General features: G+C 35.8%; 1 protein-coding gene across 1 annotated transcript; it reads right to left on the bottom strand.

Annotated features, from left to right (window-relative positions):
- Positions 1 to 388: 388 nt before the first annotated feature.
- Positions 389 to 34,521, bottom strand: LOC129266794 (astrocytic phosphoprotein PEA-15-like). The gene is made up of 5 exons (XM_054904591.2): positions 34,212 to 34,521; positions 33,221 to 33,275; positions 8,501 to 8,743; positions 7,341 to 7,481; positions 389 to 2,407 (listed from the first exon to the last, which is right to left on the bottom strand). Exons 3-5 carry the CDS (start codon positions 8,679 to 8,681, stop codon positions 2,292 to 2,294), a joined length of 438 nt encoding a protein of 145 aa, XP_054760566.1. The 5' UTR covers positions 8,682 to 8,743; positions 33,221 to 33,275; positions 34,212 to 34,521; the 3' UTR covers positions 389 to 2,291.
- Positions 34,522 to 72,089: the final 37,568 nt, after the last annotated feature.

Genomic DNA, 72,089 nt, shown 5'->3' on the forward strand with positions numbered 1-72,089 from the left:
GCAGAAAATGCTCAAGGTTACACGAGTGGCATCATTCAGATTCGGAATCAGCACCCTCGAATTGACAAGAAACCATAAAAAAACATTGTATATATTAAAAAACAAGGTTCGACCCCTTCTATCCTGGACTATGACACACACACACCCTCACCCTCACACACACACACACACACACCCTCGTAGGCCTATGTGCCGTGTGTGGGTGAATTTCTTTGTTTTGTGTGATCGAGCGCCTTTGGAACGTTGATTCATGATTTTGCCCCCCCCCCCCCCCCCCCAATCTGAAAAATGGATCGACGCCCTGCCATGGACCCACTAGCAGGTCCATGGCTAAACTAACGGAGCGTTTCATGATTCAACAGGGGAAAATTCACGAGCGCCATCTACGTTAAGTATAGAACACAGTGAATGTGATTTTATTTGGAAGTGTTTTAGACACACCTGGTTAACATTTCATTGAGATTTAAAATAATGCACATTGTACATAGCATAATTATTATTACACACAAGATTCTGCAAGTAATAAAACATTTAAACATGCGAAAATATAATAAACGTTTGAACATAAGGCTTTACAAATAAGATAAGTGAGATTTTGAAGGCCTATATAGTCCACCAAACAGCAATCGCTGAAAAAAACAATTGCGCAAGTATGACAACAATTATTATGGTAAAAATGTTCATCAAATTCGGTTGCAAAGTGTGCAAACTAATGATTCGATATTGTATGTCGACGTACTGAATAATAAATAGGCCTACTTCATTGTTTGTGCTATTGATGATATGGTTAATTGATTCATCATTTTTCCCCCATGGAGACTCCGCATAATCACAGAGCAGTAAAAATATGTTGTACATTACCTAAGGGGGAAAATTAATATTTTTCAAAATAAATCATTACTCATATCTAAAATAAAACATATACAGAAAAAGTATTTAAAGCGTGTTATCATTGATCGGTTTGTATAATGTAGGCCTACACTTTACGAACTTACGTGTTTAGTGCACGCAAATGTTTCATGTCATAGTTTTGTTAATCTTGAAAGAAATATTTAGTATTATGATTGGTGTATTTTTCTTTTGTTATTCAAATCGATTTGTTACTACCGTAGAATTGCCTCAATAAAGCCAAAAGCCAAATAATGCACAATAATTCGTAACAAAATGTATTTTTAAATTTTTAGATTATTACACTACTAAATAGGTTTGGTCAAGTAACCACTCTTTTGGTGAATATGTGCCCGACCGTCTAATATCGATATAAATATCAACACAAATCAAAATTCTGGTAGATTTCAAACAATAAATTGGTTGTTTTGACCATTTTTTTTCGATAGGACACATTATGTACCAACACATTGGTTTGTTATAGGTCCATGCTTTGACCAATCCTTTTTCAATAGTGTAGGCCTATTTTCTTAAAGTGCTCTTGCGTCTGGATTTCGGAGTACATGTTGATTTCACATACGGTTATATATAGTTATAGTCGTCCTTGCAAAGCAAACATGAATGTCCAGTAGATTAAAGGACACGTCCACCCCAACAAAAACCTGATTTGAAGAAAAAAAATCCATAAAACATAACAATGAAAATATCATAAAAATGGATGTAAAAGAAGTAAAGTTATGACATGTTTAAGTTTTGCTTAATTACACAAAACAGTTAATATAATTATGCACATCTTGGTGTGGACTTGACCTTCAAGATTTAACCAAAAAGAAGTCAAGGGGCAGCAAATTCTATAAATATTCATTTCAGTATAAAATATGTAAAAGTAGAATGATACATTGTAATTCAATACACAGGAGTGTTTATAATGATAGGCCAAAAGGCAATCAGTGGACTTACAATTCTGTCCCCGATTTTAATTCAAAATCAGCTTTGCAGCTACACTTTTGGCTAATGAAGAAAATAAATGTCGACTGATTAAGTTCCTCAGCAGATGACCTGGCATAAGCTTACCAGGACCAATAACGGTCATTAGAACCTCAATATAAAATCGGTATATCTGCGCTTTATGGTGAAAGTGATGCAAATTGGTAAATGACAATTATATTTTCAGGTGCAGTATAACTTAGTACCCCTTAAAGAGTGCTGCTTGTAATAAATAGTTTCAGTACCAAAATAGAACAAGGGCAAGATGCATTAAATACTAATTCAAATACATAAACATACTACTTACGTTAATAAAACACTCTCAATATAATATCAATATAAAAAGATTTCCAATAGTAATAATTGTACAGTAATAACATCTTTTAAGAATGATTATTTAACTGGGGGCAGTCTATTTATCTCGTATCTCTTCCTTTCCGTCTATCAGCATTCAATGGGGGTGGGGCTAATTCAATCTTAGCTAATCCAGTAAGAACTTCCTCGGGGATTTCTCCAGTATCTTTGTTCATTTCTGAAAGAAAGGAGAAAAAAGGGGAAATGGGGTTGGTGAAGTTGTCAAAATTACTCATTTTACCTATGCTGGAAATAGTGCAGTGTCTCACAGTGTATTAACAGTGTGGAACACAATGATCTTTACACTCATAAATCCGAGCAGTTTGAACGTGTGAACCACACCTTCAGACAGTCCACTCGTGAACAAGTGAACACGTTATGAACACATTTTTGATTTTTCATACACTGCGAACACACTATTAACACAGTTTGAGTACATTATGAACCCATTTTGAACACACTGTGAACACACTATTAACACAGTTTGAGTACATTATGAACCCATTTTGAACACACTGTGAACACACTATTAACTCACTTTGAGTACATTATGAACCCATTTTGAACACACTGTTAACACAATTCGAAAACACACTGCTAACACGCTATTGACACACTGTGGAAACATTATGGAACACACTATGAAAACACTGTGTTCTTTCCCAACAGGGATGGTCCATTTCAATTTCAAATACAAATATTCCTGTATGTATTCACTTCGGACGCTTTGCTCCCTCGCCTGTATTTTATCTTGATCATATTCAGCCTATTAGGAAACGAGGAAAGTTCTTGCGTACGGCCAGTTTTTAAACGGATTCTTTCAATCTGCAGCCATTTTTTAATCACCGAAAATATACCACCAGTTGTGAGATGATAGCATTTTTGTATATTGAGAGTGTGATATTGGCTATATATTTCGCTTTTTACTTATAAGAATAGAATTAATGATGCTTATATCATTTAGCCAGATTTTAAAGATTGAAAATTGAAAAGCAAGCCTGATATCACGAATATTATTTGTGGCTTATTATTACTCCTAAATATCATGAATTGTATCACTATTAGTAAAAATGACATCATACCATTCCTCCCTCTCCTCCTCCTCATCAGCAGCATCATCATTATTTTCATAATCATATATCATCATCATTTATCATCATCATCATTTTCATCATCCCCACTATCATCATTATCGTCATCATTATCATCATCATCACCATTATCATCATCATCATCATTATCATCGTCATCTTCATCATCATCATTATCATCATCATCACTATCATCATTATCATCATCATCACTATCATCATTATCATTTTCATCATCACCATTATCATCATCATCATCATTATCATCGTCATTTTCATCATCACCATTATCATCATCATCATCATTTTCATCATCACCGTTATCATCATCATTATCATCATCATCATTATCATCATCATCACTATCATCATTATCATTTTCATCATCACCGTTATCATCATCATTATAATCATCATCATCATTATCATCATCATCACTTTCATCATTATCATTTTCATCATCACCATTATCCTCATCGTCGTCATCATTACCATGATCATGATGATTACTATGATCGTCATCATCCTCATCACTGTTCTTATCATGATTGTTCATGTTGTTGTAATGATCACAATTCAGCACATTATTCTAATCTCTTTTTGTCTTTTACATCGAGGAACTGAAGAGTGGAGTGGCTTTAAGTTTCACGACTAGAAGCGAGATCTAGGGACGTGCTTTCAATTGCATCGTTGATGACGTACCTGGATGCCATAACATACGCATTATGAATTTTCAAGAAGTAGGTCCCTGGATATAATGTATGTTTCTACTAACCACATTTATGTCTTTTCTCTCTTCCTATCTTTTCTCTCGTCCTTTCTTGCTTTCACTCCCCACCCCCCCCCCCGCTCTCCCTCCCCCTTTTTTCTGCTTTTCACCCCACTCATTCCCCCCTCTTTCTCTCTCACCCCCCTCTCTCCTCCTTTATTCTACTCCCTCACCCACCCATCCCATCTCTCTCTGTCTCTCTCTCTCTCTCTCTCTGCATTTACATTTAGCTGTGGGTCTTGTAAGCTTCACATTTCATTTCCTTTATTATTTCTTATATCTTCAATATGATCAAGGATTTTGTGTTAAGTACTTGAGTGCTTGCTCACGTCATTTCCTTCCATCTTTAATTTGCTCTCCTCTCTTTTTATTCTCCCCCCTCTCTCTCTCTCTTGCTTTCCGTGGATCCCATGGCGGTTCCTGGATTGTATTATTATTATCATCATCATCAATATTATCATAATTATTATTATTATTATTATTATCATCATCATCATTGTCATCATCATTATAATCATCATTATTTGTCTTTATTATTATTATAATTATAATTATTATCATAATCATCATTTGTGTTTTTTTATTATTATTTTCAACATCATAATCATCACCATCTTCAAATAAATTCTCTAGAGGTGACGGAGAAAATACCAATTTCTTAATTGCCTTTTTTTGTCTCTCTCATTTATAATACATAGACCATATTGTTTTTAGTCATGTATTAAACTGAAATCATACCATAATCTACATAATGATTATCTATACATCAAAGAGATTATAGCAACGCACAGTCACACCAACGACACATGACCCAACCGACCGATGGTATGTCATTGGAAATAACATAAGAACATTTGTCGATTTGAGATCGATCTGCCCGGTGTGACTTGGGCATTAATCCTCATCAAGACCTTCATGAGAAACACCTCTGATTTTTACAGCGGATTAAAAGCATCAACATTGTGCAGTAAACATGGTTCATGTTAACACAACAAGAAGCATGAGCTATTTAAAATTATTATTATGAGCAAATTCGATGGATAGCATGATATTCTGGCACCAGACATGATAATCAGTCCTTATTCCCTACATTTTCCAATTCATAGTGAAATGCTGTACTTTATTACAATGCAAGTGGGTGTTTCATAAAGCTGTTCGTAAGTTAAGAGCGACTTTAAGAACGACTGGTGATCCTTTCTTACGCGGTAAATAATTACCAATGAACATTAAATGGTGAATATCATTTACCACAAGAAAGTCGCTCTTAACTTACGAACAGCTTTATGAAACGGCCCAGGACTCTCTACTGGTGCATGAAAAAACGCGTATTATATGACCTGTATGGTTCAAGCATGGTATATTAGAGCGTATTGCACGATTCGCTAAAATCTGACCAATTCTTTGCAGGTTTATGTAAAAAAATGTGAAATATCATGCCGTATTGCACAATCTAATAATGATCATTAAAGATGACTTTTATCCGTGGGATACCGGAAATATTCACCTCATGATTGCCAATGTTACACTCATTTCGATTAATGCAATATTTCCCTAAAGACTTAAAGTGGATGCCACTTCTTTTCGATTGAAAACATTAATGAAATACAGTATATACTCTTCTTGCCTCCTTTCTTTTAATTTCCTCTTCTTTTCTTGTCTTTACTCGTATATTTTTAACTTCTTGAAAATCATAATAGGCACCAATCGTCCCTCCCTTAAAGCGCCGTCCTTGTGTTCATGATTCATTCGATCATTACATACCGTGAGCGGAGTTCAAGCTAAAAATCGATGGCAACGTTGGATTTCTAACATCTGTTTTAAAATAGCTACCAAAAACGATTATTTTGGCACAGTTTCGTGGACGGCTAGACAGAAGAGAGTATAAGAAAAATCGATATTGAATAATCAAAGGCAGAAATGGGTGAGCTTAAGCATATTTATTGGAGTTTTATGGTTGTATTTCTGCATTTTGGTATTTGTTAAAAGTATCTTTGCATTCAATCTAATTACTATATACAAAATTGCGCAACTATTATCTTCACGCCATATCAACGCATTTTAAGGCCACACCCTCTAACTTACATGGACTTGACAGAATTTTGGAATGAAATTTAATCCTGAAGACTTATCTTTCAATCGCAAATGATTTGAATTAAAACCCTTTGATACTCTCAAAATACCAACATACCCCTGTAGATTGTTTTCACATTGAAGTGTATCAATGTATGAAAGATATGATTCAAGGGCGGATCCAAGATTTTCCAGGGGGGGGGGGGGGGCTTGTCAAATTTTCATCGGGAAAAAAAAAAGGTCCTCGGTTCTCACTCGGGGACGGGGCACAATTGAGTAAAAACGGTATAATTACATTAAACATTTTTATTAAGGCTCTCAATGGAGGGGAGCACGGTATGGATGAATATTCATTAGGTGGGCTGATGATGTAACATCCCCACTTTCCTTTTTTTCTTATGTTATTACATGAAATGATAAATATTTCACCTTTTTATACATGTGTCAAAGATGTGTCTCCATTATGAGGAAATAACTAATGCACTTACTAATCAGTTGTCAATCCAATTATTTTAGTTCTTGGTAGAAAATTTTTGAATAAACCTAATTTCATATAACAATTATAAAAAGAACAAGAGGGGATATGACATCATCAGCCCACCTAATGAATATTAATAAAGACATGCCAAGAACTGTTTCACCGGAATAATGCAAATATTTAAAATTCAATTACTTCGTTATTTGTTATCCGAATTTTCAGCATTTTGCTTTGTGAATTTTACTCTGTTTATTGAGATGTAAATATCTCCAGCCTGGACCATCCCTTTACTTCTGCAATGGGACACATTTTTAATGTACATTGATTCCAGAAGAAATGTGTCATTCTACAATCATTATAATTATGTGCAGTCACACTACAAAGCGACTACACATCGATCATAATGCGTTATTTTGGATGACAAACAATATAATCGTTTGGATTTCAGTCTCGTTGGTATGACTGTCCCATTTCAGGAATCGAATATAAATGCCATACATTAATCATCCGAGAAACGCATTCAACATCTCATACATGTATGTAATATATTATATGAGCATCTATGCGAGGATCCCGAGGTGTTTGTCTCATCGCGGATACACTAGCTACATTATGTCACTATAGCAACCGATAAGGCAGAGCCATTGGTGTCACCATTCCTAATAAACATGAGAAACATCTGCTATAGCATGCGCAAAATTACCTTTGTATTTTCTAGCTGGTCCGGAGATGACATTGCTTAAGTCTTGGCTGGAGGGGGCGCTGTCTCGAAAGTCCATCACCATGGTAACAAGATCTGGTCGACAAATCTTCTCCAAGGCGTGCTCTAGGTAATATAAATTATCTGCAGGAGAACAGGAGAAAAAAAATAATAAAGAGTCGAAGACAGAGTTAGAGAGAGGTGAACAATCCAGTTTCAAAGACAAGCTATTTTCATGCTGAATTTGTAAATAATCACTTCGTGCTCTACAGAGGAAGTCAGAATAACATGTCCCACCAGTTTGACATGACCTTGTCTTGTCTTAAGTAAGAATATTTAATCATGGATTTATTGATTAGTCATGATAGAGTAAATCTCAAAGATTATCATATAAAAATGATACCAAAATATATTGAAGAATAACTCTACCAGGGCATATCCATAAATCAATGATGATACTTCAGACAAGGCAACTTCAATCTGATAGGACATTTTTTGCTCACTCTGTTTATACGCCTAGTGAAATAGTCAAAAGAAAATATGATATTTGTGTTTCCCCTAATCGTTTTTTCTACATTTCTTCAATCCTTTCTTCTTCTACTTTCCCCTTTCTATTTATATTTGTTTATATTCACTTCCATCCCTAATATTCTCACATTCCCGTTCTCGTTAGTTCTACAGTCACACTTTGAGACCGACTCTAAACCAATAACAATAATGATAATGATAATGATAATAATAATAACAACAACAATTATAATGATAATAATAAGAATAATGGTAATAATACTGATTGTTATTTACCAAGGGTAGCCACTCTCAGCTGTAGCGGACCCTGCAGAACATAATGTTATCATTACCCTTCTCCATTCTTATACGTCAAGCGCCTGGCAAGAAGGCAGAAGGTCCTATTTTGTAAGTCTTTGGTATGACTCCGCCAAGGATTGAACCCACGACCTCCCGTTCGTGAGGCGGGGGCTCCACCACTGAGCCACAATGTCCGGTTATCAAATCTTTTCCATTCAATGTTGCTTTAATAAAATTAATGTGTTATTACTTTCCTGCCTTTCAGAGTTCGAAATATTTTCTTTCAATTTATAAGCCCCCCTCCCCCTCCTCCCTGAAATCTAATTCCTTACAACCGCCATTACATTCATCCCTACCTTGACTAAGCTGATTAATCTTTTGAAGATAACTAAAGAGATCCTTCTGCTTTTTAATATTTTCCCTTGCTTCGTTTGGTATGACGTCCTGGCAAGCTGCAGTTAGAGCCTTTAATTCCTCCTCCGAGATGCTTTCCCCGAGTTGTTTCATGAAATTATCGAAATCCTCTTCAATGGTCATGTTGGAGCAAGAAGGTAGTATGAAATGAAGGCTTGGAATATCCGACTGATTTTTTTCTTCCTCTGAATAAGAACAAATACAGAAACAAACAAGTGTTTATTTCATTTTTCGACACCGAGATTTCGGGATATCAACTAAGGTCTGAAACAATATATGGAATAACCAAGGGGTATAATTTAGGAAATAATCAAAATCTTCAATGGTCGTGTTGTAGCAATAGGGTATTATGAGATGAAAGCTTGAAGTCACCTGCTGATCTTTCTCTCTAAAATGACAAAAAATGTATATATTTATGTAATTTGAATGGAAACCGTGTTTTCGGGATATAAACTAAGGTTAAGGGGTCTTAAACGATAACTGCGATAATTTTGGGACACAATCTTCTTCAGTGAGAAAAATACAAAAACAGAATGATTACGTATTTTATTTGACACCAAGAGCTAGGGGATGTAAACTAGGATTTCGGGGTCTAAAACCGTTAGTTTTGTATACATGTAATTGGTTTGTTTACGCCTATCTCTATATCTCAGCCATTGGTAAACTTGTTTCACAAAGTCTTATAAGGAAAAGTTAGCATTTCGCATCCTAGTTTGTGATTGGCTTCTGATATTCTCATATTTCCATGATATAGGTACGATAATAACAACGTCATAATTTCTTATTTCTTTTATTTATAGTGGAAAAATGCACAGAATTTCCCAGCGAATGGGATTCCAACCAACCTTATGTTTAAAAAAAAAGGTATGCAAAATCTCTCTGACGAATCGATCTGAGTCACTCGCATGTCACGATCTCATGGGCATATCTGAGATTTGCAATCAATTTCACATGGAACTCATTTCAACATGCCATCGTTTGAACAGTTGAAGAAGGTGTCTATCTACGGTTTTCTCGCAGCTCTTGTTCGTTAGAATGATAAGATAATGCTTGTATGATTGTGACTTCCATTTTGAATTTGTTATTACCGGAACTCTAATTAATTACACAGCTGTTGAATATTCAATTTCCATTTCCAAATGAACAGAATTAATTTGTCTGATTTCATTTACAATGTGACATGATTTGCATTGGCCTATGGGTAGAGAACATAGACGAAAATAACATCTCATATTTGATATATCAATCTGCTTGCTTTGAGAGACAGATAGAAGAGAATGGGTGTGTGCATGGAAGAGGGAGATATATGGGGAGAGAGAGCAAGAGAGGGAGAAAGGGGGAGGGGGAGAGAGAGGTTTAATGGGACGATGTGTATGCTGCACATTGTCTCCTTCGACATACATGTATGTAGATATCATAAATGAAGAGACACATCATGAGAAATTAAATGGAGAGTAAGAGAGAGAGAGAGAGAGAAGGGGAGAGATGAAGGGTGTTGATAGGGAGAGAAGTTCCATATGCAATCCAGTAGGGTGAAGACAAGTAGAAATCATATAAGAATGAGCATGGGGTGTGTGTGTGAGTGAGGGTGGGTGTGTTTGTGTGTGTGTGTGTGTGTGTGTGTGTGTGTGAGAGAGAGAGAGAGAGAGAGGGGTGGTAAGAGAGGGAGAAAATAAAAACACACATGTCACTCTTCAGCATGTACCTGGGCACATGGGAGATGTTTGATGTAGCGAAATATGAAACATAGGGGAAGGGGAGTCGCAGAGAAAATAAAACGAGCAAGAGAGAGGGAGAGCCCGAGGAGGGGAGGGTGGGGGTAAGGGAGGTTAGGGAAAAGGGAAAGAAAAATACACTGTCTTATTATTAGGGCACATTATAGATATTTGTGAAAGCGAATGGGGAACATACAAGATGGGGCGGAGGTAAAATAAAGACAAGGGAGAAAGAGAAGAAGAGAGAAAGTAAGGAGAATGTAAGAAGAAAAGATAATTTTATTGATCCACACGAGTGACATGGAGTGTAGGGGTTAACTATTAGGCAGGCCTGGTGAATTGGAGATGAGATGTGAGCAAGAGACGGTGGGCCCGAGGACGTTATCATGCATAAATTAGAATCCGATTAAATTAAGACCTTCCCTCGCCTGTCAACGGCAGTCGCGGCTTGGAGGATCTTTATGTACATCGGAATTCTCACAAGACATTCAAAGTTAACACTAATGTAATAATATTTTGGTAATATTATAACCCATCTTCACCTGAAAAATATGGACATGTATTGTGTATTAGAATTTGCCTTAATCAGTGTGATTTAATTTTCTTAACGTACGTAAGTAAGTGTAATCAGGTCTGTAATAAAAGTAGAAGAATGAAGTAGTAGTAGTAGTAGTAGTAAATAGAAGAAGAAAAGGAAGGAGGAGGAGAAAAATAATAACAATAATCAAAACAAAAAGAAGAAAAAAGCAGAAGGAGAAGGTGTTATAAAGGCAGTGAAATCAGGATAGCAGGAACAATTGTAGAAGTAGTAGATGTTGGTAGTAGTAGTAGTAGTAGTAGTAGTATGTAGTAGTAGTAGCAGTAGTAGTAGTAGTAGTAGTAGTAGTAGTAGTGGTAGTAGTAGTAGAAGTAGTAGTAGTGGTAGTAGTAGAAAATGATCATCATGAACAACAACAAGAAGAAGAACAGGAAAAATAAGAAGAAGTAGAAGAAGAAACCTATGCAGAAGTTGGGAGAATGAAGAGCCAGACGTCTCCAATCTACTTCCTATTCCCCTTCTATTTTCACACTTTTACTCTCAGCAGTGGTCACTGGGTCGATCGATAGTGTCTAAAATTAAAACACTTTTCCCCCATAATCATACTACCAGGCATGTGTCATGTGTTTACGTTGCTATAAAAAAACTTTCTGTGCCTCGGGGCGAAAGACTTTCACGTTTACACGAAAACAGTGAGGAACCCATGCAGGATAGCCATCAGCAGAAGATGTAGACGTAGCGGTTAGTAATAGCAGATGAGTAAGAACATATACATGTATATATATGTATGTATATATATATATATATATATACATATATATATATATACATATACTTCTGGAATTCTATCCTTGTATGGAGTGCTCGATGTCCTTCACATGAAGAACTTTGAATAATAAACACAACAAACAATAAACACGTAGGTTGCGTGAAACTCAGAGTTGCAAATAAATTTGATGAACCTCTAGTCAACCTTGTGAACTTGTGTTTATTATATATATATATATATATATATATATATATATACATTTCCTTCGTATGAATAAACTCAATATACATTTTTTAATCCGTTATAATGTTGCACATAGGCATGATATATGCTGAAGAGAAAATATGGAAACTCAATAGTTTAATACTGTAGCACTATGTACATCATCAGAACCCAAATATATTTATATACTATATATAGAGGTGTGGATATACGTACGGAAAGTGTTGACAATGTTAGAATATACGTGTGAGAGGAGACACAATGAATAAGATGGTAACGTAGAGGTAAACTTTACTACATGTTTTTTTTTTCGCTGGTCTTCTTCTTGTATATTTGCTTTATCAGTTAAAATAAAGATGATGCAAATAACAGAATGACAATTAACAATTGAACAAAACTGAAAGCAACAGTATATAGAAAATACAACCGCAAAAAAAGTGAAATATGAACCGAAAAATATGAATATGGTAAGCGAAAGGCGGAAGTGGAATAAGGAAATGTATAAAATACAAATAAAATCTCCTTGTGAAATTTACTGCGATTTTTAATTTTCTTATTGTTTAGTTTTTACCGTCATTGTGGCTATCGTCTGGTCTTAGTATCACGGTGCATTTGATTTTGATCATAATGGACTTAAAAATATCAACCATACATAATCAAAAGCGTGTCGTTTCCTTACACTCCCAAGAATACTATGTGTTACATACTCGTATATAATTCAAGTTTAAAGGGGAATCCAGCCTTGGCTATAAAATGTTGTGTTGGGAAGAAGAAAAAATAAATAAACAGAACGGTGAAAGTTTGAAAGAAATTGGACAAGCACTAAGAAAGTTATAGCTGCTTTAAAATTGAGATCACTAATACTATGTAGATTTCAAATTGGCAACTGTGTAAGTAAATTATGACAAGGGGCAAGGACAACTTTCCCATAGGCCATGTACTTTATTATCAGGGATTTGTGGTTTTCTCCTAAGTACCCATTCCCCTGGGGCAGTAATCTAAATATAACCCAGGTAGTATATTGTTTTATGTCCTCATGAAAAAAAAAAAAATTAAAATAAAACTTTGGGGGAAAATGACATTTTAGCCATAATATGTATTGGAGTACATGAAAGAGTAGTCCTTGCCTTACATCACTATGACATCCCATATGCGGCCAATTTGAAGTATCCATGGGTATAGTGATTACCAATATTTACAACTTTTAAAAATTCATAACTTTCTTGTTGTTTGTCCAATATTGTTCAAACTTTCACCAATCAACTTGTCTGATTTTTCTTTTCCTTATAAAAACAAGTTTGTATTTGGGTTGGATTCCCCTTTAAATAGTATATCTTGGATAAATTGGTCATGAGAGTATTCTTAAAGAAAACAACATTTATTTCAATGAATGCCAGGAGAGTATTTTGTTCAGCTTACACACTTGAAAACACTCAGACAAACTCAATGATTTGTAAGGAATTATTAGTACATCCATTGTTTTGTCAATATTGTGCAAACCTATTATACTTCAAACTGAGTACACGCTCGGCGTAAACCCTAGTGAAGTACAGCATTCAAAGATTGTTGTGAAATAATCCTAAATTTATGGTAAATTTACACTCAAACTGTTAATGGCGGACTCGTAAAGGTTCAAATGCTGCTATATTGACCACCTTTTCCGCTTTGGCTCTTCACTTATTATTTCTCACTCTCGACTATTAAAATCGGTCACTGGTCTCCTTCAAGCATAGGCGTTGTTTCGTTTGTAACACTAGAGAGATTTCGCAATCACTACGCAGGCGCCTACTGGAACGCAGAGAATCTATAGTAAAAAGCCCTTCACAACGAAGAAGACTTTGTCGAGATTCGGTTAATCAAAACAGAAATGTCGTCCTGGGGCCCGTTTCACAAAAGGATACAACTATTGTAACTTTGCCATTATTGCAACTACCATGGTAACATGGCTCAGCAGCCAATCAAAATCAAGGTTACCATGGTAGTTGCTATAATGACAAAGTTACAACAGGTGTAACTCTTTATTAAACGGGCCCATGGACTCTGTGCAAACGACATATTTGTCATTTGTCGGCCGGCCTGAATTTTCGGACGATATGCTCTCCCGATCCACGAACTTTCGACAACACCCTTCAGCTGTGCATTTTGATTTGACTTGCATTTTCAGTAAATATACCATGTTGCAGTTCCAAAACGCCTTATTAAAGCTATTAAGTATCTATGGATCAAAGCACTAATTGAGTTTCTTCTCTTGCACTGGAAGTACTGGCGAACAGAGGGGGCGCCCCCCCCCCCAAAAAAAAAAAAAAAAAATTATAATAATAATAATAATAAATATGATAAAATAAAATAAAAATGGAAAAAAAATTACGACCAAGAGAAGGAAAAAAAAGGAAAGAGAGGAGACTGATATCATTTTCAAAATGATATGTTAAAATCTATCACAAAATCACTTTTGTAATAAAAATGTCGAAATGTTGCTCGTTTCGCTTGCTCGCACCATATGAATTATGCCATATTTGGCCCCTCGAATATTTTTGGCTCATTATGCCACTACTTAATCATATAAATCGAGGTCTTGTTTCATGAATTAATCGTAAAGCTACACACGGCTCTATTCACGACTAAAACAAAGTGCTAAGTCAGCTACATAGAGAGACATCATTTAACACAAGAAAGGGCAGCAGTCGCGCGTTAAGTCCTTGATAAAGGGGAACTTCACAAAGATAAAAAGTTTATTGCAAAAATAGCAGAAAATATGATAAACAACATTAATGAGGGTTTGAGGAACATCCATCAAAGAATAAAAAAAATTATTAGAATTTTCTTTTTTTTCTGTTATAAGCAAGCAGCTACTCGCGTAACGTCAATAAAAAAAACACAATGAAATGAAATTTTCTTTACAAAATAAAAATGGGTTTTATTGTACATTCAATATATCAACAGACATCTTTTTTACACCCATTCCTGAAAGAAGAAAACTTTATGTCGTCATGAACCATAAAAAAAATTGAAATTTATGCATTTCATATTAAATAACATATGGGGCAGCTGCTCGTTTATGACGTCACAAATCAAAAACGTACATTACTAATAACCATTTTAATGGATATAGCTCAAGCCTTCACCAATATTTTTTCTTGTTTTTTTCTGGTATTTTTACAACAAACTTTTGGCCAGGGTGAACTTCCCCTTTAAATTACGAACAGCTTTATGTAACGATCGACCATCAGTAAACAACGCAAAAATAAACCAGTATGTGGATGGGAGTGTGCTTTTTTTTTAGGTTAATATGATAGATGTATTAGATTATGACGATAAAGCATATGAAATATGATAGATGAATTGTGGCATAAACACTTATGATTATGAGTAGAAGTGAGAATTGTGGTTAGGGAGGGGGTGTCAAACATAGGAAGCATGAAGAGAAATTGAAAATCTGAAGGGGGGGGGTACTAAAATCGATTGTCAAAGGAATGGGAGATATATAGAGAGAGAGATAGGAGAGAGGAGCTGGGGAATGAGAGAGAGAGGGAGAACAGTATGAAGCTCTATACTTGAGTGAGTACTGGTATGTGTGTGCCAGGACCGGTGTGTGTGGAGGTGCGAGAGAGGGTGAGAGGGTGTTTGTGTAAAAGAACATCAAAGGGGGAGGGGAATAAGAAAAAAAGAAAAAGAGAAGGAGAGAGGAGACAGAAATGAAAAGCAGATGCAAAGGAATAGAATGTTAAAACAACACTCGGGTATGAAAGGAGAGAGTATGGGAAGGGGCGTTTACGGGTCGGTGGGCCGGGATTTGATTGCGTAAGCGCAACATGAGAGAGGGGGGCAACTGGGTGAGATCCAGCGTGTGACGTTAGGTGAGTGTGTGTGCGCAAACGCCCTTGCGTTTTGTGTGAGAGCATTTGTGTGGGTGTGAGTGTGTGTGTGGGCTTGGGAGAGGGGAGGGGAATGAGGGGAGGGAAGAGGGTCGGTGAAAAACGTGGATGTAGTCCGAATTGAAGCGTACTCTGGCTGCACTGGAAGTGGGTCTGTGACAGAAGGGCACTTCTCCAAAAGCTTCACTTGGTGGCCCAGGGTAGAAGGAATGGTAGATTAGGGGTGCAAAGGGGAATAAAAAACAAACGAAATCAAGATGACAACCCAATTACGTCTGCTCTCACGTACAACGGATACTATACACACTCATCTATCCAAGGTATCATTTGGTTCAAGTCCGATCATGTAATTACCAGTTACTCTTTGAGCTGGCCCAAGTCCTCTGGGATTTACCCTTAATTCTAGAAAGATGGTAATGCCATTCCCTGGTTCGACGGAAATTATTTGTTTTCTGTGCTTCACATAAGTCCAATTAGGTGATTACTGGATAGACGTGTTATTTGCCAGAACCCTGATGCTTGGTATGAGGCCTAGCGTTCCGGATGAGGGTACAGGCGTAATAAAGATAGAATATGCTGTATGAGAAGAACGACAGCCAAAGAGAATATAACTTTGGGTTAAGCTAGGTTCACCCCAACGTTTAGCAGTTTGAATGAACAGAAAGGGTATCAAACAAGCAGTAACATCTCCACAAAAAAAAAGAAATCAGTAAATCGGAATCGGATGGGTTTTTTTAATTGAGAATTTCCAAAAACAGTGGCCCGTTACATAAAACTTTTTATAATTAACAAATTAAATAACAATTAAAAGCTACTGTAATCATTGAATCCGATTGGCTGATAATAACTTTGTTGTAGAAATCGTGCATTTGTGATTATAACAAGCCCAAATGAGACGAGACCCAGAATTATGTTTTTTGTCCCATGCACATGTAATGTGACTGGACTGTGACATAGGACACAATGCTTGAGCCATACCAACAAAACCGACTCCAATCCGATCGACGATAAGCCGTTCGAAATTAATAGCTTGTCTATTTGTCTGAGGTTTGGAGACACGCTTGGTATGACTGGGGCGTAAGGTTAGATGCAGCCTTGAAGTAATTTGGGAAGACGGGCAATGTTAGAGGGGTCACGTGCAACATGAATCATGTTGAAACATTGTCGCACAGAGCAGACATAATGACAATGAATACTCAACTGAGATGGATAGATACCATGTTCCGTATGATTATCTGTTTAAATGCCATACTCACAACACATGTAAGGGGAGGGAATACAAGTTGACTCAACAACGGCGAAATGAAATACTTTTTTCAAATAAAATGTATAGGGCCTAAGTAAACAACTGTCATTTTGGTTAAAATTGCAAATATTGCAAATATGTGGATTGTCCAGAGTCCAAGACAACACTGCTATTTTGATTCACCGATTTTTACAAGGTGTGCTTAGTTATGAAGGGCTTTTGAAAAAAAAAAATCTGCGATATAGAAAGCGTCTGCGCTGTGATTACTAAAATGCCCTATTAATAGATCACTACTTTGCATGTCATGAATTGCCCTATAATATGTATGGACCGCTCAATTTTTTTGGCTCATGTAATACGCTGCTGATCGACATCGTCACTTCAAGCATCTTCATCATCACCATCATAATAATCATCGACATCTTCATCATCACCATCGTCAATAATATCGTCTCATTACCATCACCATTATCATCGTCATCATCTTCCTATTTCTCTTCTTTTTCATCAATCACATTTATCATAAATCATCAGCCGTTTACTATTTCTTGAATAATTGTTTGGATTAACGAGTCGTCCACTTTTGTATTTTTTTTCATCTAACACAACGCTGCAACTATTATTCCTGATGTAATTGCTGTCATGAAATCGTTCGCAATTTCTCCCCTGAAGGAAAACAATTTTTTAATCATTTTCAAATTTTTTTTTTTTTTCGGGAGACTGGGATAATGTTAGGATATCCTCCATATCATCCTGTTGGATTTATCTGTAAGATTAAAGGGATTAGAATAGAAAATGTGAAAGCATTTTTTAATATGATGAGTTTTATTATGTTACTTCATACATGATTCGAAGATTAGTTTCCGTGTGTGTGTGTGTGGGTGTGATGGAGTGTGTGTGCGTGGGTGGGTGCGTGTGGGAGTGTGCGAAGGTGTGGGTGTGTATGTGAATGAGGGTGCATTCGGGGTGCATCTGTTAATATGTGCGTGTGTTTGTATGTGGTTGTGAGAGCGGGAATTTATTCGATATCATCCATATTATAACTCTGTGGATGATTCAAATGTTTGTAAAAGAAACATGAATTCATTAAATGTTAGCTTATATTCATACGATAGTCTTAACGTGCGTGTTTTTTGAGTGCGTGTGTTTGTGTGTGTTTGGGGGGCTTATGGTATGCGCGAACACAAGTCTAATAATCTGCTGCGATTGGAATCAGAATTACTCTTTTTGTTACGTCAAAGTCATACAGGAAACGCCCATCGCTAAAACGATTAGCGTGAATCACATTCCCAGGGTAACGCAAGGACCTGGCAAATACATAATCAATATTGAATGATGAACATCTAGTCTTGGATATCACCTTATATCAGCATGGAGACAATACCATAGGTAAACACAGTGGAAAGACCCACCGATTCACAGGGTGTGAATGTGTCTTTGCAATAATGATCATTGCATTAATTTATCTCGTTTTCTTGAGTCTTAAATACTATAATTTCGATAAAATATTAAAATATTCCTTGCATAATTATTTGAAATTAAAACACCTAACTCCCCCCCCGAAAAAAATGCTTTCCTTTATCATTTCTAAAAAAAAAATACCTTCTGTATGAAAAATTTCAAGTAAATTTAGTAATATCGGAAATAAGACCAAAACAGCGTTTGAACAGCAACAATCATAAAAGAATTTCAAATTAATTTCCTCACAAGAAAATACTCACATTGCTGCATAGTTTTTTTTTCTAACCCTAATTGGAATGGGCCTACGGTATTATCAATAAGGTCACAGCAGCGGTCGGTAGACACTTCATTTTGCATCTTTAATATCGCCTCATAGATTTCAAGGTAAACTGCGAGTACGGTCTAGACACCTCATTACAGGCTACATCACGTTGATCATGAGCGGGTATTTGCACCGAGATGCAGAACGAAATTAACAACACAGCAAATGTATATAAACAGCTGGGAGGTCATTGTCGAAAATTGGTAAGCCGGAACAGCAGTTCGTCCTAAGTTTCCGAGATGACGAAAAATTGCAAATAATATGTCGTTTGTCCAGACTCCAGGATAAAACTGTGGTTTTGATTCACCAATTGTCGACAAAGAATTCTTGGTTGCCTATAATCATGAAAGGCATTTGCCGATACATTTTCAATGTTCTTGAAAGCATTCTGGGTCGTGGGGCCAAAACTTCCTATTAGAAGTTACCTCGGTTTCGAGTCCAGTCAGTCCGAGTCCGGCAAAACGGACTCGAGTCCGGTCTCGAGTCACACATCGCCACTAACAAAGTGCTTACATACAACCATATGAGAACAATTTTACAATGTGGACACTGGCCAATGTGAGCGTTCACAGTGTGTATACAGAGTGGACTATGTGAAATACGATTCGCACTTTTAAAATGCTCAAATTCAGCAGTGTGGTGATGAGTTCACATTGTATTCCATAATTTCAAGTAAAAAGCAAAATTATGAAAAACAGGCATTTTGAAGAATATAGGGACGGGGATATACTGCTGGCGATGTGAAATCAAGGGTCGCAGAAAGTCTTTTTTTATATAGACGGGGAATCTTTTAAAACTACTTTTCTCCTTTCTCCCCCTTTTCCTTTCTTTTCATATTCTTTCTTCTTCCCACAACATGAGAAACCACGAGGGGCGGTCTTTCCGAGAGGAAAGTTGATATTGCTCAGTGGATAAACTCCGGACTTTGAACCACAAGGTCCGGGGTTCAAATCCTACCGCAGCACTCGCGCCCTTTGGCAAGGCGTGTATCTACATTTGCCACTCTCCACCCAGGTGTACCCGGTAGGAAGGAGTTCCTTGAAGCTCGAGCGTCCGATCAGGGTAGCCGTGCTATTAAAGCCGGGGTAATATTATGCAGCGCTTAGAAACATTTTGTATTAAGCGCTAAATGCTGCATATTATTTATTCATATGCTGCATATGCTGCATTATTTCATATGCTGCATTAATTCATATGTTGCATATTTACTAATAAATGCTGCATACTATTAATACCCCCCCCCCCCGCCTTGTGTGGTTACCCCTGATTAAGAGGGTTACAATTTTGAGAAGATGGTTTGACCGTCTGAACCAATACTTGATGAATTTCATTAGGTCCACGCCTGCAATCCATCATGCCTATTCGCATGGGCTTTGAGCTTTAATCATGCATAAGATTCGAAGCAGCAATAAAATACTGGCTGGCTCTTACCCTCTATGACCATACATGTACGATGGAAATGTTTTCCTCATTATACCCCGGTTTGCTTTAATCACTGCGTGTTTCCACATGCAAATGTATTGTTGTGACTACCGCGCATACAGAAGGTTTTGTGAGTGATCCTTTCACCATTAAGTTCTTCGATGATGATAAATTATTTTGTTGTTTTCTGGCTTCTGTCATTGTATCTTGTAGGGAGGGCCTAGGAAAGTCATAACAAGTCAATGACATCCATTGTTTGTTTTAAAATCCCATGTTCATTACCCGTATATCAGATACACTTGAGCTCCACCCAAAAGGCATTATTATGTATATAACGACCTCTTCAAATGACATTTCGATGTTCTAGAGATGACACTAACATTAACAGATGCCACCAAAATAGGATTCACGAAAACACAAACAAACAGGGCGGTAGAACAGGGGCAGGGGGGCGACCCCCATGATTTTTTAAAAGGGGCAGGACAAACGTGGAGAAAAAATGAAAAGGGAAGATAGATTAAAGACCGGTATTAAAAAGAGAGATTGGTCGCATAATAATGGTTGTTCCATATTATCCCTTTACTTAAATTGCGAAAAAGAGGTCGTTTTGCCCCATCCCCTCCCCTATATTTAGATACCCTATTCCCCCCCTGCACACAAATTACTTTTATTTTTATAAACTAAAGGTATGTTTCGCTCTCGCTAGCGTCAGAAGATTGACGAATTCTATAATTCATCGAGTCTTCAAAACATGAAATCTTTTCAAAAGTTCCATGCATAAAATTTAAGTAAATATATTACGGCTGTACCTCTTGAGAAATTTTAAGTCTTAACGGATTGGGTTGAGACTAAATCTAGTAGCATTCTAGAGGGAGGTGATCATAGCAGATTTTAGGAAACGAGGGATAATCAAATACCATGCAATTTATATTCATTTTTGCATAACCTCACATATAAATAATTCATAAAATATTATGCGAACCGGAAAAACAGACAAATTCGATATCAATAATCATGCGAATCCCCTGCATACTGTACATTCACTGAGAAACATGTTTCCAATTTCCTTTTCTCGCAATAAAAATGAAAAAAAGGTGTGTCTACATGTTAGACTATGTGTAGAAGTGACTCACACTGTTAAGGTGCTCAAATCTAACAATGGAAATATTTTTCTCACGTTAGTGTTGACAGTTTGTTCACATAGTGGACTATGTGGCATTTTGATTCACACTGTTGAATGATTGAATTCAACAGTATACAAATGATTTTACACAGTGAGCAGTTCCACAGTGTAAGTGGATCATATTACGACAAAAAGTGTTCACACAGTGAACTATTTGGTAATTTCATTGACAAAGAAAATGTTTGAATACACCATTGTGAAGACAATTTAAACTGTGGATAACTTTAAGGTTTGTAGGATCACAAATGAGATTCAGGTTCATTTGAGCATTTCAGGAGTGTGAAGATGTATTCACATTGTGTTCCACACTGTGACCACACTATGAACACAGCGTGATCACACTATAAACACACTGATCACACTAAGTAATCACACTTAAAACACACTGCGATCATGCTGTGTACATATTATGATCACATCATGAACACACTATGTTATCAAACTGTCAACACACAATGAACAAACTGTTAACCAACTGTAATCACACTGTGAACACACTGCTGACACAATGTGAATATGCTATGTGACACTGTAGGCCTATTCTTTCCGACAGGGATGACTATAATTTGATTCAAATTATCATTCAAACTTCCTCCCTGTTATCATGTTTAGATGTGAACATACTTGTGTTATTTCATATAAACAATGCCATAAAATTTTGTTATGAGTGATATGAACCAAATGATCTTATTTTTTATTGTATTAATTAATTGTATTCTTCTAGATTATATTGACCCACCAGCAACTCGCTAGGTGTTATGGTAAGGGTCCAGAAGCAGTTTGCTTCAAAGGTTTCCTCCACATATCCGTTTTATGAACTTCATTCATGTAGCTAATTAATTTGAGATTATTTTTTTTATTATGTTTCATATTTATGATATGTATGTAAACGCTGTACAGCATAATTATGTTCACTTATTACATTGTATCAAAGTCTTGAAGAGTTACGGATTTCCGGGAATAAAACCTTAACGAAATGAATAAAGATCATTCACCAACGGGGTAGAAATAAACACACAGCTATGAAAATAAACAAATTAAATAAAAGCAGATATCAATACAATTTTCAAAAATCAGCAGAACGGAATAAAAAAGTGTAAGTTCAATGAAGATTCTACAAAATACTTTACAGATGAGAACTCTGACCCTAAAAAGGCGTTCGGGGTTAAAGAATAGAGAAGGGAGAGTATATAGTTTATGCGTGGGCCACTGGAATATGAGTTGAATATCATTATTTGTAACGAAGCATATTTCACAAACTTTTCAAAATCTAATATTTATATATATATATATATATATATATTGTAAACTCCTGAAGAAGCATTTGAGTGAACAATAAAAACTTTATCGGCAATCAAAGTATTATCGTCAGCATTATTTTGTTATATATATATATATATGTATTATATATATATATATATGTATGTATGTATAAAGTGGCTATATATCAAAATGGATTGTCATGGTTGAATGCAACCTATTTTAATATCATAAAATGATCAAGAATTGTTTAGATTCTAAACAAATTCCATTAGATTAAAGAAAATTAATATCTAAAAGCCTTTTATTACTTGACAACTTCGACATTCCTATTTCCATTTCAACACATTTATTTCAAAGTCGTTTGTGCTACAGCATTGAAAAATGAGCAAGCAAACCTTTCATTTTGGTAAACCAAGTTGTAAAACGTTTAAACAAGTCGTTTAATTCTATTTTGATGACTGAGATCGCTTCTCATTTGAGTGAGTTTCCTGACTTGTTTGAGCTTCATCAAGGTCTAATCAACCTGAATAATTGAGTGAAAGCCATTAATTTAATTTCTCTGAAGCCTCGTACATGATGAGAATAAAAGAAATGTGAAACACGCGAACCACCCCAGGCATAAGCTTGTTAAGAGAGAACAGGGCCCCGTCTTACAAAAACTTATAATTGATCCGATAAAGCTCAATTCTATGGAAATCTATCATTGTCATAATATTTTCGCCAAAATAATTGAACAACGTCCTTTGTCAAAAAAAGCAAAATGTACATCATAGTAGAAATTATTTTAAACAAAATGCTTGACATATGTTGACGTTGCTGGCTTTCCATAGTTGTGGTTAAAACTCTTTGTAAGACAAGACGGGGCCGTGGAAATGTAATATACATCTGTGACCCGTTTACTTAACAACCACGCCTATTTGAGAAGGATATGTGGCATTTTTACACAATGACTTGCCATTTTGGCATGTACAGCTGTATATTCAGCCCGAATTTAAAGGAAATCGTTTCTGCTTCAGGTAATATTATCAAAGAAATTTTAAATCTTCGGGTCGAGAGAAAAGAGAAACACATGGAACCTCGACAGTGCTTGTTGTTAGATTTTATGACGTACTTTACTTCTGAGAAAGGGTAAAATGAAATATTAGAATGTTTGAGATTATTACTTGTATCATCACATCGCTTAGAAAACTTCAAATTATTCATATCATTATTATTATTTCATGTGTTATTTTTATCGTTAATATCAGTTTAGTTCATCTTCTTCGTTTCCCCATTATATATAATCATTGTTATCATCATCATTAGAAAGTAGATGATCCATAGTACCCTATTTCTGAGAGAGTGTAAAAATATTTTTTTTTCAATATTTGAGATGATTACTTGTATCATCATAACATCGCTTAGAAAAATATTTTTTTTTACTATCATTATTATTGTAATGTTATTATTATCGTTATTATTTTTGTTATTTTTCCTGATTATTATATAATCATTGTTATTATAATCATCATCATCGATGATGATGACGATTATCGGGAGACGTCGTGGTCTAGTGGTTACGACTCTCGTCTTTCAATCAGAAGGACGTGGGTTCAAATCCCAGCCACGGCGTATTTTATTTCAGCAAGAAATTTACCCACATTGTGCTGCCTGCAATCGACCCAGGTAAGTAGAATGAGCACCCGGTAGGATTGATTCCTTGAATGCACCAAGCGCCAAGGGCAGCTGGAGCTACAGCCGGGGTAATATATAGTGCGCCATTGAATAGGCAACCAGGTAAATCGGCGCCTCATAAATGCTATACAGTGCGTCCCAGAAAAAAGGAAAGCGGGATTCCCATGCCTTTTTAATTCAAAGTCATATTAATTATGATATTTCATTTACATAATCTTATAATTTAATTACTTATCTTCATTTTTTAAACCTAATATGAGAGGAACATTCCTGCATTAATGAGCAGGACGAGTTTCAAATTTTAATGTCAAAACCAGGTTGCGCATTAAAATTGGACAAGATTGGTTCGTGATACGACGACCGTGCATACTCGACGATTGCCTCAGCATTTCTTTTCTATTCTTTGTTAAGTTTCTGTCACTAATCCCTGAAATGAGAGTGGATTCAGATTCACACGTAAGTTTCTGCGAAAATCGTTTCTGATATGTCTCAATATTTATTGTTTGTAATCTGCCATGCGTGAACGATTTGCTAAGCCGTTGGTTTCAAAAGAGAGATGAGATTCCACTCTTGCCATGAGTATCAAATTTATAGTAAGAACATAAATAGGTTTTCTTGTTTTTGGTGGGACGCACTGTATATTATTATTATCATCATCAGTATAAAGTAGATGATAATTTTTATCATTGTTGGTATCGTCAGTATGATTCTCATTATTATCATCGAAGTCAGTACTATTACCAAATGTATTATCATCATTTCCAGCTGGGGGTAATTACAATTCTCCTTGCCCTAGTTGTGGAAGCAAGAAGAAAAAATGGGAGTTGGCACTGCACGCAATGACGCTTATCATAGGAGAGAAATGAGTAGATTGTGTTTCAATTCATAACCACCGCGCTATGTAATACAAGAAGCTAACGGATATCATAAATATATCTTATTACATTTGCCTCTACCATGTCCACATCCATCTCTCTATCCCCCCCCCTCTCTCTCTCTCTCTTTCTCTCTCCCAACTCTCTGTCTTTCTCTTCTTTCTCCTGACAAGTGGGCATCATTATCAGTGTAAAAAAATCGAATTGGGATGTCAGTATAGGAGCCCTATTTTAGGAATCAGTGTCATCACGAAAACAAAAATATGTTTACAAAATTCAAACCCACCTTACCAGAGAATAATCACTTACATATGAAAAGAATCATTTAAGTCTTAAAACTATGCAATTATTCATAAAGATAGGCTCATAATAGCCCCACATTCTTTATCATAACACTGGGACCCTTATCTAACCATTTAATTCGTCTTGTACTTTGTCAAAAGGTTATTCATTACGGAGAATACCTGTTAAAATAAACGATGAACGTGATTTTGATAAATAATTAATATTTTCTTCACCATGAATTGTATACGGAAGCATAAATGCTACTGAGAGATAAAAGTACTTATGAATTCATATTCCTTTCCATATTTTAGTCATCTGTTCATTGTGAAGAATGATTACAGAGAGACAGAAGCCTGGAAGAAGGGAAAGAGAATGAAGAGGAGACTGCTTACTCGCCGCATAAGAAGATCGTACTCCTGCCTACCTACCATAACCATGACAACAGCATGTTTATACCCTATTAAATTCAAACTCCTATATTTAATCCAATAAAGGTACATCTATTCCGTTTGAAATTAAATCAATGGCGTTTCTTCAGTAAAGATCCTTGAACAAGGTACGCCGTATAATGCGCGTAGTGCGCGCGTAATGTAATAATGGAAATGATGTCTGCCTTGATCTACTCAAACGGCATGAAATCTCACTTGAGAGCACACATCTTGAGGATCACTCAGACTTCAAATGCAGACGTACGAATTAATTTCTGACTTCAGCTAAATCTCTCTCCGATTTACTAATGATGGTGCCAAGCAGGTAGGTCGGTGCAGACATTTTGTAATAGGTCCATGGTGCAGATAAGGTTTATGAATGAAATTTTAATACCTTCTTTTTATTTCTCATATATTTCTAAAATTGGCAATAAGTAGGACAATTCGATATTCTTTGTTTTTACATTCCCAGAGCAAAATGCAGAAGTAAACGAAAGACAAAATCAAACAAACAGGGTTGCAAGCAGAGAATAACAAAGGACAACATTCATTTTTAAAACAAAATCATTCGAATATAAATATTTCACTTTTGGATACACTGTGAACTCAATATGAACACACTATTAGCCACACTACGAACATACTTGTTACCATGAACACACTGCGAACACAATATGAACACACTGTGAACACACTATGAACACATTGCGAACTATGATCCCACTATGAACACATTACGAACTATGATCCCACTATGAACCACACTATGATTAAGATATGAATACACTATAAACCACACTATGAACACACTAGTTACACGATATAAACACACTATGATTAGACTGCAAACACACTATGCACACACTGTGAAAACACTGTGAACAAATTACAATCTATGATCACACTATGATTAAAATATGAATACACTATAAACCACACTACGAACACACTAGTTACACAATATAAACACACTGCAAACACACTATGCACACACTGTGAAAACACTGTGAACGAATTACGAACTACACTGTAAAAAATGAAGTGCTAATTTAGCACTTAAAGTGCTTGTATAGTGACTGCACTTCGAGTGCTGATTTTCTAGTTTAAATTTGAACTAGAAAATCAGCACTGGTAGTGCAGTCACTATACAAGCACTGCAAGTGCTAAATTAGCACTTCATTTTTTACAGTGTATGATCACACTATGATTAAAATATTAATACACTATAAACCACACTACGAACACACTAGTTACACAATATAAACACACTGCAAACACACTATGCACACACTGTGAAAACACTATGAACAAATTACGAACTATGATCACACTATGATTAAAATATGAATACACTTATAAACCACACTACGAACCCACTAGTTACACACTATAAACACACTATGAACACACTGCAAACACACTATGCACACGCTGTGAACACTTATGAACACTGTGTGGCAAAGCGTTCTTTCCAGCAGTGATGACTGTAAACAGTAAAAGCGCTGTTTTAAATGTTATACACTTTTAACAGGAGTCTAAAACTTTGTCTGGAAATAAATAAAATTGTTTTTTACTATGTATAATATCTATATGCACAGTTAAAGCTAAATGAACGTAGTTGCAGTAAAACACTGATTTCGTGAGAAAGTCAGTAAAACCAAGGTAAAATATTAATATATCATCGTGGATCTAGATCTGGTACAGTTACATAAACTAAACTTTGTTAAATCATAATATCTAGCTAAAAAACGATCACACTGAAGATCGCCTACACAGATAGGCACACGTGGGACAGTGTATTATTATTGCTGGAATAAAGACCCGACGGAAGTGACCGAATCCGCGCTTATTTTGCTTATTTCTCAGCAATTACACAATTTCTTCCAGAATCCTTTGGCACATATTTTTTATTCATACAAACAGACACTTTGGTGATCATTATATTAAATTCTGTAAAAAGTCATTTTGAGATCGTTCCCAAAACTGGAATTTACCTTTATGTCCGCTTAATTACAATATATATATGTACATGTAGAACTCAGTTCATTCATTCAAAAAATAATGTCATTGTCGTCTGGTGTGGTCTGAATGCGCGTGTAACATACGGAAACATACAACTCGTCTGATAATGTAGTATTGAACACGCATGAAACGCAAGGAAACACACGACTAACACCTGGAATCCCTCGCCAGACGATAACTTAAAGGGGAAGTTCACCCTGAAGAAAACTTTGTTGTAAAAATAGCAGAAAAAATAGTAAAAAATATTGGTGAAGATTTGAGGAAAATCCGTTAAAGAGTAAGAAAGTTATTAGAGTTCGAAGTTTTGGATTTGTGACGTCATAGACGAGCAGCTGCCCCATGTGTTATGTTATATAAAATGCATGAATTTCTAATTTTGCATGGTTCCTGATGACTTATTTTTGTTTTCTATTCATGATCGGGTGTGAAATGATTTGTCTATTGATATACAAAAGGTATAGTGAAAACCATTTTCAATTTTCGGAGAAAATGACATTTCATTGATTTTTTACCATTCGCTATGTAGGAATGCTGCTCGCATATGACGTCACAAATCAAATAATTGAAATTCTAATAACTTTTTAATTATTTGATGAGTTTTTCTCAAACCTTCGGCAATATTTTTTATTATTTTTTCTGCTATTTTTACAATAAACTTTTTTTCAGGGTGAACTTCCCCTTTAAGAATATGTCAACAGAATGTTTCCGGTGCGTTGATTGAGATCGATTTCAACGCCGATTGATGTGAAATGAAATCGGAGAAACAGGCGCCAGACGAGGCATAGGGTGCAGACAATGGTGGAAACAAGGGGGGGGGGGGTGCGATATAGCGGAGAAAGGGAGAACAGGAGAAAGGAGGGAGGAGTAGGATAAAGAATGAAAGGAAATGAGAAAGATGATATTTAAGAGATATCAAGTAACGGGAGGGAGACAAATAGTAAAGCATACAGGAAAGGCATAAACGATCGAGGTAATTAGAATCTACATGCAAATACAGAATAAGATGCAACTGTGTAGGGTGTAGTGTGGTGGTAGATTTTCCAAATATAAGACTTGGACTTTGAACTTTTTGCATTTTAAAGTGCTTTTATCCTTCAGGTTCGTAACCATGGTGAGGGGATGAGATATGGTAACGGCAAGACCTTGAAGTCTCTCAGAAATTAACTGAAAAAAAAAACACTAATTCTCAACAAAATTCTATAAAAAAAATCATGGTGACCGCGCTTTTTCTTCAACTGCCCCTTCTCTCTGGAATAAGCTTCCATCTTATATTCATAATGACAAGTCTGTTAGTCAGTTCAAGGCCCTACTCAAAACCTACCTGTTTAATAGATGACTGACAGTTGTGGGTCGGTCGCAGGTCCACACCAGTTTCGAATTGAATATAGTATTAGCTGTTTTAGTGTTGTGTCATTATTTCTCCACCAAGTATAAACCATAAACAGAACACAGTGCGCGTAGAAACACCCGTAGTAAGCGCATTGTAAATGTAGTGTATTATTATTATTATCATGATCATTGTTATTATTGTTATTGTTATTATCATTATCATTAGTAGTAGTAAATCCCGAATCATGATTTTTGTTGTTATATTAATATCATTGTCACCATTATCATCATAGTGTTATCATTACTTTTATGATTAATATTATCATCATCACTATTATAATTAGTATTACTATTGTTTTATTCACATCACTGTTATTACTATCACAATTATTGGCATTACAATTATTATTATAATTATCCTCGGAAACGATCTTGGCCCCTGCTCCTGCTCCGTATCACATTTGATCGGGGAGGTCTCACCTCCAAGGTCCGGTGATATATCAGAACGATACTGTGCACACATCGGCACGCCAGCAATGCAATCTAATGAATAAGTTCGCTTATTATCAACCCGTGTCGTAGGGGAGCAGACAAGGTATTTGATCGTAAGGAACTATTGGTTTTAATGTAACTTCAACCGAAATGGGAAAGCTCAGTATGCAGTCAATGAAGTCTGGAAAGAAAAGCAGTGGGGTACAGATGAGGGCGCCTGCCCCAAACCCCCCCCCCAAAAAAAAAGAATAAAATGAATAATGATAATAAATGAATAAAACAATCATCAAGATAGAAGCTTGAAATGTATTATTTTCCGAATATCATCTGAAAATCTATCACAAAATGTGATTTTTATAACAGGTTTTTTTTTGAAATTTTTGCTAACTCCCTTCGCTCGCTCGCAACTTTTTTTTTTATATAAATTCAGCCACATACGCCGTACCTGGCCCCTTAAAACTGTTTGGCTCATTATGCCACTGAAATAGACAGGAACGCTCGTCTAAAAAAAAAAAGCTCAACGAAAATAAGGAAACCCTTGATTTGTGGTAGGTCCATGGTTTGAGCATTACATAGTAAGGGGAGAAGGGGGGGGGGGGTAATTCCCTCCCCATTCTTCATGGGGGTGGGGTGTTCCTGACACGGACTTGCGAGAAAAGGCTTGTAGAAATCGATTCAAATTTATGGATGTTTCTTTCCTTGGAGCCTTGTTTAAAAAAAAAAAGATCATTAAAGCTAATTATTAAAGCAGATAGGAATCACCTGATAATTTGTTTAGGTAATCGGTAACTCAGTTGCTCGGATGATAATGACTTTGGTCATCAAAGGAAACCAAAACCTAAGAAGACAAGTAATCTTATTGGAAAGAGTAAAATGAGAGCAACAATTTAAAAAAAGTTTCATCAAAATCGGTTATGAAATAAGCAAGTTATGGGAGTTTGGAAAACTCTTGTTTTACTTTCTATGGGCATCCTCAAAATGGCTGATTTTGTGGACAACTCTCCGTTTGTTTTGTACACAAATTTTCAGATTTTCCTCATTATCTTTCAAATTGGATCTTACCTCCTTCTGAGCACAACATATGTCATGGGAAAATATAATCCACATCATATATGTCAAGGTCAGGAGGAGATAATGTGAAATATGTAAAATAAAGGGGAAAAATCTGAAAATATGTGTACAAAACAAATGGAGAGTTGTCCACAAAATCAGCAATTTTGAAGCACGTTTGCCAATTTGAGAATCCACATAGTAAGTACAAGACTTTTTAATCGTCCATAACTTGCTTATTTCATAACCGATTTTGATGAAACTTTTTTTTAATTGTTCCTCTCATTTGACTCTTTCCAATAAGATTGCTTAACATTCTAGGCTATGTAAGGAAAATAATCACTTCCATTCGCAATACCTTATATACGAACTGCATTTTGATGGTTTTCATGGTTGAAACAAGTTCAAGTTCAAGTTTTATTTCATTTCTCAACTCAATACAAGATAAGAAAGAATTACACAGATATACAATGATAACCATACAAATCAATACAAATGAATATACATTGCAAGCAATAAATATGACTATACAAGAAAAGTAAATAAATATTTATGGTGAACACTAAATAACGTGATAAACATATTAACCAATAACAATATATACAATGGAAATAGAACAAAATGTATGCCATTCTCGGTTAAAAAAATAAATAAAAATTTGCAAGGCTACCTTTATAACTCTTTTTTTTTTCAATAAGTAAGGTTGAGTAAATGGAGGGATCCACTAAAAAGCAGGGCTTGTTGAGTGTGGACCCCTCAGGCTGTGGACCCCTACAATATTGCACTGAAAGTATCTAGGGTCTCACAGCCCTTAAAAAACTCCACAAAATTAATCAATCCCTTTAAACGATGTCGGTAAAATCCCATACTTAAAAGTAAGTTTGCAAATATTATCATAGTTGATATTCATGGTTAGCCTTTGCTAAGCTGGTAGGCTTGAAACGTAAACGACATGCATGGCAAAGCAGGGACAAACGATATAGTTTACTCAAATTATTCTTTAATGACTTTATGACTTTAAAATAAATCAGTTTGCTGCAAACTGAGGAATAATGAACAGTTGTAAGGAAGGGCAGAATACAGTAATGACTAATGTGTCTCCATTCCAGAGAAAAAAATACATTTGCGGGTGAAAATGCATTAAATATGTTCCAGACGGAAGGCAAATACGAAAACTATCCATTTACAGGAGACTCCGCTCATGTGGCTACGAGATCTAGTAGATCGAAAATAAATACTGTAGTCTGTTAGCCGCAGTTTCCCATTTTCATTTAATTGTACTGAATTAATTGAGCCAGTTTTAACTACAATTGGCAAAATATTTATATATATAAATATATTCATGTATACATTGGTGCAAAAAGGTTAGTGAACCGCATCAGCATGATTAGAAAATTAACATATTGAAAGTGTTTAAGTTCTGCATCTATGTTTTAGATTTTTAAGTGTGAAGTCAGGGGATAGAATCATATAATTTACATTCAACAATGTTTGTTTTTTTGGGCTCACTTTACATTGTAGTGTTGTTTTTCTGTATACACATTTATTTTATCTTCATTGGAGTGGTAACATTTTCTCCAAAGAATTATGTACATGTATATGTTATATGGTCATATGGGGGGGGGGGTATAACGCAGCCACATGCGTGTACGCCTACTTCTTCCCTCATCCACGTTTTTGGCATCCCTGAGTACTTATTTATATGGCAGCCACGTGCAGCAAAACAATCTTCTGGAGATAATTAGCATCTAAAAATTGGTATATATTTCCTTAGCGCTATTGTGATAATTCTTTTCATTATGAAGTTAGAAATAGACGAAGAAGAAGACTGAGTAGTAATAGTAGTTGTAGTAGTAGTAGTAGTAGTAGTAGTAGTAATAGGAGTAGTAGTAGTAGTAGTAACAGAAAGGTTGTGGTTTAGCAGTAAGAGTAGCAGTAATAGTTGGAGTAATAGTAGTAGTAGTAGTGGTAGTAGTAGTAGTAGTAGTAGCAGTAGTAGTAGTAGTAGTAGTAGTAGTAGTAGTAGTAGTAGTAGTAGTAATAGGGGTAGTAGTAGAGGCTGTATTATATAAATGGTATTGTTCTTACTGTTATTATAACGAATTTAATTTAGTATTATTGTTTTCTCAACATCATTGTAATTTCCTTTATGATTTATACTATGGTTGTATATAAAAAAAAAATTATTTTATCTTACGCTCAGCTTTTCGTCACAGTATCATGTATACTACTGAATTGAAAGGCACTTATTTCAACAGGCAGAATAGAACGCAATAAGATATTTCGTTTTCTTATTATTTTGAAATCATAGGCATGATTACCTAATTAGAACACATATTTTCTGCCTTGTAATGCCATATGTGTTATAATTATGTATATAATTATGATGTAGCATTTTTAACACAAAATTAATACTACAATCCGTAAGGCCAAATAAATCGAAAAAAAAAACAAAACATATGAAACAATATGAAACACAATTCAGACTTACATTTGCATGTAAAGGTTTGTCCCGGCCGCCTTGGTCCTGAGTTTTCGCCCTAGATCTAAAATAACAGAGAATAACAATGGAGCTGAAAATAAAAATAATTCATTTCCATTTCCCATCTGTCACACTATAATGAACAAAGGTCATGTTGACTAATGTGTAGTGTGTGACTCACCTCAGAAACACGTGTCCTTTTTATAAACGAATTGCTGGTATTTTTATGAAGTACCATTGGACGAGAGCATACATTTTAGATTAGGACCATGCATATTGCTCTGCAGTTGAGCTTTTAATACTTAAATCTTTCTTGTTTCACATCACAAATTCTGGTTTAAGAATATGGACTCTTATATTGTCCACTTTATAGATAATCCTTGTCCGAAACTTTATTAAGCCACCACCCCCTTCACACTTTCATTTGCACCCACCATCTCACCCTCACCACGCACACACACCTACACACACAATCAAAGTGAGTATTTCACGCGATCTTCGACGTGTGTGTATCGGCAAGTGAGGGTGTGTGTGCATCGTGTTTACCTGTTGGAAAAGGGCATCTTAACTGCAATTGAATAATGTTTGTATTTTTAAAGTTATGCTCCCCGTTTATCAAATAGCAGTAAAAACACAGTTTACATTTTATACAACGCCGTTTATATGAACCTTAATGTGTAATGGTTTATTCAATGTTTAATCGATGTTAATTAGGTATAGGCCTAGTGGCCGACCTTATATACGACAGAAATTATTCTTAGGTCTTTTTAAAGAAGTGGAGACAATGGTAGAACGTGTGTTAAGGTCTTAAAGTGTAAACTCATGCTATAGCGTAAAGTGGATTCGAACTCACGACCTCACGATCATAAGTGCAATGCTGTAACCACTAGACCACACGACCTTTGTGCCTTGTAACTATGCATCCAGATGCTTTTGAATTTACACTATTCATTAAATGCTCATTGAATATGACAATGAAAATGGTGACAATATTGCTTACCGTCAAAAAGCACGCCAATCACAATAAACACAGTTGAGAATTGATGCACACCGCCCGGTAGCTCTCCCAGACCGAACTCGTAAAAACCGTCACTGGCGTGTTTCCCTTACGAGCCAACAAAAAATATATGCTATACACCGGATGGGTGGGAGATAGTAGAGCCTAATGCACCCGTTGTCGGTAACTACGATGTATAACAGGCATCTGTGTTGTTTGTGAAGGAGACCAGTAACGAGAGGAAGTGTTTTCTCATCCAGTCCAGTGAAGAAAGTGTGTGTGTGCGTTCGCGCATGTATGTGTATTCGCGTGTGGGTGTGCGGTGTGTACTAGTGTGAGAATGTGCACTAGAAGTGTGCGAGTGAATAGGCCTACCATTGTGCCCTGGTGCGCTTTTGGATGCCTAGGGAGGGGGGCTTAAAAGTTAGAGCGGGTAGGGGCATAGGCTAGGGGTTTCATTATATATTGTTGTGATTTTTAACGATCCACATTTGCATCAGTGTTTTATGTTTTAAAAACCAAACGAAAATTCTGTATTTTCTTTAATTTTCTAATGTACTATAGAAATAATCTGTAATAAAAACAGGTTGAAATTTTATAGGTGTGATTGCATCTGACGATGTTTCGTTATGTCGGACGCGGATTTTTTTTTTGGAGAGCCTTTATTGCAACCGATTGCTTGGATGAAAAGTATGGTAAGAAACGAAAGATCTATCCAAGAATATGAATTTATCAGAGCATTTATTAGAGCAGAACCATCTAAAAGAAAACAATTATAGATATCTAATCTAAACATGTTAAATCTATGTGGAAGCTACAATATCAATCTAAAAATATATCGAAATTTTAATTGATCACAAGATATATATATAGCCAAGCTAGAAATCAGGAGTCCGCCAAAATGTGATTTCCTTGGACTTATTTAATCAACCTACATCCATTTTTAAATGGAATTTACATTAGCTCGTTAGGATAATGTTCGGATCTGGTATTACTCAGTATGAAACTAAGAAAAAGAGAGAAAGACATTCGGGAAATTCTTCATGCACAATATTTAGTTGTCCTTAGAAAAGAAGTACGGGAATTCGTGAGGTCCTGGTCATGGATGTAAGAAACGCGAAATGGAGAAATAAATGTTAAAATGTTTTGTTTTAACAATTGCCACACTATGTTGCCATAATACGTAAACGCCTTTCTGTCTTATTACCCCTTTTATCAATTTATTACCATATGTTTTTTGTTACTTTAGTTGAAAACATAAGGTTCATATACTTCTTTCTTGGTCAATGAATGTATTGTAGTAATATTTATATTGTAACCACTATCATCTGATGAAGACGGACAGTCAACCTGCCCGAAACGTCGAGTCTCTCTACTACTCATCATCTCTACTCGCCGACTCAAGCCAGCATCTCCTCATCGGCTCTACTACTCAAGCTGTTCTCAACTCTTCAATCTTTCCTGGTTTACAGTCCTTTTCAGGACTACTTACAAGAAAGAATACTCTACTCTCAAATCTCCACTTTCTCGCCTATCCATTTCTTCTCTTCTTCTATCCACTGTTTCTATGACACTACACATGGTGTACCGTAAACCACATCAGCGATTGTACATACCACCATGCAAACCTTCAAACAACATCTGATGGTTAGTATAAAAATGGGAAATAAATGATTGAATGAATGTATTGATCAATTGCAAAAATACTAGGATGTATAAATTGGAATAAGGAATCATTAGAGAATGCAGTGAACAATACATATATTTAGCTAAGTAGGAATTAGTAGAACTCCCCTTTTTCGAATGAAGGCGACATCGATATGAGATCAAACTTATCACTTGGTCTTGCGGTTCTGACTCTTTTCTTTCAAACAGAGGGTCCTATGCTCTTATTCCAACCATGGCATGTTTTCCTTCTGAAAGAGACTTATCAACGTTGTGCTGCGCTCGATCTAGGGGGAGGGGGGGGGGTTAAAAAGGGTACCTTGTAGGATTCCTTGGTTGCAGCTCGAACTAAAGCTCGGGTAATAATGGCCGCGCATTGTATCATCTGAAAAAGCGCTGTGCAAATCCAGTTATTAGGCCTATTATCATTGTGATTAAAGGGGAATCCAACCCAAATAAAAAATTGTTTTTAGAGGAAGAGGTAAAATAAGACAAGTGGATAATTAACTGAAAGTTTACACAATATCGGACTACTATAATCAAAAAATCAAAATATTGTTGATCATTAAACCCATGAAGGCATCAAATTGGTCGCAAATGTGATGTCAAAGTGATGTAAGGCAAGGACTACTCTTCCATGTATTCCAATACATAAATTTGCTAAAATGTAGTTTTTTCGAAAGTTTTTATTATTTTAATTTTTTTTTTCTTTCATGAGGACCTAAAACAATACACTACCTGGGTTATATTCAGATCACTGCTTCAGGGGAATGAGGCAGTACTAAGAAATCCCTGATAACTAAATAAATGCGCATATGGGAAAGTGGTCCTTGCCCCTTGTCATAATTTACTTACCCAGTTGCCAATTTGAAATAAATACAGTGTTAGCATGGACCTAGTAGGTCCATGGTCTTAGTGATCTCAATTTTAAAGCATCCATAACTTTCTTATTGCCCGTCCAATTTCTTTAAAACTTTTACCATTTTGGTTTATTAATTTTTCTCCTGTCGAACATAACATTTTATGACCAATACTGGATTTCCACTTTAAAAAAAAGTCAAGCGCACACTATGTGAATCGGTGCGTTTCGAATTTCAAAGAAATTGTATATTAAAGATGACCATGCCAGTTGGTAAAATCTTAGCGATCAGAATAATGGTAGGACTTCTAATTTCGAAATTCAATCTAGTTTGAGCCTCCCTGTAGGGATAAAAATCAATTTCAAATCGTAATAACGTTATCATCGGTTGCGATTTGAAGTCAAATTGGATTTTACTCTAATCACAGGGCTTGCTTAAAAGCGAAAATTGTTATATTATTATTCCTAACAATAGTGCCGAACTTCAAATCAGATAATTGTACTTCTTGAAACCTTCAAATTAATGTAAAATGCTAATTATTAAAAAAAAACAATTGTGTCGCACCGGATCCCATAGTGTGCGCTGGGCTTACGGTTTTATCTGGCAAATAAACGTCACCATTTTCACCAATGCCGTTTATGTCTTCGTCTCAAAGTTTTGCATTTACTGTTGATGTATCGTTGTATTTATTGAAAATGCCCGTCAAATCACAATGGACATCTGGCAGGCCTTTGTCGGAAATCGATGAACCGGGACAACTGATCACGGTAAGATTCTGAGCTGACGAAAAATGAAATTATGTCCTTTGTCCAGAGTCCAGGACGAAACTGCGTTGTTATGAAGGGCTTTGTTATCATCATCATCATCCCCATCATCATCACCATCATCATTGCCATCATCATCACCATTATCACCATAATCATCATCACCATCACCCTCATCATAATTACCATCATCATCGTAACAATAATCATGCATCATCACAATCATCGTCGTCATCATCACCACCATTGTCATCATAATGACCGTGATCATCACCCTCACCATGATGATGATCATCATCACCATCAACACCGTCACCATCATCGCCATCGTCGTCGCTTCCATCACTCAATCTTCCACCCAGGAAGAAGGAATATTAGATTTACTCATCGAGAAAAAATAAATCGCTAATGCCGTGAATCAGGAGATGGCGCAATTTCGAAATATATCATCTTGTACATTGCGTTTCTTGGAATATTTGTTTTTGTTTCCAAATTACACTGCCATACCTTTGAGCTGGCGAAATAATAGGGTATTTTAGCAATCACCTCGCAGCTCCTTTCTTTAACGCTGATAATATTTACCCAAAAACCCTTTATGATAAAGTTGCCTTTCTGATATGGATAAAAAAAGACGAACTTAAATTTGAACGGAAGTTTTTTGTGGATAAATGGACCACAAAACAAGATGTTCATTACAGTCAACGTGTATGGTCTGTAGTTTACATCATTCCACAGAAATATAAAACAGACACTTAATTAAGATGGTTTTAGTTTCGGCTCATATAAACAGAATGTATGTAAAAGAGTGATAAAAAATAATTTGATTCGTTATTGCTTCTGCTCTTATTATGAAATAAAGATTCTTTTTTATTATCTTGAATGAAAAGAAAACAAAAAAAATTTACAATGTTTGATTTGACTTTCAAACCATGGTGTAGACACCAAAATCATATCCCCCAGGCGGATGCAGAACGAACTGTCCGTTTTAAGTACCAATAGTCACTGTAGTCTCAGTTTTTGAAAGCTATATTGAATTTTTAAACATACCAGACCACTGACTGTTCTTGTAACGTGTCCGAACTACCTGACCCTTAAGTCTTTGAATAGAACCAAATTGTTTAAAAAGTTAATAAATTAATTGTGGATTTTAGACTACGGCAGCCATTTTGCATTTCAACCTAGAGTTATTATGTTCACTCTAGCCTTCCTCAATAGATAGGGTTCCCAGCTCATCAGGGATATATATATATATTTTTTTTTTTTTTTTTTTTTTAAATTTTTCCAGTCATGGAAAATCAGGGAATTCAAGAAAGAGATACCTGAAATCAGGGAAAATCTGGGAATTTTAATCAACCCAAAAGTCGAAGCACGGTAGTCCGTCAGACTCTGTTATATTTTGTTGCATTATGAAAGCAACATCCATTGGATAACTGGTTATGGTGGTAGTAAGTAGTTTTACATTATTGTTTTTGTACTGAAAATTCATGTTATTCACTGCAACAATTTTATAGAAAATATGCGAAACTGGGAATGGGTTTAAATAGTGTTCAGGGAAATCATTCAGGGAAAAATCAATGATTTTTTGTTTTCTTTAAAAGCTGGAAACCCTGCGAGATCTTTTTACCCTTAAACCCTGGATATGCACCAAAAATGATAGATAATGAGTGAGTTATGTCCATTTTTAGTGAATGGCGACTATCTTTGACGCCATCTTGAATATCACAACTTTCCCGGATGCAGATTTTGGTAGATTTAGACTATGCTATTCCTGAGGTCAGGTAGTACCACAAAACCGTTGAAAATAGTTTTGTTACAATTTTTTTTGGGGTAGGGATATTTTAGATATATATTGGCGCGACTAACACATTTTTGGCATTTCCATATGTAATTATCAGCTTCAAAATTGGGCGTGGCTTAAAGCGTTAACGAAAAAAAAAATATATAAAAGGTGCGAAAGTGGCATCAACCTGACTTCAAATCATTTTCTCAATTATCATTTCCAGCCAAAAAAAATAATGCATTTGTACGTTGCCTAATTTACGCTTGCAGTAAGAATCTACTGGACTATTAAAGCTTCCATATATTTTACTTAACACACAGCTTAAGCTTTGTAACTTTTGAAAAAGTGCTTGATAAGAAGAAATTATATAGTATTATTGTTATTATTAAGTTAGCAAAGTTACGCCTATCATTTGACACATCCTTACAAAAACACTTATTAACATAATAATAGTTTTCACATGATATTTAATTTATTTGCAAGCAAGATGTACAATTAGGGTCATTTGAAAAACTGATTTCACCAAGGTTGCAGACATGCAGTGGTGTGACAATATAACCAAATGCTTTAGCCGTTGCCACACCTTTGGATATGTGAAATGCATACTTACATATAAGGTAAGTTTTAAATGAATGTACAATACTCACTTGATTAAATTAGCTTCTGAGTATTGTTTAATCCTGACTTCATTCAAGTTTAAAGGTGAATCAAGCCTTGGTCGTATTATGTTATGTTTGAAAGGAGAAAAATAAACTAGATTTTAATTCGTCATGCGGACGAATTAGGTGGTCTGTCCTTATTCTCGCCAATATGATCACTATAACCATGTTCAAGCAGATCAATATGATCTTCATGATGACAAATTATGGATGGAATACTTGTGAAAGTCGGGAGATGATAAAGAACTGTGAAAAGGGTCTCTTTGATATATGAAAATACATGTGATATGAAAATAGTAATTATCTGTTTAATCTTGCTTAATTTTAACTTGCATACCTTTTAAATACCATAAAGGATCATGTACGAGGTGGTAAAAAGAAGGAAAAAAAAGAAAACAAAAATCACCTTGTTCACCCCCAGGACTCGAACCTGCGCCCCCGAGAACTCAAGTCAAGTGCGTTATCCATTGAGCCACGATATTCCCCATAGAGATTACACGTTCCCATAGAGATTACACGGAAGCAAATTTGAGAATTACAAATGCAATTTTGCAAGCGAAAAACGGGCATGATCCTGGCATCTGATCGAAAAAAAGGTTGACACTTTCGAAAGGGTAGAATCTCAGCTACATCATACCAAAAGCTCAGGGATAACTAACAAGAAAAAATGGAGATATAGCTCACGAAATAGAGGAATGTAGAATCTAGTTTTGAGAAAAAGTCATGTCCCATAGAGATTACACGTAAAATGAGGAAAAATGACATGCCTCTTTTCATCGCAATTTTACACCATGATGCGTTTTTCAAAATGAAAATTTATGTTAACTGACGAGAAAGAGTACATTCTAAACTACAACATATTGAAATCTGGGCGAAAAATGATCAATATTCATGGAGTTATGATCAAATTTGCATAAATTTGATGACGTCATTTTTGAAAAAATGAAATTTTTAGTTTAGGCGCAATTTTGATGACGTCATGATCAAATTGAGGGACAATGGTGACATGAAATCAAATTTACAAGTCATACTCTATCGATATATAAAAAAAAAATTGGGATCAACGGACTATTTAAAGAGGTATAGTGAATTTTCAATTGCCCCTTTTTTTGGGCCATATATGGCCTGTAGTGAGAGCTCGCGCGCACACGTGGTGCAAAGTTTAACAGGTGATAATTTCGTTATTACTTGTCGTAGAAGGTTGATCAATGTATCAAATTGTTCAGAATTATACCTCCAGGTGACCTTTGATGACAATACTTGTTGACCTTTGACCTGAAGTTGATGTATACCAAATATAGTTGATTTTTGATGACTCGTTATCAAGATATGATAATGACCTGATTTTTACAAAATGGCGCCTGGATGACGTCATCATGACTTGATGACCTTGAAAAAGTTTATTTTACTTGAAATCATAGAGCTTGATGACTGACAGAAATTTGAAGGAAATTGACCTTGTCGATTTCGAGTGAACGTGTGTACAAAAAAGTGTACGGAAGAAATAAAAATAAACTAGATTTTAATTCGTCATGCGGACGAATTAGGTGGTCTGTCCTTATTCTCGCCATCATGATCACTATTACCATGTTCAAGCAGATCAATATGATCTTCATGATGACAACGGAATGTTCATTATGGATGGAATACTTGTGAAAGACGGGAGATGATAAAGCACTGTGAAAAGGGTCTCTTTGATATATGAAAATACATGTGATATGAAAAAAGTTATTATAATCTGTTTAATCTTGCTAAATTTTAACTTTCATACCTTTTAATTATCATAAAGGATCATGTACGAGGTGGTAAAAAGAAAAAAAAAAAAAATCGTCTTGTTCACCCCCAGGACTCGAACCTGCGCCCCCGAGAACTCAAGTCAAGTGCGTTATCCATTGAGCCACGATATTCCCCATAGAGATTACACGTTCCCATAGAGATTACACGTAAGCAAATTTGAGAATTACAAATCCAATTTTGCAAGCGAAAAACGGGCATGATCCTGACATCTGATCGAAAAATGGAGGGCACACTTCCGAAAGCTTAGAATCTCAGCTACATCATACCAAAAGCTCAGGGATAACTAACAAGAAAAAATGGAGATATAGCTCACGAAATAGAGGAATGTAGAATCTAGTTTTGAGAAAAAGTCATGTCCCATAGAGATTACACGTAAAATGAGGAAAAATGACATGCCTCTTTTCATCGCAATTTTACACCATGATGCGTTTTTCAAAATGAAAATTCATGTAAACTGACGAGAAAGAGTACATTCTAAACTACAATATATCGAAATCTGGGCGACAAATGATCAATATTCACGGAGTTATGATCAAATTTGCATAAATTTGATGACGTCATTTTTGAAAAAATGAAATTTTCAGTTTAGGCGCAATTTTGATGACGTCATGATCAAATTGAGGGACAATGGTGACATGAAATCAAATTTACAACTCATACTCTATCGATATATGAAAAAAAATTGGGGGTCAACGGACTATTTAAAGAGCTACAGTGAATTTTTAATAGGCATGTTTTTGCCCGTATATGGCCTATAGTAAGAGCTCGCGCGCACACGTGCTGCAAAGTTTAACGGGTGTTAATTTCGTTATTAATGGTCGTAGAAGGTTGATCAAGGTATCAAATTGCTCAGAATTATATTATCAATGCAACGATATAAAAAAAACGGCGTTTCTGCGTTGCTTTGAAGGCGTTACGCGCGGAAACGCGCGCGCATACCTGTGCGTGCGCAAATTTTTGAAATGCTTAAAATGACCTGAAACGTACTTTACTTTGGTCAAAAAGTGATTTTGAGCATTTTAAAAATTTGACGAGCGCGTACGCGCGCGTCGTGACCTCCAGGTGACCTTTGATGACATGACCTGTTGACCCTTGACCTGAAGTTGATGTGATGTTAATTTGATTGATTTTTGATAATTGATAATGGAGATATGATCGACAATGTGATTTTACAAAATGGCGCCTGGATGACGTCATCATGACCTGATGACCTTGAAAAAGTTGATTTTACTTGAAATCATACGGCTTGATGACTGACAGAAATTTGAAGGAAATTGACCATGTCGATTTCGAGTGAACGTGTGTACAAAAAAGTGTACGGAAGAAATAAAAATAAATAAATAAATAAAGAAAGAAAATTCTGGCGAAATCAATAGGTGATCTGTCGTTGACAGACCACCTAACTAGATTTTAATTCGTCATGCAGACGAATTAGGTGGTCTGTCCTTATTCTCGCCATCATGATCACTAATACCATGTTCATGCAGATCAATATGATCTTCATGACGACAACGGAATGTTCATTATGGATGGAATACTTGTGAAAGACGGGAGATGATAAAGAACTGTGAAAAGGGTCTCTTTGATATATGAAAATACATGTGATATGAAAAAAGTAATTATAATCTGTTTAATCTTGCTAAATTTTAACTTTCATACCTTTTAATTAATCATAAAGGATCATGTACGAGGTGGTAAAAAGAAAAAAAAATGAAAAAAAAAATCATCTTGTTCACCCCCAGGACTCGAACCTGCGCCCCCGAGAACTCAAGTCAAGTGCGTTATCCATTGAGCCACGATATTCCCCATAGAGATTACACGTAAGCAAATTTGAGAATTGCAAATCCAATTTTGCAAGCGAAAAACGGGCATGATCCTGGCATCTGATCGAAAAATGGAGGGCACATTTCCGAAAGCTTAGAATCTCAGCTACATCATATCAAAAGCTCAGGGATAACCAACAAGAAAAAAGGGAGATATAGCTCACGAAATAGAGGAATGTAGAATCTAGTTTTGAGAAAAAGTCATGTCCTATAGAGATTACACGTAAAATGAGGAAAAATGACATGCCTCTTTTCATCGCAATTTTACACCATGATGCGTTTTTCAAAATGAAAATTCATGGTTACTGACGAGAAAGAGTACATTCTAAACTACAACATATCGAAATCTGGGCGACAAATGATCAATATTCACGGAGTTATGATCAAATTTGCATAAATTTGATGACGTCATTTTTGAAAAAATGAAATTTTCAGTTTAGGCGCAGTTTTGATGACGTCATGATCAAATTGAGGGACAATGGTGACATGAAATCAAATCTACAACTCATACTCTATCGATATATGAAAAAAAAAATTGGGGTCAACGGACTATTTAAAGAGCTACAGTGAATTTTCAATAGACATGTTTTTGCCCATATATGGCCTGTAGTGAGAGCTCGCGCGCACACGTGCTGCAAACTTTAACGGGTGTTAATTTCGTTATTACTTGTCGTAGAAGGTTGATCAAGGTATCAAATTGTTCAGAATTATATTATCGGTGCATTGATATAAAAAAATTGGCGATTCTATGTTGGAAGATGCAATTACGCGCGAAAACGCGCGCGCATGTGCGTGCGCGCGTTTTTTTGCAAAATGCTTGAAATGGCCTTAAACGTATGGAAAATTAATTTGGAACGAATTTGAGCATTTTAAAATTTTAATGCGCGCGTACGTGCGCGTCGAGGTGCGCGCGCGGAATTTGATGAATTTTTTAGTTGACCGTTGACCTGAAGTTGATGTATACCAAATATAGTTGATTTTTGATGACTCGTTATCGAGATATGATAATGACCTGATTTTTACATAATGGCGCCTGGATGACGTCACAATGACCTAATGACCTTGAAAAAAGGAGGGCACACTTCCGAAAGCTTAGAATCTCAGCTACATCATACCAAAAGCTCAGGGATAACTAACAAGAAAAAATGGAGATACAGCTCACGAAATAGAGGAATGTAGAATCTAGTTTTGAGAAAAAGTCATGTCCCATAGAGATTACACGTAAAATGAGGAAAAATGACATGCCTCTTTTCATTGCAATTTTACACCATGATGCATTTTTCAAAATGAAAATTCATGTTTACTGACGAGAAAGGGTACATTCTAAACTACAACATATCGAAATCTGGGCGGAAAACAATAAATATTCACGGAGTTATGATCAAATTTGCATAAATTTGATGACGTCATTTTTGAAAAAATGAAATTTTCAATTTAGGCGCAATTTTGATGACGTCATGATCAAATTGAGGGACAATGGTGACATGAAATTAAATCTACAACTCATACTCTATTGATATATGAAAAAAAATTGGGGGTCAACGGACTATTTAAAGAGCTACAGTGAATTTTCAATAGACATGTTTTTGCCCATATATGGCCTGTAGTGAGAGCTCGCGCGCACACGTGCTGCAAAGTATAACGGGTGATAATTTCGTTATTACTTGTCGTAGAAGGTTGATCAAGGTATCAAATTGTTCAGAATTATATTATCGGTGCATTGATATAAAAAAAATTGGCGATTCTATGTTGAAAGATGCAATTACGCGCAAAAACGCGCGCGCATGTGCGTGCGCGCGTTTTTTTGCAAAATGCTTAAAATGGTCTGAAACGTATGGAAAATTAATTTGGAACGAATTTAAGCATTTTAAAATTTTAATGCGCGCGTACGTGCGCGTCGAGGTGCGCGCGCGGAATTTGATGAAATTTTTAGTTGACCGTTGACCTGAAGTTGATGTATACCAAATATAGTTGATTTTTGATGACTCGTTATCGAGATATGATAATGACCTGATTTTTACAAAATGGCGCCTGGATGACGTCACGATGACCTAATGACCTTGAAAAAGTTAATTTTACTAGAAATCATATGGCTTGATGACTGACAGAAATTTGAAGGAAATTAATCATGTCAATTTCGAATGAACGTGTGTACAAAAAAGTGTACGGAAGAAATAAAAATAAACTAGATTTTAATTCGTCATGCGGACGAATTAGGTGGTCTGTCCTTATTCTCGCCATCATGATCACTATTACCATGTTCAAGCAGATCAATATGATCTTCATGATGACAACGGAATGTTCATTATGGATGGAATACTTGTGAAAGACGGGAGATGATAAAGCACTGTGAAAAGGGTCTCTTTGATATATGAAAATACATGTGATATGAAAAAAGTTATTATAATCTGTTTAATCTTGCTAAATTTTAACTTTCATACCTTTTAATTATCATAAAGGATCATGTACGAGGTGGTAAAATGAAAAAAAAAAGAAAAAAAAAATCGTCTTGTTCACCCCCAGGACTCGAACCTGCGCCCCCGAGAACTCAAGTCAAGTGCGTTATCCATTGAGCCACGATATTCCCCATAGAGATTACACGTTCCCATAGAGATTACACGTAAGCAAATTTGAGAATTACAAATCCAATTTTGCAAGCGAAAAACGGGCATGATCCTGACATCTGATCGAAAAATGGAGGGCACACTTCCGAAAGCTTAGAATCTCAGCTACATCATACCAAAAGCTCAGGGATAACTAACAAGAAAAAATGGAGATATAGCTCACGAAATAGAGGAATGTAGAATCTAGTTTTGAGAAAAAGTCATGTCCCATAGAGATTACACGTAAAATGAGGAAAAATGACATGCCTCTTTTCATCGCAATTTTACACCATGATGCGTTTTTCAAAATGAAAATTCATGTTAACTGATGAGAAAGAGTACATTCTAAACTACAACATATCGAAATCTGGGCGACAAATGATCAATATTCACGGAGTTATGATCAAATTTGCATAAATTTGATGACGTCATTTTTGAAAAAATGAAATTTTCAGTTTAGGCGCAATTTTGATGACGTCATGATCAAATTGAGGGACAATGGTGACATGAAATCAAATTTACAACTCATACTCTATCGATATATGAAAAAAAATTGGGGGTCAACGGACTATTTAAAGAGCTACAGTGAATTTTTAATAGGCATGTTTTTGCCCGTATATGGCCTATAGTAAGAGCTCGCGCGCACACGTGCTGCAAAGTTTAACGGGTGTTAATTTCGTTATTAATGGTCGTAGAAGGTTGATCAAGGTATCAAATTGCTCAGAATTATATTATCAATGCAACGATATAAAAAAAACGGCGTTTCTGCGTTGCTTTGAAGGCGTTACGCGCGGAAACGCGCGCGCATACCTGTGCGTGCGCAAATTTTTGAAATGCTTAAAATGACCTGAAACGTACTTTACTTTGGTCAAAAAGTGATTTTGAGCATTTTAAAAATTTGACGAGCGCGTACGCGCGCGTCGTGACCTCCACGTGACCTTTGATGACATGACCTGTTGACCCTTGACCTGAAGTTGATGTGATGTTAATTTGATCGATTTTTGATAATTGATAATGGAGATATGATCGACAATGTGATTTTACAAAATGGCGCCTGGATGACGTCATCATGACCTGATGACCTTGAAAAAGTTGATTTTACTTGAAATCATACGGCTTGATGACTGACAGAAATATGAAGGAAATTGACCATGTCGATTTCGAGTGAACGTGTGTACAAAAAAGTGTACGGAAGAAATAAAAATAAATAAATAAATAAATAAATAAAGAAAGAAAATTCTGGCGAAATCAATAGGTGATCTGTCGTTGACAGACCACCTAACTAGATTTTAATTCGTCATGCGGACGAATTAGGTGGTCTGTCCTTATTCTCGCCATCATGATCACTATTACCATGTTCAAGCAGATCAATATGATCTTCATGATGACAACGGAATGTTCATTATGGATGGAATACTTGTGAAAGACGGGAGATGATAAAGCACTGTGAAAAGGGTCTCTTTGATATATGAAAATACAAGTGATATGAAAAAAGTTATTATAATCTGTTAAATCTTGCTAAATTTTAACTTTCATACCTTTTAATTATCATAACGGATCATGTACGAGGTGGTAAAAAGAAAAAAAAAAGGAAAAAAAATCATCATGTTCACCCCCAGGACTCGAACCTGCGCCCCCGAGAACTCAAGTCAAGTGCGTTATCCATTGAGCCACGATATTCCCCATAGAGATTACACGTTCCCATAGAGATTACACGTAAGCAAATTTGAGAATTACAAATCCAATTTTGGAAGCGAAAAACGGGCATGATCCTGACATCTGATCGAAAAATGGAGGGCACATTTCCGAAAGCTTAGAATCTCAGCTACATCATACCAAAAGCTCAGGGATAACTAACAAGAAAAAATGGAGATATAGCTCACGAAATAGAGGAATGTAGAATCTAGTTTTGAGAAAAAGTCATGTCCCATAGAGATTACACGTAAAATGAGGAAAAATGACATGCCTCTTTTCATCGCAATTTTACACCATGATGCGTTTTTCAAAATGAAAATTCATGCTCATTGACGAGAAAGAGTACATTCTAAACTACAACATATTGAAATCTGGGCGACAAATGATCAATATTCACGGAGTTATGATCAAATTTGCATAAATTTGATGACGTCATTTTTGAAAAAATAAAATTTTCAGTTTAGGCGCAATTTTGATGACGTCATGATCAAATTGAGGGACAATGGTGACATGAAATTAAATCTACAACTCATACTCTATCGATATATGAAAAAAATTGGGGGTCAACGGACTATTTTAAGAGCTACAGTGAATTTTCAATAGACATGTTTTTGCCCATATATGGCCTGTAGTGAGAGCTCGCGCGCACACGTGCTGCAAAGTATAACGGGTGATAATTTCGTTATTACTTGTCGTAGAAGGTTGATCAAGGTATCAAATTGTTCAGAATTATATTATCGGTGCATTGATATAAAAAAATTGGCGATTCTATGTTGGAAGATGCAATTACGCGCGAAAACGCGCGCGCATGTGCGTGCGCGCGTTTTTTTGCAAAATGCTTGAAATGGCCTGAAACGTATGGAAAATTAATTTGGAACGAATTTGAGCATTTAAAAATTTTAATGCGCGCGTACGTGCGCGTCGAGGTGCGCGCGCGGAATTTGATGAAATTTTAAGTTGACCGTTGACCTGAAATTGATGTATACCAAATATAGTTGATTTTTGATGACTCGTTATCGAGATATGATAATGACCTGATTTTTACAAAATGGCGCCTGGATGACGTCACGATGACCTAATGACCTTGAAAAAGTTAATTTTACTAGAAATCATATGGCTTGATGACTGACAGAAATTTGAAGGAAATTGATCATGTCAATTTCGAATGAACGTGTGTACAAAAAAGTGTACGGAAGAAATAAAAATAAACTAGATTTTAATTCGTCATGCGGACGAATTAGGTGGTCTGTCCTTATTCTCGCCATCATGATCACTATTACCATGTTCAAGCAGATCAATATGATCTTCATGATGACAACGGAATGTTCATTATGGATGGAATACTTGTGAAAGACGGGAGATGATAAAGCACTGTGAAAAGGGTCTCTTTGATATATGAAAATACATGTGATATGAAAAAAGTAATTATAATCTGTTTAATCTTGCTAAATTTTAACTTTCATACCTTTTACTTATCATAATGGATCATGTACGAGGTGGTAAAAAGAAAATAAAAATGAAAAAAAAAATCATCTTGTTCACCCCCAGGACTCGAACCTGCGCCCCCGAGAACTCAAGTCAAGTGCGTTATCCATTGAGCCACGATATTCCCCATAGAGATTACACGTTCCCATAGAGATTACACGTAAGCAACTTTGAGAATTACAAATCCAATTTTGCAAGCGAAAAACGGGCATGATCCTGGCATCTGATCGAAAAATGGAGGGCATATTTCCGAAAGCTTAGAGTCTCAGCTACATCATACCAAAAGCTCGGGGAAAACTAGCAAGAAAAAATGGAGATATAGCTCACGAAATAGAGGAATGTAGAATCTAGTTTTGAGAAAAAGTCATGTCCCATAGAGATTACACGTAAAATGAGGAAAAATGACATGCCTCTTTTCATCGCAATTTTACACCATGATGCGTTTTTCAAAATGAAAATTTATGTTGACTAACGAGAAAGAGTACATTCTAAACTACAACATATCGAAATCTGGGCGAAAAATGATCAATATTCACGGGGTTATGATCAAATTTGGATAAATTTGATGACGTCATTTTTGAAAAAATGAAATTTTCAGTTTAGGCGCAATTTTGATGACGTCATGATCAAATTGAGGGACAATGGTGACATGAAATCAAATCTACAAGTCATACTCTATCGATATATGAAAAAAAAATGGGGTCAACGGACTATTTAAAGAGGTATAGTGAATTTTCGATTGCCCCTTTTTTTTGGCCATATATGGCCTGTAGTGAGAGCTCGCGCGCACACGTGCTGCAAAGTTTAACAGGCGATAATTTCGTTATTACTTGTCGTAGAAGGTTGATCAAGGTATCAAATTGTTCAGAATTATATTATCGGTGCATTGATATAAAAAAAATTGGCGATTCTATGGTGTAAGATGCAATTACGCGCGAAAACGCGCGCGCATGTGCGTGCGCGTTTTTTTTGCAAAATGCTTAAAATCGCCTAAAACGTATGGAAAATTAATTTGGAACTAATTTGAGCATTTTAAAATTTTAATGCGCGCGTACGTGCGCGTCGAGGTGCGCGCGCGGAATTTGATGAATTTTTTAGTTGACCGTTGACCTGAAGTTGATGTATACCAAATATAGTTGATTTTTGATGACTCGTTATCGAGATATGATAATGACCTGATTTTTACAAAATGGCGCCTGGATGAAGTCACGATGACCTAATGACTTTGAAAAAAGGAGGGCATATTTCCGAAAGCTTAGAATCTCAGCTACATCATACCAAAAGCTCAGGGATAACTAACAAGAAAAAATGGAGATATAGCTCACGAAATAAAGGAACGTAGAATCTAGTTTTGAGAAAAAGTCATGTCCCATAGAGATTACACGTAAAATGAGGAAAAATGACATGCCTCTTTTCATCGCAATTTTACACCATGATGCGTTTTTCAAAATGAAAATTTATGTTTATTGACGAGAAAGAGTACATTCTAAACTACAACATATCGAAATCTGGGCGAAAAATGATCAATATTCACGGAGTTATGATCAAATTTGCATAAATTTGATGACGTCATTTTTGTAAAAATGAAATTTTCAGTTTAGGCGCAATTTTGATGACGTCATGATCAAATTGAGGGACAATGGTGACATGAAATCAAATCTACAACTTATACTCTATCGATATATGAAAAAAAAATTGGGGTCAACGGACTATTTAAAGAGCTACAGTGAATTTTCAATAGACATGTTTTTGCCCATATATGGTCTGTAGTGAGAGCTCGCGCGCACACGTGCTGCAAAGTTTAACGGGTGATAATTTCGTTATTACTTGTCGTAGAAGGTTGATCAAGGTATCAAATTGTTCAGAATTATATTATCAATGCAATGATATAAAAAAAACTGCGTTTCTGCGTTGCGTTGAAGGCGTTACGCGCGGAAACGCGCGCGCATACGTGTGCGCGCGCAAATTTTTGAAATGCTTGAAATGACCTAAAACGTACTTTACTTTGGTCAAAAACTGATTTTGAGCATTTTTAAAATTTGACGCGCGCGTACGCGCGCGTCGTGACCTCCAGGTGACTTTTGATGACATGACTTGTTGACCCTTGACCTGAAGTTGATGTGATATTAATTTGATTGATTTTTGATAATTGATAATGGAGATATGATCGACATTGTGATTTTACAAAATGGCGCCTGGATGACGTCAACATGACCTGATGACCTTGAAAAAGTTCATTTTACTTGAAATAATAGGGCTTGATAACTGACAGAAATTTGAAGGAAATTGACCATGTCGATTTCGAATGAACGTGTGTACAAAAAAGTGTACGGAAGAAATAAAAATAAACTAGATTTTAATTCGTCATGCGGACGAATTAGGTGGTCTGTCCTTATTCTCGCCATCATGATCACTATTACCATGTTCAAGCAGATCTATATGATCTTCATGATGACAACGGAATGTTCATTATGGATGGAATACTTGTGAAAGACGGGAGATGATAAAGCACTGTGAAAAGGGTCTCTTTGATATATGAAAATACATGTGATATGAAAAAAGTAATTATAATCTGTTTAATCTTGCTAAATTCTAACTTTCATACCTTTTAATTATCATAAAGGATCATGTACGAGGTGGTAAAAAGAAAAAAAAATGAAAAAAAAAATCATCTTGTTCACCCCCAGGACTCGAACCTGCGCCCCCGAGAACTCAAGTCAAGTGCGTTATCCATTGAGCCACGATATTCCCCATAGAGATTTACACGTTCCCATAGAGATTACACGTGAGCAAATTTGAGAATTACAAATCCAATTTTGCAAGCGAAAAACGGGCATGATCCTGGCATCTGATCGAAAAATGGAGGGCACACTTCCGAAAGCTTAGAATCTCAGCTACATCATACCAAAATCTCAGGGATAACTAGCAAGAAAACATTGAGATATAGCTCACGATATAGAGGAATGTAGAATCTAGTTTTGAGAAAAAGTCATGTCCCATAGAGATTACACGTAAAATGAGGAAAAATGACATGCCTCTTTTCATTGCAATTTTACACCATGATGCGATTTTCAAAATGAAAATTCATGTTAACTGACGAAAAAGAGTACATTCTAAACTACAACATATCGAAATCTGGGCGAAAAATGATCAATATTCACGGGGTTGTGATCAAATTTGCATAAATTTGATGACGTCATATTTGAAAAAATGAAATTTTCAGTTTAGGCGCAATTTTGATGACGTCATGATCAAATTGAGGGACAATGGTGACATGATATCATATCTACAACTCATACTCTATCGATATATGAAAAAAAAATGGGGGTCAACGGACTATTTAAAGAGCTACAGTGAATTTTTAATAGACATGTTTTTGCCCATATATGGCCTGTAGTGAGAGCTCGCGCGCACACGTGCTGCAAAGTTTAACGGGTGTTAATTTCGTTATTAATGGTCGTAGAAGGTTGATCAAGGTATCAAATTGCTCAGAATTATATTATCAATGCAATGATATAAAAAAAACGGCGTTTCTGTGTTGCGTTGAAGGCGTTACGCGCGGAAACGCGCGCGCATACCTGTGCGTGCGCAAATTTTTGAAATGCTTAAAATGACCTGAAACGTACTTTACTTCGGTCAAAAAGTGATTTTGAGCATTTTAAAAATTTGACGAGCGCGTACGCGCGCGTCGTGACCTCCAGGTGACCTTTGATGACATGACCTGTTGACCCTTTACCTGAAGTTGATGTGATGTTAATTTGATAGATTTTTGATAATTGATAATGGAGATATGATCGACAATGTGATTTTACAAAATGGCGCCTGGATGACGTCATCATGTCCTGATGACCTTGAAAAAGTTGATTTTACTTCAAATCATAGGGCTTGATGACTGACAGAAATTTCAAGGAAATTGACCATATCGATTTCGAGTGAACGTGTGTACAAAAAAGTGTACGGAAGAAATAAAAATAAACTAGATTTTAATTCGTCATGCGGACGAATTAGGTGGTCTGTCGAGATTTTTCATTCATTGTCGGCTAATGTTGTATAAAATGAATCCCGTGAATGAATCATTGAGATATGATTGATAATCTTGATCATAGACATCAAAGGAATAAATTTTGATCATTGCTAAATGTGATTATAAATGTAGTGATGATAATCGTGATGATTATAATGATGGTGGTGATAATGCAATATGTTAAATACGAAATAAAGTTAGGAGCACGTAAAATGCCTTAAAAACTCCTTAAAAATCTCAGACGATTTTACCGAGATTGGCTTTCCAAAATTGCGCAATGAAAGGCGCCTTAATTTTCTAATCGACAGTTTGATGTTTTTTATGCAAAATCTTGTTAAAAATTCTTTGTACTTTGAGCCTTTTTTTTTTAGCTTTGAGCATTTTTTTTAAAGATTTGACCCACTGACATTTCACAATGTCAGTAGGTATTAATTTCACAGAATACTTGAAAATTCATAATTGATACTTTTTAAAAGCTAAAATATCTTAAATATTTTTGTTCAAATTTTCTGCTACATTTCAATAGATTTTAATGGGAAGTTTCACAATGCTATAATTTCACAGCATTCACATCAAAACTCATCAGTGATGTATTTGATAAAAGAACCAAGTAGATTTTTTTTGGAAATGTTTGCCAAATTTCTGCAAATTTTTAAACATTTCAAATAATATTTTCCTTCAAAAATTTTCAATATCCATTTATTAATTGTGTACGACTTTGACATTTACTTGAAAATTCTTTCTTGATGATTTTTACTAAAAAAAGTCAGGTAAAAGATTCAAATACTGGCGATTTTCCCGCAAAATTTCGGGAACATGTGTAATTAACCCAATTGCACAATTTTTTCATTTCACAGAAGGTACCTGAAAATTTGTTATATGTTTATATTAAGTAAAAATGAACAAACAGATAAAAAATCCAGGAATTTCCGCAAAATGTCCAGAATAAAATTTGTCAACCCAATAACGTTTAAATATTGCTGCGTTTACTACAAAAATACATAAATGATGTTTTACAATATTAAAATTGCCCTTTAAAAAGTTCCGGCAAAATTACAAAATATCTCCTACATAAGTAACCGCAAAGCAGGTGGGCTTAAAATTTTCAGGAAGACCGTACAATTGATTAATGAAGCATTTTCTTTAAAAAATTCTCAAAAATTAGGTCCAGAAAAAAATAGCAAAAACTTAAACAAGTCATAACACACTGATGCTCTGGTCGAAAGTGAAAATTAGTCACACGTTATTTGTAGAGAATTGTCTTCACTACATCATATCAAAATTTGAGATAAAATCGACCACTAATAACGAAGATACAGCCAAATATAAACAAATACATTGATGAATTGCCGAAAAAACGTTTTTTAACTTCGATTGTAATTTTGATGTAATCACAAAATCTCCAAATGAGATATTGACTATATCCAAGAGTGAGGAAAAATTGGGGGTCAATGGACTATTTAAAGAGCTACAGTGAATTTTTAATAGGCATGTTTTTGCCCATATATGGCCTATAGTAAGAGCTCTCGCGCACACGTGCTGCAAACTTTAACGGGTGTTAATTTCGTTATTAATGGTCGTAGAAGGTTGATCAAGGTATCAAATTGCTCAGAATTATATTATCAATGCAATGATATAAAAAACGGCGTTTCTGCGTTGCGTTGAAGGCGTTACGCGCGGAAACGCGCGCGCATACCTGTGCGTGCGCAAATTTTTGAAATGCTTAAAATGACCTGAAACGTACTTTACTTTGGTCAAAAAGTGATTTTGAGCATTTTAAAAATTTGACGAGCGCGTACGCGCGCGTCGTGACCTCCAGGTGACCTTTGATGACATGACCTGTTGACCCTTGACCTGAAGTTGATGTGATGTTAATTTGATTGATTTTTGATAATTGATAATGGAGATATGATCGGCAATGTGATTTTACAAAATGGCGCCTGGATGACGTCATCATGACCTGATGACCTTGAAAAAGTAGATTTTTCTTGAAATCATAGGGCTTGATGACTGACAGAAATTTGAAGGAAATTGACCATGTCGATTTCGAGTGAACGTGTGTACAAAAAAGTGTACGGAAGAAATAAAAATTCTGGCGAAATTAATAGGTGATCTGTCGTTGACAGACCACCTAATAAAGAAGAAAGAATTGAGCTAGAGTATTTCCCATAGACTTTACACGTAAGGAAAATACGAGAATATCCAATCCAATTTTGCAAGTGAAATACGGGCATGATCCCGGCATCTGATCGAAAAGGTAGGTTGACATTTTCGAAAGCTTAGAATCTCAGCTACAATATACTAAAAGCTCAGGAAAAACTGACAAGAAGAAATGGAGATATGGCTCACGAAATAGAGGAATGTCGAATCTAGTTTTGAGAAAAAACCATGTCCCATAGAGATTGCACGCAAAATGAGGAAAAATGACATGTCTTTATTATTTGCAATTTTTTAGGATGATCCGTTTATTAAAATGAAAATTAAAGGCAATAATTCAGAAAGAGTAAGACTTAGGCTACAACATATCGAAAAATGGGAGAAAAATGATCAATATTCACGGAGTTATGATCAAATTTGCATATATTTGATGACGTCATTTTTGAAAAAATGAAATTTTCAGTTTAGGCGCAATTTTGATGACGTCATGATCAAATTGAGGGATAATGGTGACATGAAATCAAATCTACAACTCATACTCTATCGATATATGAAAAAAAATTGGGGGTCAATGGACTATTTAAAGAGCTACAGTGAATTTTTAATAGGCATGTTTTTGCCCATATATGGCCTATAGTAAGAGCTCTCGCGCACACGTGCTGCAAACTTTAACGGGTGTTAATTTCGTTATTAATGGTCGTAGAAGGTTGATCAAGGTATCAAATTGCTCAGAATTATATTATCAATGCAATGATATAAAAAACGGCGTTTCTGCGTTGCGTTGAAGGCGTTACGCGCGGAAACGCGCGCGCATACCTGTGCGTGCGCAAATTTTTGAAATGCTTAAAATGACCTGAAACGTACTTTACTTTGGTCAAAAAGTGATTTTGAGCATTTTAAAAATTTGACGAGCGCGTACGCGCGCGTCGTGACCTCCAGGTGACCTTTGATGACATGACCTGTTGACCCTTGACCTGAAGTTGATGTGATGTTAATTTGATTGATTTTTGATAATTGATAATGGAGATATGATCGGCAATGTGATTTTACAAAATGGCGCCTGGATGACGTCATCATGACCTGATGACCTTGAAAAAGTAGATTTTTCTTGAAATCATAGGGCTTGATGACTGACAGAAATTTGAAGGAAATTGACCATGTCGATTTCGAGTGAACGTGTGTACAAAAAAGTGTACGGAAGAAATAAAAATTCTGGCGAAATTAATAGGTGATCTGTCGTTGACAGACCACCTAATAAAGAAGAAAGAATTGAGCTAGAGTATTTCCCATAGACTTTACACGTAAGGAAAATACGAGAATATCCAATCCAATTTTGCAAGTGAAATACGGGCATGATCCCGGCATCTGATCGAAAAGGTAGGTTGACATTTTCGAAAGCTTAGAATCTCAGCTACAATATACTAAAAGCTCAGGAAAAACTGACAAGAAGAAATGGAGATATGGCTCACGAAATAGAGGAATGTCGAATCTAGTTTTGAGAAAAAACCATGTCCCATAGAGATTGCACGCAAAATGAGGAAAAATGACATGTCTTTATTATTTGCAATTTTTTAGGATGATCCGTTTATTAAAATGAAAATTAAAGGCAATAATTCAGAAAGAGTAAGACTTAGGCTACAACATATCGAAAAATGGGAGAAAAATGATCAATATTCACGGAGTTATGATCAAATTTGCATATATTTGATGACGTCATTTTTGAAAAAATGAAATTTTCAGTTTAGGCGCAATTTTGATGACGTCATGATCAAATTGAGGGATAATGGTGACATGAAATCAAATCTACAACTCATACTCTATCGATATATGAAAAAAAATTGGGGGTCAATGGACTATTTAAAGAGCTACAGTGAATTTTTAATAGGCATGTTTTTGCCCATATATGGCCTATAGTAAGAGCTCTCGCGCACACGTGCTGCAAACTTTAACGGGTGTTAATTTCGTTATTAATGGTCGTAGAAGGTTGATCAAGGTATCAAATTGCTCAGAATTATATTATCAATGCAATGATATAAAAAACGGCGTTTCTGCGTTGCGTTGAAGGCGTTACGCGCGGAAACGCGCGCGCATACCTGTGCGTGCGCAAATTTTTGAAATGCTTAAAATGACCTGAAACGTACTTTACTTTGGTCAAAAAGTGATTTTGAGCATTTTAAAAATTTGACGAGCGCGTACGCGCGCGTCGTGACCTCCAGGTGACCTTTGATGACATGACCTGTTGACCCTTGACCTGAAGTTGATGTGATGTTAATTTGATTGATTTTTGATAATTGATAATGGAGATATGATCGGCAATGTGATTTTACAAAATGGCGCCTGGATGACGTCATCATGACCTGATGACCTTGAAAAAGTAGATTTTTCTTGAAATCATAGGGCTTGATGACTGACAGAAATTTGAAGGAAATTGACCATGTCGATTTCGAGTGAACGTGTGTACAAAAAAGTGTACGGAAGAAATAAAAATTCTGGCGAAATTAATAGGTGATCTGTCGTTGACAGACCACCTAATAAAGAAGAAAGAATTGAGCTAGAGTATTTCCCATAGACTTTACACGTAAGGAAAATACGAGAATATCCAATCCAATTTTGCAAGTGAAATACGGGCATGATCCCGGCATCTGATCGAAAAGGTAGGTTGACATTTTCGAAAGCTTAGAATCTCAGCTACAATATACTAAAAGCTCAGGAAAAACTGACAAGAAGAAATGGAGATATGGCTCACGAAATAGAGGAATGTCGAATCTAGTTTTGAGAAAAAACCATGTCCCATAGAGATTGCACGCAAAATGAGGAAAAATGACATGTCTTTATTATTTGCAATTTTTTAGGATGATCCGTTTATTAAAATGAAAATTAAAGGCAATAATTCAGAAAGAGTAAGACTTAGGCTACAACATATCGAAAAATGGGAGAAAAATGATCAATATTCACGGAGTTATGATCAAATTTGCATATATTTGATGACGTCATTTTTGAAAAAATGAAATTTTCAGTTTAGGCGCAATTTTGATGACGTCATGATCAAATTGAGGGATAATGGTGACATGAAATCAAATCTACAACTCATACTCTATCGATATATGAAAAAAAATTGGGGGTCAATGGACTATTTAAAGAGCTACAGTGAATTTTTAATAGGCATGTTTTTGCCCATATATGGCCTATAGTAAGAGCTCTCGCGCACACGTGCTGCAAACTTTAACGGGTGTTAATTTCGTTATTAATGGTCGTAGAAGGTTGATCAAGGTATCAAATTGCTCAGAATTATATTATCAATGCAATGATATAAAAAACGGCGTTTCTGCGTTGCGTTGAAGGCGTTACGCGCGGAAACGCGCGCGCATACCTGTGCGTGCGCAAATTTTTGAAATGCTTAAAATGACCTGAAACGTACTTTACTTTGGTCAAAAAGTGATTTTGAGCATTTTAAAAATTTGACGAGCGCGTACGCGCGCGTCGTGACCTCCAGGTGACCTTTGATGACATGACCTGTTGACCCTTGACCTGAAGTTGATGTGATGTTAATTTGATTGATTTTTGATAATTGATAATGGAGATATGATCGGCAATGTGATTTTACAAAATGGCGCCTGGATGACGTCATCATGACCTGATGACCTTGAAAAAGTAGATTTTTCTTGAAATCATAGGGCTTGATGACTGACAGAAATTTGAAGGAAATTGACCATGTCGATTTCGAGTGAACGTGTGTACAAAAAAGTGTACGGAAGAAATAAAAATTCTGGCGAAATTAATAGGTGATCTGTCGTTGACAGACCACCTAATAAAGAAGAAAGAATTGAGCTAGAGTATTTCCCATAGACTTTACACGTAAGGAAAATACGAGAATATCCAATCCAATTTTGCAAGTGAAATACGGGCATGATCCCGGCATCTGATCGAAAAGGTAGGTTGACATTTTCGAAAGCTTAGAATCTCAGCTACAATATACTAAAAGCTCAGGAAAAACTGACAAGAAGAAATGGAGATATGGCTCACGAAATAGAGGAATGTCGAATCTAGTTTTGAGAAAAAACCATGTCCCATAGAGATTGCACGCAAAATGAGGAAAAATGACATGTCTTTATTATTTGCAATTTTTTAGGATGATCCGTTTATTAAAATGAAAATTAAAGGCAATAATTCAGAAAGAGTAAGACTTAGGCTACAACATATCGAAAAATGGGAGAAAAATGATCAATATTCACGGAGTTATGATCAAATTTGCATATATTTGATGACGTCATTTTTGAAAAAATGAAATTTTCAGTTTAGGCGCAATTTTGATGACGTCATGATCAAATTGAGGGATAATGGTGACATGAAATCAAATCTACAACTCATACTCTATCGATATATGAAAAAAAATTGGGGGTCAATGGACTATTTAAAGAGCTACAGTGAATTTTTAATAGGCATGTTTTTGCCCATATATGGCCTATAGTAAGAGCTCTCGCGCACACGTGCTGCAAACTTTAACGGGTGTTAATTTCGTTATTAATGGTCGTAGAAGGTTGATCAAGGTATCAAATTGCTCAGAATTATATTATCAATGCAATGATATAAAAAACGGCGTTTCTGCGTTGCGTTGAAGGCGTTACGCGCGGAAACGCGCGCGCATACCTGTGCGTGCGCAAATTTTTGAAATGCTTAAAATGACCTGAAACGTACTTTACTTTGGTCAAAAAGTGATTTTGAGCATTTTAAAAATTTGACGAGCGCGTACGCGCGCGTCGTGACCTCCAGGTGACCTTTGATGACATGACCTGTTGACCCTTGACCTGAAGTTGATGTGATGTTAATTTGATTGATTTTTGATAATTGATAATGGAGATATGATCGGCAATGTGATTTTACAAAATGGCGCCTGGATGACGTCATCATGACCTGATGACCTTGAAAAAGTAGATTTTTCTTGAAATCATAGGGCTTGATGACTGACAGAAATTTGAAGGAAATTGACCATGTCGATTTCGAGTGAACGTGTGTACAAAAAAGTGTACGGAAGAAATAAAAATTCTGGCGAAATTAATAGGTGATCTGTCGTTGACAGACCACCTAATAAAGAAGAAAGAATTGAGCTAGAGTATTTCCCATAGACTTTACACGTAAGGAAAATACGAGAATATCCAATCCAATTTTGCAAGTGAAATACGGGCATGATCCCGGCATCTGATCGAAAAGGTAGGTTGACATTTTCGAAAGCTTAGAATCTCAGCTACAATATACTAAAAGCTCAGGAAAAACTGACAAGAAGAAATGGAGATATGGCTCACGAAATAGAGGAATGTCGAATCTAGTTTTGAGAAAAAACCATGTCCCATAGAGATTGCACGCAAAATGAGGAAAAATGACATGTCTTTATTATTTGCAATTTTTTAGGATGATCCGTTTATTAAAATGAAAATTAAAGGCAATAATTCAGAAAGAGTAAGACTTAGGCTACAACATATCGAAAAATGGGAGAAAAATGATCAATATTCACGGAGTTATGATCAAATTTGCATATATTTGATGACGTCATTTTTGAAAAAATGAAATTTTCAGTTTAGGCGCAATTTTGATGACGTCATGATCAAATTGAGGGATAATGGTGACATGAAATCAAATCTACAACTCATACTCTATCGATATATGAAAAAAAATTGGGGGTCAATGGACTATTTAAAGAGCTACAGTGAATTTTTAATAGGCATGTTTTTGCCCATATATGGCCTATAGTAAGAGCTCTCGCGCACACGTGCTGCAAACTTTAACGGGTGTTAATTTCGTTATTAATGGTCGTAGAAGGTTGATCAAGGTATCAAATTGCTCAGAATTATATTATCAATGCAATGATATAAAAAACGGCGTTTCTGCGTTGCGTTGAAGGCGTTACGCGCGGAAACGCGCGCGCATACCTGTGCGTGCGCAAATTTTTGAAATGCTTAAAATGACCTGAAACGTACTTTACTTTGGTCAAAAAGTGATTTTGAGCATTTTAAAAATTTGACGAGCGCGTACGCGCGCGTCGTGACCTCCAGGTGACCTTTGATGACATGACCTGTTGACCCTTGACCTGAAGTTGATGTGATGTTAATTTGATTGATTTTTGATAATTGATAATGGAGATATGATCGGCAATGTGATTTTACAAAATGGCGCCTGGATGACGTCATCATGACCTGATGACCTTGAAAAAGTAGATTTTTCTTGAAATCATAGGGCTTGATGACTGACAGAAATTTGAAGGAAATTGACCATGTCGATTTCGAGTGAACGTGTGTACAAAAAAGTGTACGGAAGAAATAAAAATTCTGGCGAAATTAATAGGTGATCTGTCGTTGACAGACCACCTAATAAAGAAGAAAGAATTGAGCTAGAGTATTTCCCATAGACTTTACACGTAAGGAAAATACGAGAATATCCAATCCAATTTTGCAAGTGAAATACGGGCATGATCCCGGCATCTGATCGAAAAGGTAGGTTGACATTTTCGAAAGCTTAGAATCTCAGCTACAATATACTAAAAGCTCAGGAAAAACTGACAAGAAGAAATGGAGATATGGCTCACGAAATAGAGGAATGTCGAATCTAGTTTTGAGAAAAAACCATGTCCCATAGAGATTGCACGCAAAATGAGGAAAAATGACATGTCTTTATTATTTGCAATTTTTTAGGATGATCCGTTTATTAAAATGAAAATTAAAGGCAATAATTCAGAAAGAGTAAGACTTAGGCTACAACATATCGAAAAATGGGAGAAAAATGATCAATATTCACGGAGTTATGATCAAATTTGCATATATTTGATGACGTCATTTTTGAAAAAATGAAATTTTCAGTTTAGGCGCAATTTTGATGACGTCATGATCAAATTGAGGGATAATGGTGACATGAAATCAAATCTACAACTCATACTCTATCGATATATGAAAAAAAATTGGGGGTCAATGGACTATTTAAAGAGCTACAGTGAATTTTTAATAGGCATGTTTTTGCCCATATATGGCCTATAGTAAGAGCTCTCGCGCACACGTGCTGCAAACTTTAACGGGTGTTAATTTCGTTATTAATGGTCGTAGAAGGTTGATCAAGGTATCAAATTGCTCAGAATTATATTATCAATGCAATGATATAAAAAACGGCGTTTCTGCGTTGCGTTGAAGGCGTTACGCGCGGAAACGCGCGCGCATACCTGTGCGTGCGCAAATTTTTGAAATGCTTAAAATGACCTGAAACGTACTTTACTTTGGTCAAAAAGTGATTTTGAGCATTTTAAAAATTTGACGAGCGCGTACGCGCGCGTCGTGACCTCCAGGTGACCTTTGATGACATGACCTGTTGACCCTTGACCTGAAGTTGATGTGATGTTAATTTGATTGATTTTTGATAATTGATAATGGAGATATGATCGGCAATGTGATTTTACAAAATGGCGCCTGGATGACGTCATCATGACCTGATGACCTTGAAAAAGTAGATTTTTCTTGAAATCATAGGGCTTGATGACTGACAGAAATTTGAAGGAAATTGACCATGTCGATTTCGAGTGAACGTGTGTACAAAAAAGTGTACGGAAGAAATAAAAATTCTGGCGAAATTAATAGGTGATCTGTCGTTGACAGACCACCTAATAAATAAAGAAGAATAAAGAAAGAAAATTCTGGCGAAATCAATAGGTGATCTGTCGTTGACAGACCACCTAATAAAGAACTAGATTTTAATTCGTCATGCGGACGAATTAGGTGGTCTGTCATGATTTTTCATTCATTGTCGGCTAATGTTGTATAAAATGAATCCCGGGAATGAATCATTCAGATATGATTGATAATCTTGATCATAGACATCAAAGGAATAAATTTTGACCATTGCTAAATGTGATTATAAATGTAGTGATGACAATCGTGATGATTATAATGATGGTGGTGATAATGCAATATGTTAAATACGAAATAAAGTTAAGAGCACGTAAAATGCCGGCTTAAAAACTCTCCAAAAATCTCAGACGATTTTACCGAAATAGGCTTTCCAAAATTGCGCAATGAAAGGCGCCTTAATTTTCACAGCAGCTAATTTTTAATCGACAGTTTGATGTTTTTTATGCAAAATCTTGTTAAAATTTCTTTTTACTTTGAGCATTTTTTTTTTAATTTCACCCACTGACATTTCACAATGTCAGTGGGTATTAATTTCACAGAATACTTGAAAATTCATAGGTGATACTTTTTAAAAGCTAAAATATCTTAAATATTTTTGTTCAAATTTTCTGCTACATTTCAATAGATTTTAATGAGAAGTTTCATAATGCTATAATTTCACAGCATTCACATCAAAACTCATCAGTGATGTATTTGATAAAAGAACCAGATTTTTTTGTAAATGTTTGCCAAATTTCTGAAAATTTTTAAACATTTCAAATAATATTTTCCGTCAAAAATTTTCAATATCCATTTAATTGTGTATGACTTTGACATTTACTTGAAAATTATTTCTTGATGATTTTTACTGAAAAAAGTCAGGTAAAAGATTCAAATACTGGCAATTTTCCCGCAAAATTTCGGGAACATGTGTAATTAACTAAATTGCACAATTTTTTCATTTCACAGAAGGTACCTGAAAATTTGTTATATGTTATATTAAGTAAAAATGAACAAACGGAAAAAAATCCAGGAATTTCCGCAAAATGTCCGGAATGAAAATTTTCAACCCAATAGCGTTTAAATATTGCAGCGTTTACTAAAAAATACATAAATGATGTTTTACAATGTTAAAATTGCCCCTTAAAAAGTTCCGGCAAAATTACAAAAATTGTCCTACATAAAAAAATGCAATGCAAGTGGGCTTGAAATTTTCAGGAAGACTGTACAATTGGTTAATAAAACATTTCTCCAAAGAATTTCGCAAAAATTACGTCCAGAAAAAATTTGCCAAAAATTAAACACATCATAACACATTGATGCTGTGGTCAAAAGTCAAAATTATTCACACGTTATTTGTAGAGAATTATCTTCACTACATGATATCAAAATTTGAGAGAAAACTGACCAGTAATAAAGAAGATACAGTCAAGTACGTTGACGTATGTTGCGAAAATATGTAATTTTCACTGATAACTTAATATTAACGTAATTATGAAATCTTCAAATGAGATATTGATTATATCAAAGAGTGAGAAAAAATTTGGGGTCAACGGACTCCCTGAAGAGCTACAGTGAATTTTATATAGGCATATTTTAGCCCATTTACGCGCGCGTAATGCAAATTTGAATGGACGCGCATTCCCGTATTATTGGTCGTAAGAGGCTGAATGAGGTATCAAATTAATCAGAAGACAATGGACAATGGAAAGACATGAAAGAAATGATGACTCGAAGATGCATAACGATGGTAGGTGCAAGAACGCGCACGCATACCTGTGCGCGCGCAAATTCTTGACATGCTCAAAATGACCAGAAACGTACCCAAACTTGACCACGGTCGATTTGGGGAAATTTAAAATTTTGACGCGCGCGTACGTGCGCGTCGTGACCTTTGCATGACCTCTGATGATATGTCCTGATGACCTGTCACCTGAACTTGATATGATGCAAATATGGATGATTTTTGATGATTAGTTGCGATGATATGATCAATCATTTAATTTTACAAAATGGCGCCTAGATGACGTCATCATGATTTGATAACCTTGAAAAGCTTCCATTCCCATGTCTATAATGATGCCCATACATGACATGAAAATCAAGGAAATTGACATGCCCGATTTTGAGATAGAGGTGGACAAAGATTTGGCAATAAAAATAAATAAAGTAAATTCTGACGAATATAATAGGTGATCTGTCATCTTAACCCTTTGCGTGCGGGCCCGTGAAACCGGATACCCCTCCCTGCGGCGGAGCTGTTTTTGTACATTGCTGGTATTTGGATCTGTGGCGGTGTTTTCCTAATCTATTGCTAATTGCGCCAAACTGAAGTATTTTCAGGATTTTTAGTAAATGTAAAGATGAAAGATCAGACATTTTTCTTTCTAGAACTAAAGGTCTCGCTTCAGAAACCAACAGAATAGTTAAGAAATTTATGAGGAAAAAGTTCTGTTATTTTGCCAAATCTTCGCTTTTTCCCAAGTCAATAGGCACTGTGTACAAAAATGCGTAAGGGCAATCAGCACGCGCGGACAAGTCGGGTTCGATCGATACCGCTTTGTTGTCTGCTCTGGTGCTTTTTTTCGGCATTGCCTATTGTCTCGCTCCTCATGAATGGTCTCTTAACCCCCTTGTATACAGATCATTTGCAAAGTGAATAATTACGACGATAATCCGTTTTGGGTGAAATCACAGCATACCAAATACCTTTATTTTCCAGAATGAATAAAAAAGGGTGAATGTTCCCTTGCAAGTACAATGATGATGCTGCGCAACGAAAGTCCCAAACTATTTTGTGATTTTTGGCTTCTGGGCTTTAAGACGGTGGCCTCAATGTTTTACTAAAATCGCCTTTTGTTTCTCCTTTAATTAATTATAGTTTGTAATAAAAAGATTATTTTGTTCCTGAAGATTGCATACCAGTCTTCGATTTGTTTTCCTGTTGCAATTTCAAAGAGCGAAGGAGGTAAATGTGACTCAAATAGTGGATCTGAAATCATACCTCCCAACGCTCTCCTCGTCTTGTTCTACGTTTCATTTTTCTATCTCCCTTTTCCCTCCAAAATAACCATGCTACCGATTACTGTTCGTCACAATGAGAGAAAGTAAATTATTTTTATCTATTGAAATTGTAGCATCTGAATTAAATATATTTATACATCTTTTTCAAATATTTGGGTGTTGATTCTCACCAGGGTTAGCGCCCCCCCCCAAAAAAAAAAGGTCAACCTGTCTTTTTTTTTTCTTTATATGGATCCTTTTCTGCTACGCTATTCGCCAGAAAAACAAAAGAAAACAAAAAGAAGAAAGAAACTGGCGAAAAAAATTAATAACATTTTTAGGGGGAGGGTTAGGTGTAAGATTAAGAGGGGTTTGTCGGGACACGTCAAACAAACATGTTTTTTTTTAGGTGGATGCCTCAACGTAAATTCTTATTCTATTTCCTTAATTTCCGGCGAGGAAACTTTTAGTTCATTGTTAGTTTTAGCGTTTGAACTGATTATGCTTTTGTCGAATTTTCAATGCAAAAAATTTCACCTGCTTGGGAGAGAAAGAGAGAATGAGATGAAATTCTTCCAAAACCTAACATGACAAATTCATTCTATAAAATGGCGTGAGTTACAAATTGAGGTGAGGGACTAGTATTCTATAATTCTTTATAAGTAAATATTCATGAAATAGCAAAAGCGCACATTATGGTTTACATTATACCTTTTTGGTCCATTTCCTCTTTTTGCCCTTCCATCCTTTCTGTCGTTTTATCATTCTCCTATACATGTATCTCGATTTGCATTTTCTATTCTTTTTTTTTAATCTCACTTGCATCTTCTTCCATCCCTCTATGTATCATCACCCAGGGGAAATTGTATTTTTTGTGAAGAAAGCACTGTCATGCTCAAGAAGAAAATGTTCTTGCCATGTCTTAAGCGCCTGCCATGTTTTGTCAATAAATGAGTAAACATTTATTTTTTTAATGTTACTGTCCTAATATGAAAAGCAGTAAGAGCTTTTTGTATTGCTAAATACGAGAAGCATTCAGCAGGTCATCCTGACGAAATATACTAATCTTCCTTTTATTCAGGGCGTTGGCTATTTGTCCCCTGCTCTTTTTATAAGGAATTTGTTTGAGCGTCCGCCATGACTTTCTTTTTGTTTGGGGAGTGCCGAGATCAAGAACTACATGGACGTTTTTCATTTTCAAAAGAGCAGAGGATAAACGGTGTGCTAAATTCCTTTTTTTTCTGTTTGTTTCCTTTGAAATAGAAGACAAAAATAAGAGCAATATAGGATGAGAGAACGAGAGAAAGCGGAGGGGGGGGGGGTTCAAATATAAACCAGGGGCCCGTTTTATATAAAATTTGTTTAAAAATTTTCAATAACACTTGAAAGCTACTGAAATCCTTCTATTCGACTGGCGGATGGTAAATTTGTTTAAATTATTGCGCATTTGTCAATATAAAATGTACATGTATAATGTATTTATAAAACGGTGCCAATTAGGGATTTCCTCGTTTTCCCTTTCTCTGGTTTCTAACCTGTAACCGAATGTATTATCTACAGCTTTCATTTCCTTATATCTATCGTCTTTCTATATCCCCTCCCTTCTACACCGTTTTTTCTCTTAGTTCTTCTCATTTAAATTATATCTGTATCGTCTTCCTTCTTCCCGATTTGGATTACGAGGTATATACCCGCCCCCATCCCCCTCAATCCTTTCTGATTTTTTCTTCTCAGTACCTGTCATTTTACATTACATCTAACGTCTCCCCCCCCCCCCCTCTCTCTCTCTCTCTCTCTCTTCATCGGAAAAGGTTCCGAGAGAATGCCTCGTTTTTGCCAACTTGTATCGGAGATGGTTGGATTTGTGGGCCTCTCGTTCTATTTCATCGTGGTCATCATGTCGAAAATTTTGGGGGGTTTTCCCCCAGTTTCTCAAATAATGTCTCGAAAAACCTTTTAAAATTACTATTGTAACTGTCATTTCACAATGAATTCTATATCATCTTCCATTTTCTATATTGATAACATGGGTAGATATCTTTCGCAAAAGACAATATGACGATGATGATCATCTCCATTGTATAAAAATGCACAACTAAACTATTTGTGAACTTGGGGCTTAGGGTTATGGCAAGACAGGCCTCAATCTTTCACTAAAAGTAATTTTCTTTTTTAGATTTTTCATAAATTATATGTCTCATTTAATTTGATTTTCCACGCAGCTACTAGTATTATAATGATAAAATAATTTTGTTCCTGAAGTTTGCGCACCGGTATTCGATTTGTAATATCCTGAAATTATTTCAAAGTGTTAAACGAATGAAAGTGACCAAAATTGTAAGTCTGAAATCATACCTCCCAACTCTCTTCGTGTCACTTTCTACGTTTCTTTCTTTATCTTACTATTCCCTCAAAAAGAGCCATGATAGCAATTACTGAAAGTAAGAGAAAGTAATTTTTCTTGAATAAATTATAGCATCCGTAATCATGTTCTTTCGTTTTGTTCGATTATCTCCTTCGTTTTGTTATATTGTCTCCTTGATTTCACAGCCGAAAACAAAGTAATAAATAAATCATTAAAAAACATTCACAATAGTTAGAATTCATTTTTGTCTCTATCGTTTTAATCGTTCAATCTCATAGTACAGAGGCAGCGGAGTTGGTAGGAAGTTTCAGTCCTCACCCCTTTCAGCAAACATGTACAAAAAAAATCCGAAGTCTATATAAATTTATGATTTTTGGGGGGCCGGTCCACTCCCTCCCACATTCAGCTCAACCCCTCCATTATCAAAAACGCTCAGTGGCCCCTGTTTTTTATTTTAAAAAATCAGATATTTTGGTTTTGATGCTAACCAGGGTAAGCGCCCCAAATGATTGTTTGCAGTAACGGAAACAATTTGTTTTCCTCTATGAATCTTTTCTACCACGCTATTCGCCGGTTAAAAAAAAGAAGAAAGAAATTGGCGAAAAAGTAGGAAAATCAATAAAATTTGGGTCGGTATCAACATTTTTTTTTGGGGGGGGGGTGTAGGTAACACATGAATAAAAGTTTGTAGGATTGAGAGGGTTCTATCGGATGACACACCAGACAAACAAATTATCATCCTGTATCATTTTATTTCCTCCATTTCGCGCGAGGAAACTTTTAGTTCATTATTGATTTTATCATTTGAAGTGATTATGTTTCCGGCAACTTTTCAATGCAAAAGTTTTCATCTGGGAGAGAAAAGGAAATAAGATGGAGAGCTTCTAAAACCTAACCTATTATAAATTCATTCTGTAAAATGACATGAATTAACAAATTGTAATTTTTTTTTAGCCGCTTCACCCCCGTCCCACAGCTCAACCCCTGCACCATAAAAAAACATTGCTGTCCCTGTATAACATCTTTTTCCAAATATTTTGGTTTAGATGCTAACCATGGTAAGCGCCCCAAATGCAATTTTTTTGGGGGGGTCGTAACGGGGAAAAAAAGTGGCCAAGACGGTCTTTATTCTTATCTTTTCTACCGCGTTACTCGCAATTAAAAACAGAAAATCGGAGAGAGGAGACAAACAAGCAAGTTTATAGTGTAGTTCAGAACATTTCCATCTGGGGAGGGGGCAAGGTCAAACAAGAATAATGATAAAAATTCGTCAGTATGGCAAGGGTCTGGGGACCGAGTTGCGACAAACAAACGTTGTGGGATTTTTTAAAAGTAATCTAACCAAAAAATAAAGTCATGTTGTTATTCGTTTAAGTAGATATTCATGGAATTTTAGCAAAAGCGCACTTGTCTATTCCCCCTTTTATCTCTGTCTCTCATTCTCTCTCGTTCTCCGTGACATCTGAACATATTTTATCTATAATTTCCCTAAATGATTCTTCGTTCATCCTTATATGCATCATCACCCAGGGGTAGCGCTTTTATGCAATATGAATCACTGACGGATGTCATAAGCACCTGCGTTGTCGGTAAATGAGACAATTTTTTCTTTTTAGATACGGTTTGTTGGTCGAAAAAAAAGTATTCATAAAAGCTTTTTGTATTGCTAAGTACGAAAAGCATTCAATGGGTCATCCTGCCGATAAACACTAATCTTCCTTTTGTTCGGGGCGTTGACCATCTGTATCCTGCTCTTTTCGGAAGGAATTTGTTTGAGTGGCCGCCCAGACATTCTTTTGTTCGGATAGTGCCGATATCATGAACTACATGGACGTTTCTTTTTTTAAAAGAGCAGAAGATGAATGGTTCGTTTAACTGCTTTCTTTTCTCCTTTTTTCAGAATAGTAGACAAAAATAATAAGAAGGGGGATAATGGGGAGAGAAAAAGTTCAAAAGTGCACCAAGATCAGCTCAAAGTACTAAGACATAACAAGCTTTTTGTTTTTCTGAAAATACAATCGATCAATGAAACCAAGGAGATATCATTCTATCTAAAGTGATATCTCCTTGATGAAAAAAATAAGACGAAAATGGTGAATAAACGCGTAGCTTATTACGTGACGATCTTGCAGAAAAGATAGCGTACATCTATCAGAACAACGATATGGATCAAATCACGTGATCAGAACAAATCACGTGATCAGGCCTTGTGCGCGCGCGTACGTGCTCGTCACAAAATTTATCCTCCCCGTCAGACTCCAACGAGAAAATCGAGTAAAGTTGAAATGATTTCCTAATTTCGGGATTTTTCCCCACGTAGCTGTATATTTTTTTCAATCTGTTATCGAAATAGGTTTATAAAGGAAATAGTGGCAGAGATTTTAGTTCATAACAATTACGAAAAAGCTGAAAAACTTCATTGAATTAAACCAAACATATCTCGGCTTCTGTAGAAGCCCGTCGTAGCTAAGTGAACGACTCGCTGGGCTTCTGTGGAAGCCCGTCGCACGCAAAGGGTTAATGACAGACCACCTAAAAAGGACCAAAAAAAAAAAAAAAAAAAAAAAAGGGGGTCCAGCGAGGTTTGAACCACCGAACCCTGGTATACCAGTCAGGTGTGTTATCCAGTCGGCCACAGTGTGTTCGACAAGCACAGAGAGCAAAATAGGAAACATATTGTCAACTTGACATTGAATGTACATTCTTGCAATTCCAAATTGGCATGATGACAAAACTCTACAAATTCTAGTTTTGAGAATAGTACAAGCTTTAAAATGAAACAGTGGAGATATTGTCTAAAGGATACATTCTAAGCTAAAACATATTGAAAATTTGGCGAGAACAGACCAAGATTTACGGAATTAAAATCAATTTAAATGACTGTGGTGACATCATGAAACAGAAAACACTTGTTCTTAGTTCCGACGCCATTTTGATGACGTCACGATGTAATTAAGAGTCAAATGTGGCATGAAATCATATCTCCTATTCATACTCTATTCGAATATGAAAAGAAAAATTGGGGTCAACGGACTCCCTGAAGAGCTACAGTGAATTTTATATAGGCATATTTTAGCCCATTTACGCGCGCGTAATGCAAATTTGAATGGACGCGCATTCCCGTATTATTGGTCGTAAGAGGCTGAATGAGGTATCAAATTAATCAGAAGACAATGGACAATGGAAAGACATGAAAGAAATGATGACTCGAAGATGCATAACGATGGTAGGTGCAAGAACGCGCACGCATACCTGTGCGCGCGCAAATTCTTGACATGCTCAAAATGACCAGAAACGTACCCAAACTTGACCACGGTCGATTTGGGGAAATTTAAAATTTTGACGCGCGCGTACGTGCGCGTCGTGACCTTTGCATGACCTCTGATGATATGTCCTGATGACCTGTCACCTGAACTTGATATGATGCAAATATGGATGATTTTTGATGATTAGTTGCGATGATATGATCAATCATTTAATTTTACAAAATGGCGCCTAGATGACGTCATCATGATTTGATAACCTTGAAAAGCTTCCATTCCCATGTCTATAATGATG

This window comes from Lytechinus pictus, chromosome 8 (genome assembly GCF_037042905.1).
Source record: "Lytechinus pictus isolate F3 Inbred chromosome 8, Lp3.0, whole genome shotgun sequence".
Taxonomy (NCBI): domain Eukaryota; kingdom Metazoa; phylum Echinodermata; class Echinoidea; order Temnopleuroida; family Toxopneustidae; genus Lytechinus; species Lytechinus pictus.

Coding starts and splice junctions, on each gene's coding strand:
- LOC129266794 (XM_054904591.2), bottom strand. CDS start 8,681: ATGACCATTGAAGAGGATTTCGATAATTTCATGAAACAACTCGGGGAA. Junction 7,482..8,500: donor GATTAATCAGCTTAGTCAAG/GTAGGGATGAAT, acceptor GTTCTCCTGCAG/ATAATTTATATTACCTAGAG. Junction 2,408..7,340: donor ACCAGCTAGAAAATACAAAG/GTAATTTTGCGC, acceptor CCTTTCTTTCAG/AAATGAACAAAGATACTGGA.